This window comes from Mercenaria mercenaria, chromosome 12 (assembly GCF_021730395.1).
Source record: "Mercenaria mercenaria strain notata chromosome 12, MADL_Memer_1, whole genome shotgun sequence".
NCBI lineage: Eukaryota > Metazoa > Mollusca > Bivalvia > Venerida > Veneridae > Mercenaria > Mercenaria mercenaria.
In genome coordinates, this window is record NC_069372.1 from 12,817,448 (window position 1) to 12,889,536 (window position 72,089).

Genomic DNA, 72,089 nt, shown 5'->3' on the forward strand with positions numbered 1-72,089 from the left:
ATAAAAAAATATATACTACACTTTTTACAAAAGCAATAATTACAGACAGTCAATGAGTCGATTAAAAGCAGTGCCAGTTTTAAGCTTATAAATGTATTTCTGCAACTGCTTTATCATAAACACGCAATATTTATTTAGTATCATGTTCCTCACTCTAACCGATGATGTTACTAACTCTAAACGCGACACAAGTAAGCGTTACTGACACTCATCGAAGTCTTGCGGCTTAAAACATTGCTTTTCGAGTAAAATATACCAGAAACCAAGATATCTTTGTCCAAATGAAAGCAATTTGTACGAGGTGGCGCGGAGTTCACTTATACTATCGAATGCGCACACCTTAATTATTATAAAGTCTGTAAAACGATTCTTTTGAAGCACAGGAGGCAACTAAGCAACATGATGTATGTAATTGTAGGTTATTAAATTTGTATATTGAAATATGAACGTGTTCTGCAGCAGACATATAAGAATATTGCGCGACTTAATGAAGAATGAATGCATATTTCTCGATGCAAATCTAAAAACCTTTTACAATTACTACACGTGTATTATTCATTATATCAATGATATAAATTTTGTTCTTTAGCCCGAGTGGAACTGAAAATGTCCTAGTTAAAGAACTTAAAAACGTGACGAAATCCATGAAACTGACTTCACAATTGGCAACACACATCCGATATGAAACTGGAATATCAATATTTATAGGTTATTAACTTTGTATGTGAATATATGCCTTGTTCTGCAGCGGTACTTTAGGAAGGCAATATTATCCGTGAAAGAACAAGTGCATATACGTACATACAAAATTGATAACCTTTTTATTATATACCCACTTCCAAATGATTACTTTATGTCTTAATTATCGTTTTGTTACGAAAAAAGGAAAATACCAGAATTTCTTCGAAAATGTAACAAATAATTCAAACTGACGTGCATTAATATTTTCCGCGAAATTGACCTCAGCTTGTTGTCGCAACGTGCGCGTAGACACCATGGACGTCACACGATTCTTTCTATTACAACGTTTAGAAAACATCCACGTCCGATATGAAAGCGTTCCATGTCAATATGTATCGGTTAATCAGTGTAATTACCTGTTTATTACATGTGTACCTATAATATTGTAAGAAAAGTTTAAAGTGCAATGTTTATTGGTACTAGCATTTACTGCAGCTTTTCAGTTACTAAATTATTTGTATAAGAGGCTATACATTGTATAAAATCAAATGCCTTGATAGTTTTCCTTTCTTACATAAAGCATATTTTAGGGTTGGGAAAAAAACATTTCACGAAGAATTACTAAGAGGTTAATGTATGACTGGGTTGTGCTTTCTTGCCATAATGGCACGCCTATATGGCTTTAGCCCGAGGGCTATTATGAAACTATGTGTACCAGTATGGCTATAAGGCACAATCAGCCGTTTATTGACCTTTTTATTATAAACCTTCGCTTCATGTATATCTTGGTATTTTCATTTCACATATTTTCAAAAACTCAAAAGCATTATTTGTATTGCTTTTTATCATTAGTGCCATAAATATTTGACAATCGATCTGAAAATGATTCAGCGCCCTTTCAATCTCCATAATAATGTTGCCACATGACGTCAACATTAGAACACACTGGCAGCCGGTTACCCGGGGCCATTCTAATTATGGCGCGTGAGGCGCACTGCGCTATTATTGATGCATAAACAGAAGCCGCAATGACCGTTTTTAAACGGCTTTTTTGTTACTATTTATAGTAACGTATATAATAAGGAAAATACTGCACGATCCCGATCCATTGAAACTCAATGGAAAATAATTTTTGGTATGCAATAAGGAAAAAATTCTTGCACACCGGACTGGCGTTTCCGTTTATTTTACCCATGCATGTAAAACCATCTGGCACCCCATGCCAGATGGCTCTCGTGCTGGTAATGACAACTAGCGCTTCATGCATTGATTATATATGGTATTGTATATGCAAACTAAGACATTATCAGGTACCTTGAGACCTTCTCTCCGTCCGTTTTATATATATATAGTATATTTTTTGGTCCAAAATACGTTATTTTACGGAAAGAACATAACGTTACGCTACAAACAAACAAACTAAAGTTTCACTGAAACGTCATGACGTCACTTCAGCTTTCGGACGTTAATTTCATGTGCTGTGCGTTAATACTTTACAATAAGAGGGAGTGCTACAAAAATGTACTATTTGCTTTAAATTTCTATTATTATTTGTAAAATACGGTATGCAACAAAAATTATCTGTCAGAAATGAAACGCTTATTTGTATACGATATGCAAGAAAAACTTCAGTCATGTGTTTACGAACTGGATAGAAATATCTGTCCTGAGGGCACTTGCGCCGTGGGCGGTTACGAGTTATGGCGTCTCAGCTTCCTAATACATTCGCACGTAATAGTAAATAGTATTTGCGGGCAAAATTAGCAATACGCCTGCGCAAAGTGACGAAAACATTTGTTGCGAAATAGCTAATTTATGTGCAAAGTTCTGGAAGTAATGCTTCACGATCCTGATTATCTATACAGTTTTGATTACCGGTGTCCGAGACAATTAAATATATTAAGGTTCATGGTGATGGAAAGACCTAGGTGCCCTTCTGAACATTATTTCATATACGGACGGGCATCTTTGTAGAGCAAACGACCTACTGCAAGCGTACTGGATGGATATCTTACATGAAAATCCCACACTTAAAGCTTAAGTTCAAGCACATAGTTGCGATGGCAAGTGGTTCGAAGTCAGCGACCATTGACTGCGGAGGCTTTTCACGTTTTAACTTACTGTGGGTGCACAGAATATACAATGCCATTTTAAATGTTTGTTGCTTTTTTCAAATCTATCTGAGATTAAAATAAATGCTTATTTTTGCATGACTTTCAATTTAAGAAAGGAAGATTTATTTATTTATTTGGGTCTTACGGCGCACCAACACAGTATAGGTTATATGGCGCCAAACAGGACTACAAATTTTGGTTTTACATCTCATTTACATCGAAATAAAAACATGCGGTATGGAATCAAAATTTGCATACCTGCTGGAATCACAGAGTTACAGCAAAACCAAGTGTTAAAACCCTATTAGTCGCCTCTTACGATCATGCAAGGGTAAGGCAGAGGTTCCAATTAAGAAAGGAAAAGGGCGATTCACTAAAACGACAAAATGAAAGATATTCGAGTTACAGAACGACTTTTATGAATTGAGTTTGAAAAAGAAAAGTTAAAAGGTAATGCACTAAGCTGCATAAGTTTGGCATATCTTAGTAAATGCATAAGTTTTGTGAATCTAAAAAGGAAATTGGGTGATGAAAACAAATCGAATTAATAAAATTTTCAGGAAATGTGCTTGTTTAAAACGGACGAGGAAGAAAGACATGCAGTAAAGTATAAATAATTAAATTGTAATGTTTTTCCAAGTACTAAAACCTGACAGGTTCTCTATCCGCTTTTAACGTAGAATGTAAACATTGAAATGCATAACATGTATGCACTTTTTTCAAAACTGAATGTATGAGTAATGGTTCAGCAGAGCACAACTATTGTGAAGGAGCCACCGACAATGCTTACAACATTCCATGGACTTTGATATAAATGAAAGTATTTCTATAGCGAGCAGCTAAACATAATTGTTTCTATTGTACAGCAATAACTTTACGTTTTAACTTTCATGCTGAAACTTTATATGAATTTATGCATCCATTTCAAATTTACTCCAGCCTGCGTATGGCTATAATTAATGTGTAAAATGATAACGACAAATACATATGTCATACTGATTAAATTGTTGTACCTTGCTCAGACGTCATCCAGTCATTTATAAAAGTGTCAAGAAATGTTCTCGACGTAAAGATAAGATGTACATAAGAATTTTCTAAAAGTTAAAACGGCAAGTATATTGTTTAGACTTCGCAACACTGTATGTGAGACGTTGTCACATATTGTCTGTTATCGTTGCGGCCTTGCAACATTTATGTAGCTTACATAAGTTTATTTGTAACTAGCTCGTTGTATCTTCCAAAATGCTCCAAAAAGCTAATACAGCTTCCACACTTCAAATTCATCTTTTCAGTTATGAAAACGTAGAATCAATGCTTCATTGCACATAATATTAAATGAATCGACAAGGTCATACGGAGCGACACCGCAACGAAATCGTTGAGATATGTCACATGATATCGTTGAGACATGACTTACGTCGGAACGTAGTTCTCCCGGAGTGAAAGACCAACTTTACTCTAAAAACCACTAGTCTATTTCCGACAGTATTATAACCTCTATTAGACTAAATAGGACAATATTTATTTGGCTGTTAATCACGATTGATTCTGCCTTTGCGACCAGTGTATATCATAATCAGCCTGCACATCCGTGCAGTCTGATCAAGATCTGCACTTTCAGTGTCATTTTAGTAAGCATCCCTTTTAACAGCTAATGGTACTGTTCAAATTGAAAGATGGACAAGTTCATTATAGAAATTTAGCAGGGTAAGGGTTAAAACAACATAACGATGGTCGTTATATACCGGCTTGTTTGAAAAAGAAAGGTAAAGGATTCTTATCTAGCATGGATAATCACCTTAAGTCATCCTTAGGAATGGATGAAACAACTTATTTCCAGTCGAGCCCATAGCAGGGGTTATATTTACCACTAAAGCATGTTGTCTAGGCCGATACTGCTGGAAACAGTACCAATATTAGTAAATCATCCAGCTGAACACTAATAGGAATGGTGATCGAACCGTATCGAGCCAGGCCAGTTGGATGGCTTCATCACAAGAAATAATTCTGCACCCCAAGCGAGATTTCGAACCCACGGCGGTGCTGGAGAAGTGACTGGAAGTCAGTGAACTCAACCACTCGGCCACGGCGGTCCCAAACTATTCTGTAGAAACACTGTTTAATTTAATTTTGGTTTAACTGTGCACCAGTAAAGGTTATATGGCGCCAAACAAGATTAAGTTTTGGTTTCAGTTCTAATTTACATCGATGAATTTTACAATTACGCCCCGGACAAGCTCTAAAATGATCACTGACTCCTAGGTGTGACTTTCACCTTTCGGATTGGACCAGTGGCTCGGGCTAAAATAAGATTGCTACATGCAAGTCAAAGTTACGATCCAGACAATCTAAAATGACATTTGACCCTTACGTGTGACCTTGACCAATGAGACAGTGCCTTGGATTTGGGCGCGACACTTTGTCTCATTCAGGCAAACATTAGTCATAAATGCCAAATAAAAAAAATATTGCTTTCTGAATGTTACAGTTTACGACCCGGGCAAACTCTTAACTTAACACTGACTCTATCCCATACTCAAGTGTGAGCTAAGGTTTACCTTTGAAATAGGGCTTGTGGTTTGGGCAAAAATAACATTATTACAAGCATGTCAAAGTTACGACCCGGACAAGCTCAAAAATGACCTTTGACATGTATGTGTGACTTTGACAAATGAGATATGGCCTTGTAGTGCGCGCGACACTCTGTCCCATTGAGGCAGATATTTATGCCAAATGAAAAAAAAACATTGCTCATGCATGTCAAAGTTACGCACGGGCAAGCCCTAAATGAATTTTGACTCCTTAGTATGCTAAATGAAAATGCAAAAAATGCATCATGCAAGACAAAGTTATGGTCCGGGAAAGCACTAAAATGACTTTTGACCTTTGAGTGGGGGCCTGGGGTTTGTACGCGATATTCCGTTACAGTGAGGTAAACGTTGATGCCAAATATAACAAAAGTGTTCCATGCATGTTCAAGTTATTGCCCTGACAAAATCGAATGGGCGCACGCACTAACGCACATACACTGAGCAGCCATTTTGACGACTATGTTGAGTTCACTGCAAGCGGACTCGACAAAAATCAACAAAGGGCAATAACTCAACTCCATAAATATCAGATCAGATAATGGCTACAGTTGATAGCTACATGTATTCTGCTATACTACTTAATCGAATTCCAAACAGCGAATATGGGAAAATAAACGACAAGATTTCAAAGTTTTCTGACCAAAACTGGCCGAAACTTCACGCATACCTACTGTGGATGTGAAGTTTCATCGAAATTCGATCAGTGGTTAAGAAGATAAGGACAAGGATTTGAAAGGGTAATAAGTCAAAAACATGAAAAATCATCTGCCACAGTGTGTACATAATAGTTATCGTTTCTTTGAAGTCTCTTCAACTTGCGACCAGCGTTTAAGGAGAATTTAACGGAACTGTAATTTAAGAAATAAAGTGCAGATTTGCAATTTTTGAGAATCGATTGTATGGACGAGATATCCAAACGTAATTCTCTTCTTTAACCGATCCATGGTTGCATAGTTTTGACGTTGTGGTCCTATAAAAATGACAAAATCGTCCGCTATACATGTGCAGAGAACGTCAACGTCGCATCACAACGCACGCTTTCCCGCATACTGAGAAATTTTCCTCACTTATCGGAAAACTTCCGGTACAATGCATGCGTCTCAGGAGCGGCAATCCATGCGGGTTCATGCCCATTTTTAAACAGTATTTCAGTCATGTAACGGCTGGTAGTTAACCTAACCGGTGTTCCCGATTTCTGTAGTACAAACCTGTTTTCCTCAAGTAACTGCAAACTTCTCTACATGAATCAGAGGTGGAAAACAAATGATTTCAGACACAATTTCTTTCATCAAATCGCCATTGATTACATTGATCACTGGGCGAATGGAAATATTTTGATCCAGGGTAACTGTTTAAGCGGTAACGAGGCTCTGTCTAGTTCCCGCAGAACAGTTACCCGAGAGCCAAATATTTCCATCCACACCTTCAACTAGTGATAGATTCTTTTTCTTGCATACCGTATTCTTTAATTAAAGTGGCATTATGCGCATCTTACTGCACATACTGTGTTTTTGGAGAATGTTTTATAAAAGCAATTTTCGGTTGCTGTGAATTTAATGTGTTAAATTAACGATAATGGCGCATAAGTATTTGAAGTTGATGCTTTAGAAATAAGGTTATCGGACAAATGAAATTATAGTTCTTTTCTTCAATCTTCTACGCAGTGATTTCCCTTACCTAAAGGTAGAGATTTCTATAGTTGAAGGGAAGCAACTCCTGCGTGCAGTTTGACCTTTCAAAAAAAAGACTGCCCCAGTCAAAATAAGAAAAGTCATATTTGGAAAGTTATTATTTCGTACTGGTAACAGGACGAGTTTGGTTTATTTGGTTAAAAGCTATAATTGTCTCCACCCTTTTTACACACACATCTATTTCAGCTGATTTTTTACTTGAAAAATGCTCATATTTCCACTTTAATACAAGGAATGCTTTATTGAGCACTATTTCATTATAGTAGCGTATGAATTTACGCATTCTTTCATAAATTACACGCGAGTCATCTTACAACCCGTTGTGTAAGATGTGTTTTTCACGCACCGGCAAAAAAACCGGGAAATTCCTGTCTGGCATGCAAGAAAACATTTGCATTGCCCGGGAATCAAACTCAGGATCCAGTGATTCGCGCAACTGCGCTCTCCCCATTGAGCTAATCAGGTGGTGTCAGAATGTCTGATTGTACGTTTTACGTCACACCGACAGAGTTAAGATCATACCTTGCGACTTTTTAGTCAGCACTGAGTATCGGCAAAAAACCCTAGGTGCCTTACGGACATTATTTCAACTTCAGGTGGGTACCGGCACCCGAGATGAACCATCGACATTCTGAAAGCAAGCTGAACGGCTTCCTTGTATGACGACCCTCTGCAGGAAGCGAAAGCAAGTGATGCAAAGTCAGCTATCTTAACCATTCGATCACAGAGGACCTGCTCTATTGTTCCAATGTTCTTCTCAACTTCAGTGCCAAGAGGTAAATGGTGTGAAAAACAGAAAACGCATTGAAATTAAACGAGCATTTTTTCTTAATATTTATTTCACCAACTTCCCGTAATAGCATAAATTATTATAATAAAAAGTTGATACCTCAAACAAATTGAAACAATACAACAGATGAACACAATGGTGTATGCGTGACTGAAAAAAAGAAACAACCTAAGATAAAAATAAGTTGCAGACTGTGTAGCAAATTGCTGCAACGCGCGCATGAGTTTGCATAGAGGATATTTCATGAGTGTCTTTTCATATTGAATTTATTAAACGAGTTGAATAAAATAATAATCAAAGGCCTGAATGGCCTGAGTCGGCTAATGATTGATGTACTGACAGTATAGTCTACCAGTTTCAGTTTGTTTTTAGTTTTTTTCTTAAAATTTCATAACACAGCTCGATATTTACCCAAAATATTATATCCGGATACGATTACACTTTTCTCCAGTTTGAACAATATATTTTACAAATTGTGATGATACGAAGACATTTAGCAGCAATTGGCAGTATCTGACATTGAAGTTTACGGTTAAATTACCTCTTATTTAAATCTTTTCATAAAGAAGTTGTTTCGTTTCGCCAAACATGAGTTGAGTCATAGAAACATAGACGATCTACTTTCGATTTCAAAAACTACAAGAAAATACAATTTAATGTTTCGCCGATTTGTTTATTTCTCGAAAAATAAGAATTAAAATCATTTTTAATATCAGTAGTAACTAAACAAACCAGTAAGAGCTTCTTCTTCCGATAATTTATCCGTTTACTGACTGCAAAATTCAACCCACGCAAAGTTTATAGAAATCATACGATGCGTGTTTACGTTCAATGTGGGAAAATTAAGGCTGATTGGCTATGTTACCTAACGCATCCAGACGATTCAGATTTTGTTTTTAAAAAAGCATTGTGTGCGTTTCTGTAATTTTATATACGTTTTTATACGCTTAGAAATTATTAGACATGCGTATTTGCATTATTTCTATACGTAATTTACGCTAATTCGCATCTTATCTGGAGCCCTGCTGGAACTATTTTTTGTCTTTCGCTGGATGTTACCCAAGCTTTGTAAGCCTGCGCAATTCTTAAAATGCACATTTATGCTTGATGAGTTACATTCGAGAATTGCACAATTACAAGTCATAAATATGACAGATTACATCGTATATTGGTCATAGCAAAGGGGATTGACGCAACTTAACTTCATTCATGCAGTGAACTGTTTGAAGTTTGAGAAATCTAATGGAACTGCATCCCTTCACTGTGTTATTTGGTCCGTTTAGTGAATCGTTGGATAGCAAGGACTCGTCAAAAGGCTTTCAGCCTTTAGCCGACTCAAAAAGCGAGGCTCTGCCGAGCATTTTATCAATTTTATTCAACGAGTTTAATAAATTCAATGTGGAAAGTCACAAATGTAATATTCTTTTTATCACATGTTAGCTTTTCCTGTCGAAACATAAAAATTCTACTTTCTTTAACTATAATATAAACAGGTCAATTTGACCAACGTCTCATATACTATAAACGACGACGACGTCAAAGCTTTATTACACTATAGTGTATTACCATTTTTATGCAATGGCTTTATTACACTCCCGCGACGTCAAACATGTGATAAAAAACATTTACGTAATACATTGTATCTACTTGCACGCACAAAAATATGCCTTAACTCAAAGAATTTAGTGGTCATTTATTGTTCTTTGAAATATATAGTATACTTGTTAAAAGGAATTAAACAACAAAGGGTTTGAATAGCATGATAACAACCCTAAATGCAGTTGATAGGAGTCGCACACAAAAATTATCTTAAAGGCAAAAACCAGATATAAGAGTAAAGGGTTAGGTTTCAAGAACAATTTCAAACGAGCAAGCAGCCCAACCCTGAACAGCTGTATTACAACTACATGTAAGACTTAGATCTTCATTTGCGAGTGTTGTAAACACTTTAGGGAGCATGCGCGTCCACCGAAGATCTAGTTTTAACACATCGTGAAAAATATAAACGGCATCGTTTTCGTAAAGCTATAATCTAAATGATGTACAAAATTATAAAAATATAAATTTCATTTCTCTTTCGATGCGAACGCTTCCTCTTGCATTATCAACAAAACAACTAGTACAGAACATTCTGCTATCTCTGAACAAGCGACTATATAAAATTGATTCACTTTTCTATTTTCACCATCACAACATTTTCATTGAAATAGGCTAAAAGCTGTTCATTATAACACAATATTTTGGCAAACAAAATTACCATGTGTATTAACTAAAAAAACAGTGCATACATTATATGTAAGTAAACGGTATTCAATACTTGCATGTGTTTGTTGCTTATTTTGACTTTGTACCCTAACATCTCTCCAAACAATAAAATCGTCCATGTTATCAAATCTAAACTCATTCTCCATTTTTCCACCTGACTATTACTTCAGATTTTGAAACTTCTTACATAAAAAGTAAAACAAAACTTATCATTTCAAAACTAACTTTTTACAGCAAAATTTCCATTTACGTTCACTCTTTGAAAAAACACTCGAATGAGTTTTCATCACAGCCGTCATACGTTTTCATTAAAGGATTGTCCAGGTCCCCTTTGTTGTTATGATCAGCACTGGAATCAGATCCTGACGGCGGGCCCGTATTTTTTACGCATGCGCATCGTGGCTCAGTTTTGCCTGGTTGGAAATATCGTCTGGGTAAACCTGCCCAATCTCTCTTGACGCCTCCACTTGAATTATGCAAATAAAAAAAACAACATAAGGAAATATATTTAACAGCAGTAAACAAATGAGTGCTGAAATGGGAGTTCGCAAATTTTACTGTTATTTTGACAAGCGAGGACTAAAGGTAATGGTCCTGTAAAGACAATCTGATTTTTATGTTTGATTACATATTTTCCGTACCCGATTTCGGAATTTTCAAGCTGAATATGGCGATTACGTAATCGCACGGAACTTGCTGAGCGCCACTGAACAGGTTAAACTGTTAGGTCACTAAGGTCTTCGTTAAGTTGCGATACTCGCCACTGGTGGAGTATAAACATGAAAACCGTCAAATTTCATAAAGAATGCATTCTAAAAGTGAAAACTTTAGGTACGTGTGACTAAAGGACCCGTTCTTACACGAAACTGCACATAAATGGAAAAGCTAGCATCTATTTGATTTCTTTTGACTGGATCAAAGAAGCACATTTTACTCGAATTACTGACATTATTCCAATTCTTATAACTTCTGTCAGCTGAGGTCAACTTGACTAAACGACACGGCCTCAGTCCTTCGAAAAGTCAAAGTGCTACTTCCGTGTGGAAAAACCTCCGCTGCTCTTCTACCTCTTTACATGCTCAGACTTGGACAGCTATTTTTGACTTGGTGATATAGCTTTATGTTACATATCTAAATGGCTAATACTGAACATCTGCATACATATTCCACCTTTAGGGTACTTCATCTCTGTTGTCTTTTAAAACTGCATTTTGCTGTGTTCAAATTGGTACTGAATCAAGAATATAGTGTTGGTATCACTGAACGCATGAATTTCGTGTTATAACATATGCAGAACCCCAAGGGATCGACTGGTGCCCGAGCCCGTAGGGCGGAGTACCAACATATGCACGAGCGATTCTGACGATGTTATTACATGAAATGAACATCCGCTAGTGTTATTCTAGCATAAATCGCGCAAAGAAAACTTATACCCTCAATGTCATTATTAAATTCCATAAAATGCACGTTTTCACGTTAACGTCATTTCCTTTTGAACTATCCGTTTTGGGACCTAATATGTGTACGATTTGCCATGGAACGCGCATATATACAAAGGTGTTTAACAGCACGTGAGCGCGAGAATCCATCTTTCCTGTTAAAGCACCCCTCATATTTTCGTATTATAAATTTTCCCTCATATGTCCGCGCGTCAAACCTTGTTTATTATGAATACTAGTATACAACTCTTAAACGCCGTCTTTGATTAACTGACAGACGAACATGTTAAAATAGTAACAAAACAGTTTGTTACCTCATTGTTGAACACCATGTCCTACGACCCCATCCTTGTTTATATTCGAAGTTACAAGTTGGGAACCGTTTCTTGTCATCCTCATCAGATAACTTGGCTCTTTTTGCTTCTTGCAGTTTCAAATTGAACTGTTTTAACGCTTCTGTTGGTTGCCCTTTATCGTTGTAATAATGTCCAATCAACCTGCCTGAAAGATTATTAGTAAAATGGGTTAAAAATAGAACATACTAGCTGCTTCTCTCTGTTTAGTGATTCTGTACCTCCTGACCAAGCCTGCCACGTACCTACTTTGCCGATCGCAGTGACCTAGTTTTTACTTAAAATTCATTTTAAACATACCGACCCTATTAAATGAAGAAAATCTACGATTTTTACCAGTTTCAGAAGGACTTCAGGGTTAATCTATTTATGCATTAAACAACTTTCCTCCATACACATTTTTTTGTAGAGAAACACTTTTTTGTTAGAAAGAAAAAGTGAGTAGTGCGATTGGTTTAATTGGTCAACCATACGGAGGAAACAGGCTTTTTCTTCCCTAAAATATGCTCTACATTTCCTTAGCAACATAGACGTTTACAAACAAACAGGTATGTAGTAAAGTCTCGAAATTTGGTTTTGCCTTTTTCTATGTTCAGAGAATGTATTTTGAATTGCTAATTAAATTTAACTGATTGGTCACTTTATGGTAGTAATTAAGAACTAGGGAAAAAGTGATGAATTTTGTATGATTATATGACTTTCTGTTGTAGATGCTAGAAGTGTGAACTGTGTGTATGAAATCAAGACATCTTTTTAAGTAAGTTTTGAAAGAGGTAGTTTTCATCTATTGTCATGACTACCAGTATTGAAGTCTTTGGGTTCTTAAAATGGTATAAGATCATATGGTTTACATTTGCTCTGAATAATAATAAGGACATTAGAATGCCTTTATATTGATAGCAAGACTGTTTAAAACTTGTTAATTCATACATTTCCATTATGAACCCAAGTATTTAGCCTCCTTTTATCTACATTAAACTGAATACGTTTTTATTTGTTATGTCAGAATTGTAGGGGGGGGAAATAGAATTTTGATAAAAATTCCTTGTTTTCATTAATATCTTAACTCATTTCAAATTTCTTAGGAAGAATGATAGTTCTATACTTCATTACTGGAAATGAGGTATGTGAAATCTTAAATGAAATGAAACCACAAGTAGTTTTATATATACAAGTAAAAAATCTACTGAAATTTACCGCTATATATACCTTTTTCATTAAAAGATGTGGAAACAATTCCTTCTCTATACATACCTATATGTTTGTACTGTCTCTTGTAGAATTCATTCCATTCTTCTAATCCTAGGTAATCTGCATGAGATAATCCTTCTGTGTCTTCTATAAGACCTTTCTCAGTAAAGTCTCCTGAAACATATGCCCTAGTTCCATCCTTCCCTAAAACAATTCATAAATGCTTTTAAGAATTGATATTACAAGAGAAACAATAGAGTTTCAAATAACAGAGACTAAGTATTTAAGCAACTAATAAAAATTCAAATAAAATATGGAAAGGAAAATTAAACATTATGACAAATTCAATTTTCAGAAATGTGAAAGAGCACAAAACTGCAATTTTTCACAGCAGCAGTGCATGTAAGTTTTGAAATTATTTTGACTCAAAGCTGACTCAAAGTACATGAATACTAAGGTATTTCAGCTATACTTGGCTTTTTCCAAAACATTGCCAACTATATATCTGCTGGACCAATTTTACATTCTGATATTTCACCCTGTCTACCTAAAGGGGATATCGACCAGGCCAAATATATAACAATATTCAACTGAAATACTCTGAAGTACAATTATTTGAACTAGTAAATCAGCCAAAATACAATAAATCATTTAGCTATAAAATGCATGGAACAACTTGCAGTTATACCATCTAAGTAGATTCTACTCTTTATTGTATATTGTACATTAACGTCTATTACTCATGCAAACAGAATATATGGGATGTGTTTATATCCATACCTGTTCCATGACAAAAAGACTCATAGGACACAGTGAACTGAACCATCGCCTACTTGTAAGATCTATATTAACTGTAAAATTCAGCAGTTTTTAATATCGAAAGTATTACCTGTGAAGAAATGATATCCTCCACCTTCTCCATAATGTTTCTTGCCCTTAGTTACATCGAATACATCGCCCAGTATTGCCAAGTATACCCCTGACTCCTCTTTGCCGGTAAATTTGGACAGTTCGTCTTTTGTGAAAAGTCGGATATTAGACGATGTTGCAGAGGAAGTAAAAGATAACGAGGCGAGTATGAAGTCAATTAATGGTTCACATAAGTCAGTAGTCAATAAAAGTGCAATGACAACCACTAAAACTGCTGTAAACAACAAAATCTTTGTGATCATATTTTACTTCCGGGTTTTACAGTAAAGGTAGTAGTGAACAGTTTCTCAATCATTCATCTATTTCCTCGGTTACTTTTTAATTTGTTACCGTAATTTTGTTTGCTTGCAGAATGCCTTACTTTGTAAAGATGTATATTCATTGAAATTTTGTCTCAAATAGTTCCTGTTGATATAGAATATACAAGTATTGAATCTTTACGGGAAAGCGAAGCGTGTCGTTCCTTTCTCAAAGAGCGATTTAGAGGCCCGTCTAGGATTTTTAGCAGTGGATGTACACATAATTAATTGGCATGTTGATTTTAATTTAACCAAAAAATTCTCTGCCAGTAACAGTACTCATCTGAAAATGTATTAGAGAATAAATTTATTTTAATTTATCTTAGTAGAAATTTTAATATGTTTATTAAACAGACCCATTCGTGAAATTGACGACCATCTAGATCTACATGAACTTGAAAATGTGGGCAAATATTTGGGTCATGGAATTCAATGACAAGAAATGTTATATTTTATGTGTTCGTCAAAGTCAATTGAATTAGATAAAACCACTTTATAACAAGCTCTTTGTAAAAATGGGTCTTTTGAAGTGGGATATATACACATATACAGCTCTACGTACAGAAGATTGATGCGTGACTGGACTCATCAGAACAGAAGATATCAGGCAACTTGAAGTAGTATTTGTTTTCAAATCACCAGAGGTATGAGGTCGGCAGATAAGGGTTACATAACACCTGTGCTAAACAAAAGACAATACGTCCCATATTCATTAGTGGTATTATTGATTTCAATATTATTCCAAAGTTCTGCTACAACCGTACAAACTGTAATAAGTAAATATGATTGAGGCAGTGCACGCATTAAATGAGCTAGAAGACTACGTAGCATGTGTCGTACTGAGGGCAAATCATCTCACGTTAATTCTTATATGAACCAGTGATTTTATAATAAAGTTTACGATAAAATATAATAAATTAATCAAGCATGTCGTTTTTCATTCCATTACTATAAGTTTTTTGTTGTTTTTTTTATTAAAACTTATAGTAATGGAATGAAAAACGACATGCCTAATACATAACTGGCCTAAGGGAAATAATCAAAGACAGTCATCCTCACGACCGCCGGCATCCCTCCTTTCGTATCGGTATCCAGTATGATATATATGCCCTGTTCTAGTACCTAAGGCATATGATGAATACAATGCTTCTTTGCATTCGCCTTCGATGTATTGACCACACTAAGTATATTACATTTGAAATGATGTAATATTCATATACAATGTATCTTGGAAATTGTTTTAGGTTCTTTGGTTATTTCACTCATTCATTATGCGCTAAATGTGAACAGTCAAATACATTTTCAAAGCTTGAATAGTAAATTAAAAGGAGTCTATTTTTCATTATCATATGCACGTACTTGCTTGATTATGCATTGCATTTGACTTCACTATACTGTAGTAACCGCAATATATATTGTTGAAATATATCACATTTGAAATAATTGAATATCTATGTATCATGGATATAGTTATTTCAGTTCGTAGTGTTCTTTTCCATACAAAAGTGACCCACATCCAACCATTATAAAATTGTTGCCGTGTAATAAGGCTCGGGCCAGAACTAACGAAGAGGGTACAAAGACTGTAACATGCGCAGAGACAGTGGATAGCTTTAAGCAGTTCTCAAGCATCGTGATTAAACGACCGGCAACTCGGCCCGACGCCCGTTATTCAAGAATTAATTGGTCCTGTGACTTACATATACAGATAAAGATAAATACAGATACAAAGGCCTATATAAGGTGTCATGGGATTAGCACAATAGAAGGTCAAACACTTTATAAAGTATGGTTCAAATACAACAGGGTCAACAATTCATTACGGAACAAAACAGCTTGAAACATATAAGTTAGATTTAAACATAGTGAGAGAGAGCGACGCAGCACACCGACACATGCATGAGACAATATGTAAGTTCAAGTACGAAAACAATTTTACAAGATGAAAACAAACGCTAAATAAACATGAACGTTATCATTTATTCAATTTATGGTATTTTACACCTACAATAGAATAGAAACTGATATCCAATAATAAACAGTGTAATATTAAACAATACCTTGGAAGATCATTCCTCCGGAAAATTTGTTAACGTGACGTCATTCATGCGTAAGCTGTTTTAACATGCATATTAGAATATTTGATAAAAAAATACACATGTATGAATTTTATAATGAATTAATATAACCGGTTAAAGGGACGATTTGTTTTTCGCAAATATTAACTGATTTCTTTCGAATTTACCACTTACATCTATTTTTACAAGATTATTTTATACCGTAAGTTTCAAATAGTTTGTATATATATTTTTGAATTGCTATTTTTAGCTCGTTTGATATTTGAAAAAAAAGTCTTGACTGGTCATAATTTTTGTTGAAGTCCACCTTTTCTCAAAAACTATGACAATTATAGCTTTGCAACTTTGCACACTTGTTTATAATTATCAGATGAGTAAATACACAAAGAACAATAACTCTAGCATGCATCAGTAACGTATTAACCGCTACTTGATAGCTTAACTTTATTTATCTTGTGCATTGTTCTTGTTGTGAAGATGGATGGGAACGCTATGTGGTAACTCATGACGGGCCTCTATATTACCTCCCTTGATGCGAGTGCCACTACGATCAAATACAAAACAAATCCACGTCAAAATGTATCGAAAAGTAATTGTCGCCTTTGTAAAGCAATGACATATTGTATGACGATTAATTCCGTTAGCGGGATCTGTTTGGTTATAATTGTAAGTTGGTCGTTTCTCAGTAAATCATTTGAACACGGAACACGGAAGTGTGCTACATTTTGAATAGTCACATTTTCGGATAACTGTTTCGTATCTTAAGCTAGTCCAGATAATAGGTAAGGGTAGATGTCTCGGAAGCACAGATCAGAAGCGTCGCGACTGGGGTGGCAGTCGCCCCCCCCCCCCCCCCAATAATTCGGCCAGTAACGGCAAGACGGTGTTGCAAATATATTGCAAATGTTCAGATTTTCTCATCAACTTTCTACGCTCATGCAAAACTGGAGAGAGGCCATAGGGCGTTACCTGGGACATGTGTAGTGTCAGTTAACACAATCGCCAAGTGTCAAAAATCAATAAAAGAGGTTGTACAATGTGAAACAAGTGTATGAGAAAGTACTTAAACACAAATTTTCCCACAACCTGCGAGGGGACACCCCTCCCATACCCACCCCGTCTCACCCACAGTATCTCATGTCGCCCCAATTCCAGATGCCTCGCTACGCGCCTGCAGATATATACACAAGAAATCACTGACTTTCTTCAGGTACTGTGAAGCGCTCATGACATGACATATATCACGTATTTATTACACAATACAAGCACAAGAATGAATTTGCTATTCAGAAATATTTTTCTTTTCACCATTAAATCATAATTTTGCTTGTAGTCATGTCTGAAAGATTAAAGTACCTTGATTACACTGATTGTGACTGTGGACAGAAAGTCAGGGGAGGTAACTAGTCATGCAATGGGACTAATCTTAAGGTAGCGGGAGCCTAATGGAATCGGCAGTAATCGGGCGATGTCGTTATTTTTCGTGGCGTGATCGGAACCTTTCGTCTATGGACGGCATGACTCGGAATATAAATATAATTTCGAAATTAAACGTTGTTTTTGCAAAAGGCGTATAAAATTCATTATTTATATCGGTAAAAAGCTGTCAAATAATGCTTAAACATAAAAAAATTCCATTTTTGGAAAATATTTCATGGATCGATAGCGGGATTTCCCATCGAATGACTTCATACATGGAATTCCTTATGAAAGTGAAAACATGAAATATCGAGACGAGCGAGGAAGATACCGCAAATTTGGTGAGAAAAAGAGGAGAAATGAAGTATCCAAGCGAATAATTAATGAGCATAATTACACAAATACTGGGTTATGTAACGGTAGTGACTGCACAGCTACAAATTGCAGCAACTTTCACTTTGAACTTGGCGCTAGTGTTAGCCGTGATGGCTGGAGGGAAGGCAGACGTTTGATTGAACTTGACATTTTGTTGAACAATTTAAAGTACTGTCGCTCTTGTAAGTTAGGACCTGTGCCGTTGACAGCTTATAACGTGGTTGGTGAGTTGCAAAAGGGGCTTGGTGGATATTTATATGTGGTTTGCCAGAATCCTGACTGCAACTTCGTCAACAGAGTGGCATATGGCAAAGTACACCGGATGAAAACAAATGGAATGCCATGTTTTGATGTCAATACTAAACTTGGTACAGGTATGTTTTAGATAATAAATAATCAATAGCATTAACATGTTTAAAGCACTTGCCCATAATACTCGTGAGAGGTGTAAGGCAGTATAAAGAGATAGATAAATGTTTTGGTTCTACCACTCACACCCAGGACCCCATTTCATCCCGACACTTGCTATGCCCTACGATAGAAGCTAATATATTTTGTATGCACACTGTAAATTCCTTGCGACAGATGAAGTGCACGCAGCCTGGCTGTTTTAAATAATAAACTTAAAGAGGTCATTCGTTCTTTTGAAACATTTCGAATAGCTGGGAGCAGTATGTCTTGTTTCATTGGTGAAAAATGTTTAGCCATCCTGGACTGTAGCATAAAACCCTTGCTAACAAGACCAGTGCTGAACCAGTACGCTTTGCACGTGCATACATTATCACCGAATGAGACTGTTGTTACCGCAACATAATGTGGCTTGTGTTTTTCGATTCCAGTATGTCTTTTATAAATGTCATTAAACCTATACTATAGGCCAACCACCAAAATCAGCTACACCTTTTGGGCCGCTGTTATGCAACAGAAGCATGATGAATGATGATACATGCTGTTTTGATGTTTAGTATAAGCTTCAACTGATATGTAACTAAAACAAGAGGTCAGACATGTCAGGAGTATTTGAGCCGTGCCATGAGAAAAGCAACATAGTGGGTTTGCGACCAGCATGAATCCAGACCAGCCAGCGTATCCGCCAATCTGGTCAGGATCCATGCTGGTCGCTAATGGTTTCTCTAATTATGACAATAGTCTTTGAAAGCGAACAGCATGGATCCTGACCAGACTGCACGGATGCGCAGGCTGTTCTGGATCCATGCTAGTCGCAAACCCACTATGTTGGTTTTCTCATGGCACGGCTCATTTCTTGATTGCTACATGTAGGGCAATGTAACCTCAACATTGCATTTATAAATATAAAAATCATACATAATTGGTAGTGACTAGGAGTCCTGTCAAAAAAGGTACTAGTATATAGTCCAGTTTAAAGCTAATAAAAGTCTTGTTATTGAGATATGATATTACTTAATGTTACCTGTGTGTATGATAATTGCTAGTGTGACCTTAATTCAAGCTTATCTTCACTGTGTTGATAAAATTTACTACTTCAATAAGTCAAGTATTGTTTGTAATTAAAGTACAATAACTAGACACATAGGCAATAACAGTGCATGTCCTTATTCATTTTGATTGCTGTTTTATGCCTGCAGTCATGTTCTAGTTTTGTGGAATAAATTTGCAATATTTTTTATTGTTTATTTTCAGCTATGATTGACAGTTTGGGCGGCCCAGTCCGTGTCAACAATTTATTATCCACTCTAAATGTCAAGCCTATATGTAACAGGAATCTGAAGAAAATGGAGGAACGTGCAGGCGAGGCCATAGAGGCACATTCTGTGCATTCTACAAACCAAGCTGCTCTCCAAGCATTTGAGAAAGAAATTGAGTAAGTGCAGATTATCATATAAATATGAAATGCCAATGAATGTGATACAGTGAATGAAATGTCAACCTGAGATTTAACTTGCAAAATCGGCTTTTTAAAGAAGAAATAAAATTGTTCTCAAATTAAGAATATTCATTTCACCATCACTGACATGTGATATTAACTTTACATGCTAATTTAATCGGAGCGCAGTCTGTAGGGGCAAATTTTCCCAGTTTGTAGTATTATTAGTGACTAAAATGTTATAAAGATTTTCTGCCTCATTGATTACATACTTGGAATATTTTTTCAATTAATTACAGAGACATTGCACATCAAGAATCATATGAGGCCCGGAAATCAATGGAAGGGATGTTATTGGATGATCTTGGGGTTTGTCCACTACCAGATGAATCACCAAACCTTCGGTGAGTGTGACTTTACACAAAGTACTAAAGTAAAGAAAAAAATCTAGATATCACAGTTTTACACTATAACTTGTTGCATCTAAATTTTATGCCACATGCCCAAGTTTAAACTTGAGGACATTACTAGAATCACTTTTGCCCTTTTTGGTTAAGCCCGCTTGTGGAAATGAGTACATAGTTGTCTAAATGGCTGTTCGGTGTATGTGTGTCCGTCCATCCGATTTCTTTGTCCGGACCATAACTTTGGCATGCATGATGCAATCTTGTTTATATTTGATGTGAATGTTAACCTCAGTGAGACAGTGTCATGCACACAGCCCAGGTTCTAGTATCTCAAAGGTAAATCTTTGTTGAGGTCAGATGGATAATTTTGACATTCAATGAGGAAGGCATGAATGTTTAACTCAATGAGACAGTGTCATGTGCAAACCCTAGGTTTATATTTCAGAGGTCAAGGTTACAGTTATGGGTCAAAAGGTAGGCTCGACATGTTGCCCATAGGCATCTAGACTTCAGTTGTAATATTATTGTCTGAAGTTGTACAAACTGTGCAAAACATATAAAATTTGAATTTGAGGAAACATTTGTGTTTTTTTTTTTTCAAGTCGACTGTTACAAGATACATCAGTTGTTGAGGGGGATTCAGATTGGACTGATGTTGAGTCTGATACTGAAGAAGGAAATGATGGTCCAGCTGACAACATTCAGAGCTATAGACCTGTTACAGACGATCCCTTCAGGTGAACAGATTTAAATATCATATAGTATTTGTGTGAATTTTAAAACAATTTATTGTCATTGACTATATCTATTTTGTGTAAAAAATTAAAGATGATTATTTGCCTTTCTAGCTTGGTAATTAATGTCTGGTCATTCTCCACCAGTAGAAGCTGTGAAGATTCCAAATGACCCAGGACTATAGGAAGCATTTTCAGATTGGGGGCACACACATTTTTAAAATCAGTCGATTTATAACAGACCCAGATTAAATGAATACACTCACTGTCAAAAAATTCCTTTGATAATTACCATAATTGGTTAGATTGTTAGGGGTCAGCTCCCTGGTGCCCCCCCCCCCCCCCCCCCCACACACACAGACACACTTACGGCCCTGTGACTGGAAATTTGCAAGTTGCTACAAAGAGAAATTGTAACATCCATAGACACGATGCAGTAATTTTTATGTTATTTTATACTGAACCTTTTCCTTTAGAACTCCAGAAACAAATGGCATACCACAGTCTGTCAGAAAAAAGACAAAGAAACACCATATCCAAGATACAGGCTCTTCAAGCAGAAGATGTTTGGTTAAGAAATTCCCTTGCAAGACCAGAAAGGGGATGAGTTGTGCTGTCGATACTGCTTGGCAAAAAAAAGGCTTTGATAGTTTAACCTGTAAGTATTGCAACATTGTAATATTAAGAAATTGTTTCTGATACGTAAATAAGTATTATTTAGATCTTGTGGTAAGGTGTTGTTTATTAATTTTAAATAACACCAGAAATTGTTGTTGTTGTTTTTTTTGGTGTAACTGAAAGTCTTAAATTTTACTGAATTGTCTTAATTAACTAAATTATGAAATGCTTCTCTTTCCCCACAGCACACACGTTCTTTATGAGCAAGGCAAAGTATGGAAAGAAAGTTGTGAAGTCTGTTATAAGTCATAGGACATGTGGTACATGTAACTGGTGGAGACGAAATAAGCCCGGTCAGCCTGTTAGACCTCACAAGTGTGTACGAAATCATACTGGAAGTGCCCGTTTGATGGAGAGTGTCAGTGGAGAGAGGGGGGTAGCAGAACTTGCAGCAGAAGGAACGCCAGTCGAGTACATTGAAGGCGATGGTGATAACACCCTGATAGCTAGATTAAAAAACAACATGAACATAGACATGAAAAAAAGGTACGATAGAAATCATGTGGTAAAAAATGTAGGCAAACGTTTATATGCCTTACACAATCAAAAGGATGTTAAGTTAAGTAAGACTGTTATTATTCATATAGAGAAATGCTTGAAATATGCATTTGCCAGAAATCAGGGTGATAGTGAGGCTTTACGTGAGAATTTGAAGGCTCTAATTCCCCACCAGTTTGGAGATCATTCATTGTGCAATGAGAGGTTTTGTGTATTCAAACGAAAGCCTGGTGAAGTGTATATACACAAAAGTCTACCGTACAAAAGATCACTGAAGGATGACACTCTTCGTGAAAAACTTCAGCAAATATTTGACCCATTGGTAGCAAATGCACGGCAATATGCTGATTTAGGATCCAGTCAGCAGTGTGAGCATGCCAACAAAGAAGTCAGCCTCCGAGCACCCAAATCACACCACTATGGACATTCTAAATCCCTTGACTACAGAGTGCATGCCACAGCCTCTTATATTAATGACGGTAGACACTATATACCAGAGGTAATTCCAAAATATAAACTGTTAAGACTTTATTATTGTTTTGATTTAGTTCTGTTGTTATTGTTCATAATTTTTCAGTTTTTGTTAAAGTTTTATTTCACTCTTCCACTTAAATGACCAGAATGTTACATGAACTGATTAGTTTATAAATAGAGGATATTACACAAGTGTCTTTTCATATTGAATTTATTATACCAGTTGAATAAAGTTATAAAATGCGGGGCTCTGCCGAGCATTTTATCAATTTTATTCAACTCGTTTAATAAATTCAATATGGAAAGTCACAAATGTAATATTCTTTTTATCACATGTTAACCTTTCTTATCGAAACATAAAAAAATCGACTTTCTTTTACTATATAAACAAAACAGTTTGACCGACGTCACTTTTACTATAAATGACGTCAACGTCAAAGCTTTATTACACTAGTGTATTATCATTTTTATTTAATCGCTTCATTACACTCCCGCGACGTCAAACATGTGATAAAACCAGTTTATTATATTTCACGACAACTGAAGAATTGTTTTTTTTAGCTTGTTCAAAGTTTACATTGTTTCTGTTCAACAGTTGACTGCTGTTCGTTTACTGTTACACAGTTGATCTTCGGTACTAGGCCACTTTGGTTGCAGTTCTACAGATGTTATGGTATGTTGATATTTTTCTTGTTTATTACTTGCTCATGATATTAATACTTTTAATATAAGTGATAACAAGATTACATTGTTTGCTCTGCTTTTCGAAGAAAAACTAGAGCTGTTGAACTCGCGTCGGTTATTGGCAAAGATCAAAGTCGAGCACTGAGAAAAGTTGAGCCTGTTGTCTTACAGCCAGCCCTTGTTTATAAAGGCTTTTATAGGTTTAAATTAAGCAATCACCTAGCTTTCCAATTACATTATACATTACTGTATTATTATAATGCACTAGTAAAGATATAAACCATGGAAAAGAAAACACATATATGTATTTAAATTTTCAGACCAATATGAACCTTGGATTGTCACCTGGAAGTCATACCATAAAGTACGCAGATAAATGTCTCAAGCGACGTCTACAGAAGCAGCAACGCCAACAACAACTTCCATTTATCAAATTCTCAGTTAAAAGGCGCAGACTTGTTCTGAAACAGGAGCGTTCGATTAACCAGGGAGCTCTTGAAGCCTTAGAAGGTGTTTCATATCAATCTGGTAAGTTTTTTATCTTGGTAAAATAACTGAAATATGTTTGCTTGTATCATACTGTGTAATTACTTCTCAAAGAGGCGACCTGGGTTTGAATCCCTGTCTATGTGCATGTAAGAGTATTATGTGATAACCAAGTTCGACAAGTTATTCATTGTCTGTTGCAATACCAGATAGCATGTGCTCCAAAAAAGTAAAATTCGTACATGAGTCTTAGACTTTTTTAAAATGCTGCATTGTAGATCTAAATATTGTGGTTAAGGTTTTTGTTGAAATTATATTGTGCATTGCAGAAGTTGGCCATTCCTCCAGTGTTGATATTGAGAAACTTCCAGATGCTGTCCCGCGTGGCAATTTCAAACCCGTGAAAGTTGAAATTGGACAACCTACAATCATAGCCATAGACCTGGAAACTACAGACCTGAGTAAGAACAAAAATTTTAAACAGATACAGCACTTTCTCTTTCTTGTCAATATTATTCTAAATTCAGTCTGCTGGTCAGTATTGCAATACTCTAACAAATACATATACCTTCTTTTTGTTTATCACAATATTTTCTATCACTGGAAAGACAATTTTAAACAGAAAAAAGAAAACTTTTTGTTTTACATGCAAGATAAGAAATATTTCACTGGTGTACATTAAATCTTGCGGTTACACTACTGTGCAAATATTGCGTCTGGTGTTCACTCACTGAAAAATTCGGATCTTACACTGTACCAAACAAATCTCCTCGATAAATTAATTCTTCAAGTTTTCTGTACTGATCATTCACATTGTTTGCTTCAGTACGTGGTTCTGTTATGCCGCACATCACACAGCTGGCAGCAGTGGAGGTAAAGTCTGGTGTCCAGTTTGCAGTTTACACAAAACCAAAGATGGCAGTTACATCTGAAGCCCAAAGGGTAACTGGAATATGTGTTGATGACAACGGCGATATAGTTGTGAATGGAAATCTGGTAGAGTCTATTCATATTCAGTCTGCCATTGAGAAGCTGTGCAGGTGGCTTGACCAGTTTTCCAATGTGTTTCTCATTGCTCATAACGGAAGGAGATTTGACTTTCCAATTCTCATGACAGCTGTACAGAAAACCAAAACCACAGATGTCTTTTTCAAATCAGTATTTGGCTTTGTCGATAGTTTGTCTGTGTTTAGAAAGAAGTACCCTGGAGAGTCATTAAAACAGGAAGACCTTGCACGACAACATCTTGGTATGACATACAATGCCCACAATGCAGAGGCTGATGTTGAGGCTCTTGGACATCTTCTAAAACTATGAGAAGTGTCTGATCTCCTAAACTTCAGTTTTTCTCCTGTGGCTGTGAAAAATTCTTTACTGTTCAATTGTGAAAAATCGAAAAATCTGCGCTCCTTTGATCCATTAATAAGCAAGGGGATATGCAAACGTCCTACAGCAGAAAACATTGCTGGCTCTGGTTTGAGTGTTGAACATCTGAAAGTTATATTTAGGCACTCAGGTGAAGATGGACTTAGAAATACATTTACAGCTGTAAACTGTGATGGCTTACCGAGAGTAACAAACTCAAAAAAAGTTCTGGAGGAAACTGTTCCCAAGTTTTGTCAGTATTTTTCATCAAATGTACCTTCATAGACATAGGTACTTGTATGAATAATCTGTGATTCAGAAAGTACATTAATTGAATCATCATTGATGACATGCTGATTAGTATATTTGTGAAGTATTTGCATTTTGATTATGATTTTTACTTGGTGTATAAAAACCAAGATTTAGTCTTTTATGGAAAACAAACATATGCTGCCAAATATGTAATTTTCTTGCATACAAGACCAAGATTTCCGGTATTTTTGCTGGTGATGGAAATTCTATCCTGCACCTCGGGGTGTCAGACGACTGTTGTGCTATGATTGATGTATATTTCTCAATTCAAGAAACACTGTTTTATCAAAAAATACAGAAAGTTAGGCAGAAACTGATAAAATAAAACTGGAACTAGATCTTGTTACTTGTCTTCGAAATGTTGTGATGTCTTTCCTGTTTATGGATGTTGGTTTCACTTACTTTGTATGAATACACTACTATACAGAACTAGCTACTATACAGAACTAGTTCTAAAAAGAAAGTCATTTGATTCATTTTTTTTTATTATTATTATTTGAATATGGTATGCAAGAAAAAATTCTATCACTGGTTGTCGATGTTGATAGGAATATCCGGCTCTCGGGTAACTGTATATGTGTTAACTCGGCAGAGCCTCGTTACCCCTAAACAGGTAACCATTTCATTTAGACAGGAAATTCTAATCTGCACTGATTATCAGTGAAATAATTATATATAATTATGCATGTACTAAACTCAGGAATTTTTCTGTCTTTAGAAGAGGTCAAAATTCATTGTACTTGCCTGAAGTTGGCTCAGTATTTTTCCAGCTGTGGAAAAAATATTTCGTTTTTTGTTTTCAGTCAGGACTTTCTCTATTTTATCAGAAACATGTAATTTACAAGACATAATGTTCAATTCAGTCCAAAGAATGTAACTTGTTGCAGTATCATTGAAACACAACTTCTTTATGAAGTTCTAATAGGCAAAATTCACACTAATTTTTCAAAGACACTGATGACCAGGATCTCTTACAATGTCAACAGGAAATGAAGATTTTTAAATATTTTGATATCTTAACTGTCTTTTTATAACTTAAACAGTTAGTATATATAGTTGCATGTAGAAAATGTTGCTTTCCTTAAACATAGTTTGACCATATTTGAGACATTGTGTATTTCGTCATTTTTTTGTGAAAATCTTGTTTGTGGGGTAGCCATATGCAAAATTATATTTCTTAAATTACAGATGGTAAAACATTTTTTTCTTTGTATATTTTGTTTGAAATAATATTTAACTAAAAAATAGAAGAGGTTACCTTAATTGACTAGTATTAAATAGCTGATTTTTTTTAATTAAAAAAACATGTATTTTTGATTATTTGTGAAAATTTGTGTGATTTTTCTTGGGTAACCATGCCGTTTAGCTTCAAAATATCTGTTTACTATAGTTTGAGCTTTTAATATGCACTTGTTTCATTAGATATATGTATTGTGAATGAAATGAAATCATATAATAAATAAAAAGGGTGAAAATTCATTAAAAAATAGTCATTTTTGCAAATGCACCCCTGGTACAATTTAACCGACTTTCAGTAATAGGGGGTGGGCAAATGAAATCGCTATATTTCCGTAACTGTTGGTGAAATTCTTTTAATATTTCACATACAATCCTGTATTTGCATATAGATTTTAAAAATGTTATGATATAGAGAATCTGGAGAACAGTCCATTAGGATCCCACTACCTTAAGCCTGCAGTCTATCCTGAACATGTTTTTGTCACGAAAGCATGATCATGACAGTAGAAATTTTAAGAAGAGGAGTGCATTAACTTAACCTTTACCCTGCTGAATTTCTGAAATGGACTGGTCCATCATTCAATTTGAGCAGTACCACTTATTATTCAGAGGGATGTTCACTGAAAATTTACTGACTGAATAGCGAACAGTGCAGACCATGATCAGACTGCATGGATGTGCAGGCTGATCTTGGTCTGCACTGGTCGCAAAGGCAGAATCACTTGCCGCCAGCAGGCTAAAGGTTAAAGAGCAGTTCTCTACTGTGGCACACAGTATTTCAGTCTGTGGTTGAGTATAAAAGTTAAATATTAGCGGTGTATAGCTTTTAATTCTCCTTTCACATATTTTATTATGAGAAAATGTATGTTAAAATAAACTAAGGGATCAGTCCTGCCCATTTCATTGCAGAATTAAGATAGACTTCATTTTTTATATCAGGACAAAGTGTCAGGAACAAAAGATCAATGCAAATAGCAGTTGGAAGTGACATTATCAGTCAGGGGTGTAACTGTTTCAAGTTATCACATTTTATTACCCATTTGAGTTATTGCGTTTACTTTCATAACTTGTTTCAGTTATCATAAAATATTACAAAGCCCTCCTGTGCCAAATCCTTATTTTGAATGTGACTAATGCAATAATTTCCTGAATCCTTGGTCTTTTATCTTTCCAGCTATGCAGTAAAAAATTTTACGCAAGGCTGATAAAGTCTTACGCAAATGGTTTTAAAGCTATAAAACTCTTAACATCCCATTATGCTCATCAGGCCATGATCAGACTAAAAGAGAATTTGATTAACCACAGTTTGCTACTAATTACACTTTGATGGTCAATTTGTGAGAGCAGCAAAAAGGCTTTTTATGAATAACTTACCTGGGTTATCTATATTTTATAACTCATACAGGTTATAAAATGCTGGAAAAAGTAACTGAAATAGGTTACATAACTTGAAACAGTTACACCCCTGACTGATTATTTAAAAGAATTAGATATTATTGCCTCACACATGAAAGGAAACATCATTATGAACGATTTTGAAAAATTCTAGTCTGTCCGTGCCTTTTCACAGACGTTATGCCCCTCCAAAGTAACCCTAGTAAGCATTAACAAATTTCCGGTAATAAAATATGTGACAAGGAAATTAAAATTGAAACGCACTGTTGAGAAAACTAACATCACTATTCACTGCTATCTGTTAACATTTTGTCCTCTGCCATGGAGTACTGTGAGTAAAAGGGTGTATCTAAAGTAGGCTTTACAATATTATGTACTACAGTTAAGCTACATTTCTCTCAAAAACATATTGAAATATGGATTTAGTGGTTTCTGTCAGTCTGTCTGCACATACAGCAAGATAGTTTTGTGGTTAGGTGAACAGCAGATAACAGTTATTACATTCGTCTATGTGGATAAAACTTGCTTATTTGGTAAAAAAGAACAATAAAGAGAACAAAAACTGTAGCCACATAGCTTTAGTAACTGTACTATAATAACATCTGTACCTCTTCATGTCTCAAAGTTTGTTCTTGTAGCTCCTCCAAAAGCAACATGCCTATTTACACCAAACTAACCAAGAGCGATCATGGCCAAGCCTAGTTGTGCATGTCATCGGCATTTTCAGGTTAAGTGATTTTCAGTGGAGTGATGGCTCTTTATTCATCAATATTTATGATATTTTGGTCACCTCTTTATATCATTCGACGGATTTCTACGAAACCTTGCAGGAGTGATCAGTGCCAAACTTCAATATGCATAATCTATAGACATGTTCTAGTTCAATGATTTTCATTGGAGTTATGGCCCTTGATTTGTCATATTCTACCTTGACCCGCAACTTAGTAACCTTGACACCACCTGGAGGAATTACAATAAAATTCATAAAAAAAGATCATTGCCAAGCCTAGTTGTGAATACCATCAGCAAGGTTTGGTTTGGTGATTTTCAGCAGAGTTATGGCCCTTTATTGATAGAATTGTATGACGTTTTGGCACTTTTCTTACATAATAGGGCTAATTTCCATCCGATCCTACAGGAGTGATCAGTGCCAAGTCTAGTTTTGCATATTATTGACATGTTCTGGTTTAGTGATTTTCAGGTGAGTTAGGCCAATTATTAGTTAACTTTTATGATATTTGGGAACTTCTCTTACACCATTGTGCAGATTTACACCAAACCTTACAAGAGTTATCATTGCAGTAAAGCTTATGTATGCATAGCATTATAATGTTCTGGTTGAATAATTTTTAGCAGAGTAATGGCTCTTGATTTTATCATCTTTTACAGTCTTTACATTACATGTATTTGTGGTATACCATTGGACTGAATATCAACAAAACTCACAAGTTATTATTGTGAATGGTAGCTGGTAGGTGTGTATATCATTGACATGTTCTGGTTTGAAGATTTTCAGTAGAGTTGTGACCCTTGATTCCTCAACTTGTTCGATTTCTGTGTTATTTGTCCTATACTGCTGGTTGGAATTCCACCAAACTTCACAGGAGTGATCAATGCTAAGCTAAGTTGTGTACATCATTGAAATGTTATGGCTCAATGATTGTCTCTGGGGTTACAACTTACAACCCTCAATTTGTAGCATTTTACAATTTCTGCATAGCAGGTGTTGGGAGACATTGACCTATGATTTTTGTTAAAAACAGTCTCTAGCTATAATTTTGCTTATATCATTTTCAGATCAGTCATGCATTGGTTGTTTCACAGGAAAGTGATGAGACGGAAACTATTGGATCAAGAGTAAATATGGACCTATATCACAGGACATCAGTTCATAACATGCAAGATAATTTAGCGTATTTTCCCAAGTCAGCATTTCAGGGGAAATCTACACCATTCCATTCAAAACACTTAAAACATTCATTCCATTCAGGACATTTATTATTTCAACATTTGAAGAAAGAGAGAATTTCACGAAATGGTGATAATTTAAATCATATAAACAAACTATCATCTATAGGTAAAGAAATTAAAGATACGCACAATATAGCAAATGAAGACAATGTTGTACAAAAGTGTCTGCAATTAAAGAACTTCATATCTAAAGATAATCCAGAAAGAAAATGGTGCTATGTTTTTCTTCATCAGTATTATTCTTTAAGAAGAAAAGGTATAAATATATTTAAAAATAAACATTCAGACTTATATGAAAACATTAGATTTAACCAGAGAAAACTTTTATCCAGTTCTCTTAAAAATAAACAAAATTTTAAACATGTGCCAAAGTTCGGTGTTAGAAGAAAACGCAGAAATCGTAATGGAATAGCACTGAAGCGGAAGAAAATGGAAGATCGTATTAAAGGTGGTACTAGGGTCACACCAATAAACGGCTCTGCCAACGGTTCCAATTCATCGGAAGTAAATATTGAAAAACTGGCGCTTCAAGAATTAGAAGAGTATGAAAAATTTGTTGCATTGATGAAACAGACATTGTAAGTACAATTGTACCCGGTAGTAACTTTAAAGGGAGAAATACTTAAAAAATGCAATTTTTAACAAACAACATAGTGTAAGGGGTCTCTGCTACAGAGTGGATAAGGTCAATGACGAAATCACTCACCTCTGTGTTTTCTAGTCTGGTTTGTGGCATTTACCTGGCTTGTGGAAGGTCGGTGATTCTACTCTGGTTCTTTCCTGTAGCAAAAATATAATGCTTTAAGGATGTCAGCAGTTTCCCTCCACCATTAAAAGCTTTCACGTTACCATTACTCATATGACCTCATTACATTCATGGAAAGTCGCCATATGACCTAAATTGTGTCAGTGTGATGTTAAACCCAACAAAACAAACAAATCATTATCTTCATATGACTAGCATTTTGTGTGAGACTGATGGCCCAAGAAAATAAACTCACTGTTCTATGACATTCTAGGAAATAAATCTGGAAAATAGAAAATTGTTGTAGCCAATAATAATAATTATTTTATTTTCAGGTTTAATTGGATTACAGCAGGGTTTTTAGCTCGACTATTCATAGAATAGTAGAGCTATTGGAGTCGCCCATGCGTCGGCGTCCGCGTCGGCATCTGCGTCGGCGTCCGCGTCCCGATTTGGTTAAGTTTTTGTATGTAAGCTGGTATCTCAGCAACCACTTGTGGGAATGGATTGAAACTTCACACACTTATTCACTGTGATAAACTGACTTACATTGCACAGGTTCCATAACTCTGTTTTGCTTTTTTACAAAATTATGCCCCTTTTTTGACTTAGAAATTTTTGGTTAAGGTTTTGTATGTAAGCTGGTATCTCAGTAACCACTTGTGGGAATGGATTGAAACTTCACACACTTATTTACTGTGATAAACTGACTTACATTGCACAGGTTCCATAACTCTATTTTGCTTTTTCACAAAATTATGCCCCTTTTTTCGACTTAGAATTTTTTGGTTAAGGTTTTGTATGTAAGCTGGTATCTCAGTACTCACTAATGGGAATGGATTGAAACTTCACACACTTGTTCACTGTCATGATCTGACATGCACAAAGCAGGTCCCATAACTTTATTTTGCTTTTGTACAAAATTATGCCCCTTTTTCAACATAGAAATTTTTGGTTAAGTTTTTGTATGTAAGCTGTTATCTCAGTATCCACTAATGGGAAAGGATTGAAACTTCACACACTTGTTCACTGTCATGATATGACATGCAGTGCAAAATGTCAATAACTCAACTTTGCATTTTACAAAATTATGCCCCTTTTTCAACTTAGGAGTTTTTGGGTTAAATTCTTATATGTTAGCTGGTATCTCAGTACCCACTAATGGGAATGGATTGAAACTTCATACACTTGTCCACTGTCATGAGCTGATAAGCACTATGCAGGTCCCATAACCCTATTTTACTTTTTTACTAAATTATGCCCCTTTTTCGACTTTCTTATTCATTCAAGCGACAAGGCTGTTAAATAGTCGAGCGTTGCTGTCCTCCGACAGCTCTTGTTTTAATTACTTATTCGTTTAGTAATTTTTAGCTCATCTGATTTTCTTTTTTTTTAAATGATGTGTTATTGTCATCATTTGATCAGCGTCGGCATTGGCGTTGCCTGGTTAAGTTTTATGTTTAGGTCAAAAAGCTGACCTAAACTATCAAAGCTATTGCTTTAAAACTTGCAACACTTGTTCACCATCATAAGCTGACTCTGTACAGCAAGAAACATAACTCCATTTTGCTTTTTGCAAGATTTATGGTCCCTTTTGGACTTAGAAAATATCATAACAACACGCGGGTAGGACAATATTTCTATTATACAGAGACAAAAAATCAGATGAGCATCTGCACTAACAAGGTGGTGCTCTTGTTTAATATTTTCATAACATATATTGCCAACAGGCCTTCAAAAGGCAAAATGTTTTTAGAAAGGACAATATTTAGACATCTCTGCTCATTGTCCTAGTTTTCAGGCTTATAGTGTAAATATACTTTTTTTTATGTTGCCACAAAATCTTGGGGTGCAAAAAGAGTTGCCCTTGTCACACATGGGTTCACAGTATCTGCTGTCATATTCTTGTTCATGTAATATTTATGAAAATAATCTACTATCACCCCCGAGTGTACCCTAGCATGTCATTTCACATTGTTACCATTTCACTATTTTTACTTGATTTGATTGAAAAGGATCTGCTTTAAGGTAGGTCTTCATGTTTGTTATGTTGGAAGTCATTAATTAACATTATTTATCCTAGTATTAAACTAGGTTTAGAACTACCTTAAATCACCTTACACAAGACATACAACTTGTATACTTCAAGCAAACTCTGAGCATTTAACAACATTTCTTTCCTCTTTTTCTAGTTCAAAAGATCCACTGCGGGCAATGTTGAGTGTTTCATTCCTCCTGATTGTAATGATGCTGGCCATCAAATTGTGTGGTATGAAACCTACCATGCAACATCAAGAAAAGTTCATTGACATACATGAAGATATTCACTACGTTAATATACATGGTAAATATTGTTAGCTTGAATAGTCTTGTCAATCTGTTATTGAAGAAATAATATATACAAACAGTGCTTTTATAGTTGATCTAACACAAGCTGATTTGTTTTCCTATTAAACAAAGAAGGCTGAAAACTGTATGTTATTATCCAAGAATTCATTTTTCTGACGTCACAATTATTACTTATAGCGTTAGACGGCATAATGGTGCACTGGAATGGAAATTAACAGAAAGCAGACACATATTCATAGATAACGTCAAGGACATACATAACAATCCTTGATAACATGTTAGAATCGAAATAATAGTGATTTGCTCATGTATAAAATCATTGTCATTAGATGCATATTATTATATCACTCGGGCTGCACCCTCGTGATATATTTCCTTCGCATATAAACTCCAAACAATGATTTTATTCAACGACAAATCACTCGATGAGACATAGTATTTCTTAAATAAAGTCGTTGTTCAGATGTAAAAGAAATGTATATCCTGAAGGTGGAGCTAGAGTGATACAGTAATATGCATCTGAATGACAATGATTTTATTCAACAGGAGATCACTGTATGAGATATTTAATCCTTACCCTCCTAAATTTCTATAATGAACTTGTCCATCTTTCAATTTGGACAGATGTTCACTGAATGATGAACAGTGCAGATCATGATCGGACTGCATGGATGTGCAGGCTGATCATGATCTACACTGGTCGCAAAGGCAGAATCAGTCGTGTCCAGCAGGATAAGGGCTAATTTCAATTCAAACACAGTATATCAAGGCACCAAATATTTGCCAGTTTGATGTTGTACACATTTTCAAGGCATAGCTATGGTATTTGATGGTATGACATACTAACTATGACATCTGAAAAGTGATTTTGTTGCATTATAACATCACACTTTAATTTTTCTTTATTATAAAGTATTATAAAGTAGGAAAGCAACTTGGGTGGTGTTAGATTAGACTGCTAAGAACTTAGACTTTAACTTATGATACAAGAAAATGTTCTTGAGGCATTCAACATGATTTATATAATTCTGAAGGTAGATTGATGTGTACATGGCTGAAAGGTCAGGACAAATTCAAAACTTAAGATATTCTGTCACATTTTCATATTTGTAATTTGTAGGTCTGTTAACCAGTGTTTATGCCTAAGTTTAAATAATAAAGGGCTGTTGAGACTTCAACATACCTTACTATATTATTCTAATATGCTTGTTTCTTTTAAAACACACTTTCGCTAAAGCGACATCACATTAACAGGGGATGACTTCAGTGTTTTTGTTGCAGCCAAGAAAGAGCACTTCTGTATATTGTCTTCTGTATTAGATAAAGGGTATATTGGAATTGAAATAAATGTTTAGCAAAATCATGTTTTTCATAAATTCATAATAATTAACTGGGGCTATGCCCTCGTGAAATTATTCCGCAAGTGTATTAACCTCTTTTTCATGTATTAATAACGTTAAAACACGATTATTTCTTCAGTAAGATTGAATCTTGCTTTTACTGGATTTCAAAGCTGCAACTCAGAGAACAAGAGAGATTCACTCTTCCCTTGCACCATTACTTAATTATGGCCCTCTTCAAAGATTAAGTTAATGATAAACCTGCATCAGATTTTATATTACTATGAAATCATTTACTTCCGAGGGTATTAAATTCCATGGCTTGGAAAAAAATAACTATTTCTTGGAGATAATGAATCCATGGATTTGATCTTTTTAACATAAATGAATAATTATTGTTCTTTGGAATTTAATTTCATGGTTTGACTCTACCACCAAAATTATTCCTAGGAATACGAATGATTTCAGAGGTTGAATGATTTGGTTCTTAATTGATTTCAGACATTCTTAAACGAAAACGTCGCTATTTACCAAAATATCTACTGACATGGGAAAGAAGATTGCGACGGAAATTCAAGAGGCGTCAGAGGATGAGGAAAGAACGTGAACGTGAACTAGCCGTTGATCCGGTATCAGACAATAGTGAAGAGGAGAGTCTTATATACAGTGGAAATTTTGACTTTTAGTGATGTAAAGATTGCTCATACAGTATTGGATTAGAATTTTTCTTAAATTTTTTTGCATACATTTTTAGCTCACCTGAGTGCAGAGTTGTGGGGGTGAGCTTCTGTGATCACTCACCTTTTGTTGTATGTGTGTTGTCCACACTTTTCTTCAAACCATATATTCCTTTTTCTTCAAAAAACATGGCAGGCAGTGCGAGTGGTCTCTTCCATATAATTTATGTATAGAGTCTACACTTAAAAAATCTTCTTGTCAGATACTGCATGCAAAAGTCAAAATAATTTCTTACAAGTGTTTCTTGGATAATGTTTTAGTTTTACCAAGAGTGTTCAAATTGTTGTGTTTCAAAGGAAAAAACAGTATTTCCAGAGCAAAAAAATGGAAAGATAAGCTTTAAAAACCTTCTCCTAAACCATTGCACTAAATTTTAAAATACTTTTGCAGAAATGTTTTCTGGAAGACTTGCAAAGAATTTTTAGCTCGACTATACAAATAGAGAGCTGTCCTACTTGACCCAGCATCGGTGTCGGCGTGTTTCCGTGTCCCCCACTTTGGTTAAAGTTTTGATGCACTTTCTCTTCATCTCTGTAATACTTGATGGATTTGTTTCAAACTTAAAATAGTTATTCCTCATTATCACCCACATAATATGGCACAAGGTCCATAACTTTCACACCAATATTTTATGAATTATTCCCCTTTTTTACTTAGAATTTCAGGTTAAAGTTTTGATGAACTTTCACTCTATCTCAGTTATTATTAAATGGATTTGATTTAAACTTAAAATAGTTGTTCCACATCACCACTCGCATCATATGACACAAGGGCCATAAATCTTGCACCGATGTTTCAGTTATTATGCCTTCTTTTTGGTTAGAATTTCAGTTGGATTTTTATGCTTTTTCACCATATCTCTGTTATTACTAAATGGATTGTTTTTTTATACTTAAAAATAGTTGTTCCACATCATCACCTACACCATATGATTTGATACACTTAATGTTTATCTCTGTTATTACCTAATACGGTTGACAAAGACATAAGCCAATATCAACAATATTAAGTCCAACATTTTCATCTACATGGAGTCATTAAACACTCCAGTGACAGCTCCATCTTCCTCTGAAGTGCCCACTTTCACTTTCCAGCATCAAAATGGTTGAGCAGGCTGTCTTCTGTGACAGCTCTTGTTATGCTACCGGTATTTACTAAATGAAAAAGGCTTAGATGGAAGACATGACCAACACCAAGTCAAGGTTTTTTCTTTTATTGTTCAACTTATCAGGAATATAACTGTTTATTTGTTTCAAAACATTGCCACCAGAGCTAAAAATAAAAACCTAATTTCACAGAAATGGTCCATAGGTGACTCTCCTACAAACATCTTGATTTGTCAAGAAATATGGCTGCCTGAACAGATCTTACTTTCCCTACATGTCTCTGTCGAAAGCATTGAAAGTCTTCTCCTTTGTATCCACAAGCTAGTTTTCAAAATAATTTAGCAGAAATATTGTTTGGATGACTCTGTCAAAATTTTACTGTTTGAACTGTGAAAACTCAGGTGAGAAATTAAGGGTCATCGTGACCCTCATGTTCAAAACTGATACTTTAAAGCAGTCTGTATTTACTTGCCATATAATTTTGTTGATGGATTATCTTCCTGACAAAAGCTGAGATTTTCTTTCTTTATACACCAGTTTCTCTGAAATCTCTGGCCTACAAACTATTACTCTCTATAAAATTCGAGAGTAAATTAATTATTCTCTAAACTTTCATAACAGTAAGAAAGAAAACAAACACAGAAAGTAGGAATAAGGCTAATATTTTGGCAGTAAGTATCGATTTACAAGATATATCAACACAATGCACATTTAATTAAGTGTTCATCTGTTCCGAATGTCGTAGTGGTGTTCCGGTTGTGGTGTTCCGGTTGTCGTAGTGTCGTTGGAATGGAATGGAAAACTGAAACGAAACTAACTTAGAATTGAACAAAATTTCAAATTAAACTAAAAGAAAAGTAACATGAAGCCTTGCTCTGCTTTAACTGAAAAAGAACTATTTTTAGAGACAATTAAATGTAAAACCATCAGCGTCATATCCTCCTGAGTAACTCCGCCTGTGAAATAACTGTATGTGAAAATAAAAAGAAAATTCAATAATACTTGAATAAGAATATTTTCTTTCTCGCTTAGTGTCCATAAATATGCAGACAACAATAAAATCTTTTATAAAAATCTGAACTATTATAGATCGATTGATAAGAATGCTTCAGACCGCTTAAGCATATGGGGAGGGTGGGTAGGGCATTCACTATTTTAAACCTCACTGCCAAATATTTAACCTCGAGATGAATCAAAGTTACGTTGTAAAGGTATATATATATACCCAATACACAAATGCACGATAAGCACGAGACTATTCCCGCCAACCTGAATTACTGTAGAGACTGTTATTATCGTACCGAGAATAATTTCATTCAAAAACTAGTTCATTCCAAAATCAGACTGTTTTTCATGTAGAAATAATAGATGAATTGTGATTTGTTACATATAATGGGAGGTACATGTATGCTAAAATCCTGTACAAAATACGCATCTGATGAAATAAAATCCCTGTACAAAATACGCATCTGATGAAATAAAACCTTATACAAAAGACACAAAAAGTCAAATGAAGAAATAATCCCAGTACAAAATATGCATCTGATGAAAGGAATCCCTGTACAAAATACACACCTGATGAAATAAATACCTTGTACAAAATACACATCTGATGAAATAAAACCTTGTACAAAATACACATCTGATGAAATGAATCCCAGAACAAGATACGCATCTGATGAAATAAATCCTTGTACAAAATACACATCTGATGAAATGAATCTCAGTACAAAATATGCATCTGGAAAGTAAATCCCTGTACCAAATATGCATCTGATGAAATAAATCCCAGATGCTGGTCTCGGAAGAATGTTTTAGTGGAAAGTACCCAATACAGAATGCTTTCTGACTTTTTTCAAAGCCCCTGGGTGTTGTTTCTATATGTAAGGCTGTTTCATGTGATTTAAGTTAAGCAGGGTTTGTTCTGATATGAGGAAGAAGGGGCTGGAACCTCTTATCTGGGGAAAAATAGCTCAGTATTTTGGGAAAAGTGGAATAGAAATCCTGATTTAAGGTCAATTTTTGGGGAAAATTGCATGATTTGAAAGACATTCTAAGGAGAAGGGGCCTATAAATGGTCCCTATAATAGAAAAAGGTCCCTTTGATGGAGCAAAGGATTGAAGTTGGGACTTCAGTTATTACTGTTGAATGCAAATCCACCCTCGGAGTCTTTTTTTTTAAAAAGGGGGGGGGGGGGGGGGGGAAGATTTCCAGTGTTACTGTGTCTCACCTGTTAACAATATATCATCATAGAAAACATGATCTCTAGACATGATTTTGTTTCCATTTAGTATAGGTACATTATGTATGTAAATGTTTATAATATTCTTAGTACATATGAAAATGCAGTGTGTAAGAAAAAGAATATGCTTTACTAGTGACATGGTAGCTACAGAAACTCTAGTTCGTATTAAATCATATTTCATGATCCTTTTTTATTGTGCCAAATGTATTTTGTTGTATTGTTAGACTTCATGGTTTTAGTATCATAATGACTGTGTTATTGCTGTCACTTTTGACTAGTTGTAGAATTACTGATGGATGTACTAAATCAGTAACAGGGTTTTTGTTAATTATGCCCCTCTTCGAAGAAGGAGGGGTATATTGTTTTGCAGATGTCGGTGGGTCGGTATGTAGACCAATCCGTTTCCGGATGATAACTCAAGAATGCTTAGGATCATGAAAGTTGATAGGAAGGTTGGTAATCACCTGCAGATGACCACTATTGATTTTGAGATCTGTATGTCAAAGGTCAAGGTCACAGTGACCCTGATCAGTTAAACGGTTTCCAGATGATAACTCAAGAACGCTTGGGCCTAGGATCATGAAAGTTGATAGGGAGGTTGGTCATGACCAGCAGTTGACCACTATTGATTTTGAGGTCAATATGTCAAAGTTCAAGGTCACAGTGACCCGGAACAATTAAACGGTTTCCGGACGATAACTCAAGATTGCTTGGGCCTAGGATCATGAAAGTTGATAGTGAGGTTGATCGTGACCAGCAGATGACCCCTATTGATTTTGAGGTCAGTAGGTCAAAGTTCAAGGTCACAGTGACCAGGAACAGTAAAACGGTTTCTGGGCGATAACTCAAGAACGCTTGGGCCTAGGATCAGGAAAATTGATAGGGAGATTGATCATGACCAGCAGATGTCCCGTATTGATTTTGAGGTCATTTGGTCAAAGTTCAAGGTCAGATTGGCCAGGAACAGTTAAAACAATTTCTGGACGATCACTTTAGAACGCTTGGGCCAAGGGTCATGAAAGATGATAGTGAGGTTCATCATGACCAGCAGATGACCCCTATTGATTTAAAGGTCAGTAGGTCAAAGGTCAAGGTTACAGTGACCCAGAACATTTAAACCATTTCCAGACAAAAACTTGAGAATGCTTGGGCCTAGGATCATGAAACTTGATAGGGAGTTTGGTCATGACCTGTAGATGACCCCTATAGATTTTGAGATCTGTAGGCTAAAGGTCAAGGTCACATTGACCCGAAACAGTTAAACTCTTTCCAGATGATACCTTGAGAACGCTTGGGCCTAGGATCACTAAACTTGATAGGGAGGTTGATCATGACCAGGAGATGACCCCTGTTGATTTTGAGGTCAATAGGTCAAAGGTCAATGTCACATTGAACCAGAACAGTAGAACTTTTGTTTACAGTGAGCAAATAGTTTCTGTTCCTTGTTCAATTACTGAATGCATCAAGGGGGGCATTTCGTGGTTCTTGCTAAACTTTGTTTGATCCCGATAGAGCCGTACATGAAAATTTTTGTTACATATAAAGTGAATCAGACAGTAACATGTTAAAGCATCTAATAATAATGATCATAGAATACACTTTAAAAACTGTATATTCCCTTATTAACGCCTGTAAAAATGCTTCATATTACATTTCTCAAAAGGGGGCATTTATTAACACCCACAAAATTTTATATTTATTCTATTTTTTTGTTACATTTTTTTTAGGGAAATATAGACTTCAAATGAATGAATTTTAACAATTATAGCACTTGCAAAGTTCTGATGTTTACTTGTTATCTAAATTTTAAAAAAATTTAACTTTTAGCTTGCTGAATTTCTAAAATGGACTGGTCCATCATTCAATTTGGGCAATACCATTTATTATTCGAAGGGTGTTCACTGAAAATTTACTGACTAAATAGCGAACAGTGCAGACCATGATCAGACTGCATGGATGTGCAGGCTGATCTTGGTCTGCACTGGTCGCAAGGGCAAAACCAATTGCCGCCAGCAGGCTAAAGGTTAAACTCTGGGGGAGCATTAATTAGGGAATATATGGTATTTTGTTAAATTGTTGTTTATCATGATACACAGACAAGCGCCAGTGTTAATGATGATTTTGTTATATTGTAACATATTTTACTGTTCTTTAGTTTAGACTGTATTTATTCAAATATCATGTATATAGATTACATACACATATACGCAGTAGTAACTGTATGTTGTAGTTGATGTATTTATTATTATTTTGTCTTTTGAAAATGGAATTTACTGTGAAATCAATTACAATTTATTTTATGCTCTTCAGTGAAATACTGAAGTTTATCTGTGAAATAAAATTGATATTTTTACTGTTCCGAAAAAGTTATGAAATGTATAACAGCTCCGGTGCATTTTGACATATACAACCCATTGTGAAATCATCAATTGAAAACCTTGCTTGCAAAAAAAGAAAAAAAGATGTGTAGGTAGGCCCAGGCCTTTGGGGCTTAATAGGTAGCTATATAACTGTTTATGACACTAGCAGAATAGGTAATAGACTCTTTAAATTGTTATATAAGAGTTACAATGACAAAAAAATGAATATTTTGGCTGTTGTTTACCCAGATCTTTTTTGACTGATTAGCATGTATGGTGTTGTTGGTTTTTTTATGCCCCCGAAGGGAGGCATATAGTTTTTGAACCGTCTGTCTGTCTGTCTGTCCGTCGGTCTGTCAGTCTGTCCGCAATTTTCGTGTCCAGTCCATATCTTTGTCATCGATGGATGGATTTTCAAATAACTTGGCATGAATGTGTACCACAGTAAGACGACGTGTCCCGCGCAAGACCCAGGTCCGTAGCTCAAAGGTCAAGGTCACACTTAGACATTAAAGGATAGTGCATTGATGGGCGTGTCCGGTCCATATCTTTGTCATCGATGGATGGATTTTCAAATAACTTGGCATGAATGTGTACCACAGTAAGACGACGTGTCGCGCGCAAGACCCAGGTCCGTAGCTCAAAGGTCAAGGTCACACTTAGACATTAAAGGATAGTGCATTGATGGGCGTGTCCAGACCATATCTTTGTCATCGATGGATGGATTTTCAAATAACTTGGCATGAATGTGTACCACAGTAAGACGACGTGTCACGCCCAAGACCCAGGTCCGTAGCTCAAAGATCAAGGTCACACTTAGACGTTAAAGGTCATTTTTCATGATAGTGCATTGATGGGCGTGTCGGGTCCATATCTTTGCCATTCATGCATGGATTTTAAAATAACTACGCATGAATGTGTGACACAGTAAGACGACATGTCGCGCGCAAGACCCAGCTCCGTAGGTCAAAGGTCCTAAACTCTAACATCGGCCATAACTATTCATTCAAAGTGCCATCGGGGGCATGTGTCATCCTATGGAGACAGCTCTTGTTTCACCTTGAACACAGATTAAACTGTAGTATTGTTTGTAAAAACCCCACCCCCTTCCCGAAAAAAAAAAAGAATTTAAAAGGTAACGTTGTCAATATAGGAAATCTCTTGACAGTAGAGTTCTTTTGATGGTGTTTCTCAACAACATGTTGGCTTGTATCATCCACAGTTCTGATAATTATGTGGATGAACATTGATATTTGTTATATATTTTTCTCTTTATAGACTATATATGAGCCACGCCATGAGAAAACCAAAGTAGTGGCTTTGCAACCAGCATGGATCCAGACCAGCCTGCGCAGTCTGGTCAGGATCCATGCTGTTCGCTAACAGTTTCTCTAACTGCAGTAGGCTTTAGAAGCGAACAGCATGGATCCTGACCAGACTGCGCACACGTGCAGGCTGGTCTGGATCCATGCTGGTTGCAAAGCCACTATGTTGGTTTTCCCATGGCACGGCTCATATATGTATTTTAATTTGATGTTGTGATATACAAGTTGGGTATGTTCAGTATTAGTGCAATAATGTTAGCATTTTTTTTAATTATTACATGAAAATTCACTTTTTTTTTTTATTTCATTTTAGAATTACATTTTTGAAAAGATTACATATCTGCATGTCCCCTACCCCACCACTATCAGATTTTTTAACCCCCTGCGGATGTTTCAGCAGAGGAAACTTGAGATTTGCCCCCCTGTCTGTCAGCCCACCACACAATGTGGGATTCTTTGATAATTTAAAGAATTTTTAATATGAAACTTGGTACATGGATAGATGGCAATATGAGCAATATGCATGTCCTTTTATTTTGTTGCTATGGTAACAAATAGTCCAACATAATGACAAAAAAGTGGATTCTGTGGTAAAGCTTGATGAATTTTTTATGAAATTTGGTAAAAAGGTAGACAACAAATGTTGGGAACATGTACATTATTTTGTCCATCTGTTTATCCATCTGTCTGTCTGTCTGTCTTTCTTTCAGTCAGTTGATTCTGTCATATCTTTTAAAAATACTAGAGAGATTATCATGAAATGTTTGACAAAGATAGAAAGCAGTGTTTAGAATTATACAGATCATTTTATTTTTCCATCTGTCTCTCCATCTGTCAATCATAAGATAGAACCTTATAGTTAAACAATATGCAACTTCTTCAATACAAAAAGTGTGGTTCCTATGGCAGCAAATATGACAAATGTCTAGAAGGGGATTTGTATTGCTGGACAATAGACTATGTCTTATTCAGTTGTTACTACATTTTTTAAGCTTACTGAGTGATTACAGTACATGTAAGTTTGTTAAAATATATTTTGACAACGTTTAACTGTGAAATCATTTTTATTCGCGTAGGACGAATTTTTTGCGTATTTCGCGCTAGGACCAATGCGCGAATTTAAGAACTATTATTATTTTTTTATTTTATTTCTTCATTTCTAAAATTGAAAATGCGCAAATTTAAGCCCGCGCGAAACAGCCCTTTTTCACGTTTGCGCGAAATTTCGTGCCAGCGAATTTAAATGATTTCACAGTATTATATTTAAAGAACAGATAATATTTGAATCAATTTGTAGATACTGCCTCATTCACAAAAATTAATGGTACATGTACCAGTATTTAGAGATCAAAATGTGTATAAAGCATATGCCTATATTTATGTCAGTTATTTTGAAAGGTATTCCAGTTTGCTTAGATATGTAAATAAAAAGTACTAACAAAGTGATATATTGTGAGATCTAGATACTAAATGTTTAGTTAAACACTCACACATAGTCTGTAAAATATATAGAACAGCTGTCTACATGTACACATTGTAAATCACACAGTAAATATTTGATGTAGAATAGAAGGAATTTAGTGGCATTTTACGGTTGTGGACAATAATCACACTCTATAATTACATATTTTTTCTTGGATAATTAGACACTTTTTGGACACACATGACTTTCCACAAACACCAGAGAATGCCAAAATCACATACAGATAATATGTAACTGACCGATAATCACTATATTTTCTCTACCTTAACGTCGCCTTATGACCTTAATTTTACTTGTGTCTCCAACCCCATCCCAACCACACACACGCACACCCATTGAAGCTACCCTAGTCTATAACAAAAATTATACTTAAAATGTACTTTACAATGTACTTCAGTTCAAAGTAGTTTGTAAAAAATATCAACTTAACCCTTAGCCTGCTGGCGGCAAGTGATTTTGCCTTTGCGACCAGTGCAGACCAAGATCAGCCTGCACATCCGTTCAGTATAATCATGGTCTGCACTGTTTGCTATTCAGTCAGTAAATTTTCAGTGAGCACCCCTTTAAATAATAAGTGAAGCTGCCCAAATTGAATGATGGACCAGTCCATTTTAGAAATTTAGCACGGTAAAGGTTAAACAATACTGATATATGAATTTTGATATTGTGGTATTGCTTGCCGTTTTTAAGAAAAATTATACCACGGGCTTAGTGCAAAACGGTTATTACTTATATGAAATAAAGAAGGAGTTACAACCATTTTGCGCTAAGCCCGCGATACTGTGGTGTACATCTAGAGGTGTGCCTCTTTAATTAACGTTTTTGTTTCAAGACCTCATTTTCAGATTCAGTTCAGTTCTGATTTAACTTTGAAAAATGTTCTTTCTTTCATTCTATGTTTTCAGTAATGTAACATTGCAATTTTTGTTTTGTTAAGGTTTTCATAGGTTGCAATATAAGTTTTATTTTTGTATTTGCAATAATTTTATAATTGTTATTACAAATGTTAGTTTTTAACTGAAGATAGCTATTGTGATGGACCTATGCCCATCTTTTGATATCATTAATATTTGAAATGAAAACACTCTAAGAGGCATTTTTATTTGGCCAAATCTTACTTGAACTTGTTTAGAATTTTTCGCTTAGATTTTGATGAGTTTAATCCATGGTCATCTGGTATAAAAACTAGGTCACTAGGTCAAATTACAGATTAAGCTTTTTAACAGGTTTAAGTACAAATTTTCAACTTGATTTACTTGAAACTTAGTCGGAATATTTACCTTTATAATTTCAATATCAAGTTTGTCTCCTAGGGTAAAAAACCAAGTATTAAGTCAAATCCTAGAAAATATGTTAACACTATAGAGGCTACATTTTGTACTAGATTTACATAAAACTTGGTTAGAATGTTTGGCTTCAGGAAATATAGACCAAATTACATATTGTCATATAGTGTCAAAAACTAGGTCAGTGAGTCAAATCATGCAAAAAATCCTTATCACATTTTCCACCTTGTTTACACGAAATATGGTAAGAAGTTTTGGTTTAAACAGAAATTAGCTTAGTACATACAGTTGTCCTTTCCCAAGAAAGAAGTTGGAAATAGGAAGTAGGGCTTTAGGTCAAATATTAGGAAAATCTTGTTAACACTTTAAAAGCCACATTTTTCTGTCTGATCTAGAAACATAGTCAGAATATTGTCCAAATTGTTTCTCAAGTTGAAACTAGGCCATCTTAATTATCCAGGTGGTTGATATAGAGCCTTCATGACCCACTTGTTAAATTCATTTATTTATCAAAACATGACTGATAAAATAACGAAAATTTGTATATTATACAACGATTTGCATCCTTGATTATGCATTTTTTGTTGGTCAACTAGTACATGTAGAATCATGCAGTGATGTCTAGTTTAAAGCTTTTTTAAATTATTTGTGGAGATGTTTTGAAATTCTAGAATTATTGGTTTGCACAGAAAAGTCCTTGAATTTATTTTTGATCTTGAAAACTCCTTGAAAATAGCTTAAGCCCTCAAAACACAAAGAAAGTGCTTGGATTTTGAAAATTAAATGCTTGACTTTCACTTAAAATTCATTGAAAAATGTATTGATGTATTGTCAGAATTTTGTTTATTATTTAAGTGGATAAATTAATTTTAAAAAAAAGATATATAGTAAACATAAAGATTATTTGAAGGAAAATATGGTATCTTGGTCACTTACTGACCCTGGTATGTGACAGTTGTGGTCATAACTGGTGGTCTGTAACTGCATTTTATCACAGTTTACATAGAGTGCAATTCTACTAAAACACCGTATTCTTGGAAATAGTTGATAAAGGTTGTTAGCACATTGTTTTGAGAAAAACAGAAAACAAGATACTTTGAAAATCCTTGACTTTTGTTACAGATGTTTTATATGAACCTTGTTGATAATACCATTGATGTAATACATGTATATAGAAACTGAAGAAAATTAAAAGAAAGTACTTGTGGATATCACCATAGTTCAGAAAATTTCTGCAGACCTTTTGGGAAAGCTTTAATATGCTCTGTAATTGCATTTGATTCAAGCATTTTACGAAAAACATGAATTCATTGATAAAAATTTTATTCAAACAGTCATTTGATGAAATGTCTTTAGCTTTTTTATACGCCCGAAGGAACGTATTACGCCGGTGTCCGTCCATCCGTTAGCAATTTCGTGTCCACTTTATATCTCTTGAACCCCTTGAAGGATTTCAAAGAAACTTGACACAAATATTCACCTTACGGAGACGACGTGCAGAGCGCATGTTTCGGATGACTAGCTTTAAGGTCAAGGTCACACTTAGGGTTCAAAGGTCATATGAGTGTGTTTCGTGTACGTTCTGTAACTTTTGAACTGCTTGAAGGATTTCAAAGAAACTTGGCACAAATGTTCATCACACTGAGACGATGCGCAGAGCGAGCGCTTGTTTCGAATGACTAGCTTCAAGGTCAAGGTCACACTTGGGAGTGAAAGGTCATATATGACTTTGCTGTGTCCGCTCTGTAACTCTTGAACTGCTTGAAGGATTTCAAAGAAACTTGGCACAAATGTTCATCACACTGAGGCGACGTGCAGAGCGCATGTTTTGGATAACTTGCTTCAAGGTCAAGGTCACACTTCCCTTTTTTTTTTACTATAAATAGCTTATTTTGAAACTTTTTTATTATTGGCCGTAGGGAAAAACCAAGGCCACTTTTCTGTGGTACAACATGGATGGTACATCCAATTTTTAGATGTATTTTGACATAACTTTACCTGGTTAGAATTTTTTTGTGGACTTAGATTTTTTTTTTGAATATCTTCTTTTTGTTGTTCCTGTCCTTTGGGCTTCAAGAGTCAAGTTCTTTAAATTTTGCTCCCATCCGCTGATGTAACCCTTTGGGCGTATATTGCCCTGCTTGGCTGTGCTCTTGTTACATTGTGTATAGGTGAGTTTAGGATATTGTGTTAGAGTAAGTTATATTTTCTTGAAGTAATAATGTCATAAGGCTTAAAATTTGTTTGTTTATGGTAATCTAGTCTATAAAGTATAACATAAGCAATGTTACTTTCTGGTATCATGGCAGTCTTGTTTCTCTTCTCACATTCCGCATGATCGCTCTTAGAATTTTTATTTACCGCCCTCTGCAAAAAGGTTTTTTTTTGAAATCTAAACTTTTATAACTGCTGTAATTCTGCATAATAGTTGAGATAGTAATGTATTGTCCATATTGGATTTATCACTGGTTGACGTCATAGGAGTGGAATGAAGCCATAACATAAGTTTTCACATTGATGTTTTATTTTTGTGCCCCCCCCCCCCTCCCCACAATTTGTGGCGGAGAGGGTCACTTAGGTATGCCCATGTCCTTGACCTGGAGTCATCAAACCTCAGAGGAGTGTTATGCAGCCTGTAAAGTTGTACAGCCAGGCCAGAGTTATGGCCCTTGACTTAGTCAAAAATTTGCATGAAAAAAGCCTAAGTTTGTGTCATATGAATCTCAAACAGTATTTGGCCTAGGATTATGAAACACAGGAATATTGATCAGCATGTGAAGTTGTGCATCTTGGGTTTTGTTTGAGTTTTCACTCAGCCAGACCAGAGTTATGGTCCTTACTTTGTCAAAAATATTCATACAAGGTCATAAAAGTTTGTGTCCGAGTATCTCAAAAAATATTTGACCTGGTGTCTTTAAACATTAGAGAATTGCTATACAGCATATGATGTTGTGCACCTGTTGTTCCTTTTTGGGATGGATTTCACTTAGACAGCTCAGAGTCCTTGACTTAGTAAAAAAAATACACCTAAAGTGCTTAAAAGTTTTATGTTGAAAATATCTTAAAATGTAATTACTGGTAACCACGTAGAGTCATGTGCAATGACGGGAAATGGAGATACCATTGTCCTATTGGCACACATCTAGTTTCAAGTATAGCCAGCTTTGGTCGAGTAGACATGGCTGATAATATATATAAGGCAAACCTGGCTTTTATTTTTTTATTCAACTTGTTTAATAAATTCAGTATGAAAAGACACTCGTGTAATATCCTGTATTAAAAGTTTTCAGTCTGGCAGCATTTATTTTGGGCATTTTAAGACATAGATTATTTAATATTAATTTATATTATTAAATTTCCCATTATATATAACTGCTTGAATAATATATCATATTCCCCAGTGATTTTAAATCTCATGCGCAAAATCGTTATTTTCAATTTCTGTGCGTGTGATCTTATCAATTAATTTCATTCCACGTGTGCAACAGCACTATTTTGTTTTTCTGCACATGTGATATTATTTTTTCATATCTCCCGTTGAGAGATTGATACTTTCGCATTGATTAAAAGACTGAGACGATAAATTTTGAGATGAGGTGCTTATACTTACTTTAGGCTTGAATTACCTTTTCTGGTGTTCATGCATGTGTGAACCCGGCCTATTTTTCATTTTTTAATGAAATTTTTTTCAAAAACAACTTTTTATCAGTTCTTGAATCAAAACTATCACCATCAGATTGGAAATGATCTAACTAAGAAAATGAGTGCATTTAGAAATAAGAAACTTGTAGCCATTTTTTCGAATGCTCAGCATTGACACAATGTTGAATGTTTGTTTGTTTTGGGTTTAACGCGGTTTTTCAACATCATTTCAGTCATGTAACGGCGGGCAGTTAACCTAACCAGTGTTCCTGGATTCTGTACCAGTACAAACCTGTTCTCCGCAAGTAACTGCCAACTTCCCCCCATGAATCAGAGGTGGAGGACTAATGATTTCAGACACAATGTCGTTTATCAAATAGTCACGGAGAACATACGCCCTGAAGATCTAACTCACGACCCCATGATCTGTAGACAGACGCTCTGAGCTAAGCGGGTGTTGAAATATGCGCATAAATATAGGGGTCAACGATATGATTTTACAAATGGCGTTGAGGGGGACATGGAAAGTAATTTCGTTTGGAAAAAAATTAAGTCTGTAAGGGTGACCCCACTTGATTTTGCAAATGGCGTCAAGGGGGGGCAGGAGAAGTAACCTTGTTTGGAAAAGAATTGTCTGTAAGAGTGACCTCCCTTGATTTTGCAAATGGCGTCAATTGTGGTAGGGGAAGTAACCTCGTTTGGAAAAAAAATTAAGTCTGTAAGAGTGACCTCCCCTTGATTTTGCAAATGGCATCAAGGAGAGCAGGAGAAGTAACTTCGTTTTGAAAAAAATAAGTCTAAGAGTGACCTCCCCATGATTTTGCAAATGGCGTCGAGGGGCGCAGGGGAAGTAACCTCGTTTGGAAAAGAATTGTCTGTAAGAGTGACCTCCCTTGATTTTGCAAATGGCGTCAAGAAGTGCAGGTGAAGTGACCTCCCTTGGTTTTGCAAATGACCTCCCTCGTTTGGAAATAAATAGTCTGTAAGGGTGACCTCCCTTGATTTTGCAAATGTCGTCAAGGAGGGCAGGGAAAGTAACCTCGTTTCGAAATTAATAGTCTGTAAGAGTGACCTCCCCTTGATTTTGCAAATGGCGTCAAGGAGGGCAGGAGAAGTAACCTCGTTTGGAAAAAAAATAGTCTGTAAGAGTGACCTCCCCTTGATTTTGCAAATGGCGTCAAGGAGGGCAGGGGAAGTAACCTCGTTTGGAAAAGAATAGTCTGTAAGAGTGACCTCACCTTGATTTTGCAAATGGCGTCGAGGGGTGCAGGGGAAGTAACCTTGTTTGGAAAAGAATTGCCTGTAAGAGTGACCTCCCCTTGATTTTGCAAATGGCGTCGAGGGGGGCAGTGGAAGTAACATTGTTTTGAAATGAATAGTCTGTAAGAGTGACCTCCCCTTGATTTTGCAAATGTCGTCAAGGAGGGCAGGGGAAGTAACCTCGTTTGGAAATTATAGTCTGTAAGAGTGACCTCCCCTTGATTTTGCAAATGGCGTCAAGGAGGGCAGGGGAAGTAACCTCGTTTGGAAAAAAATTAAATCTGTAAGAGTGACCTCCCCTTGATTTTGCAAATGGCGTCAAGGAGGGCAGGGGAAGTAACCTCGTTTGGAAAAGAATAGTCTGTAAGAGTGACCTCCCCTTGATTTTGCAAATGGCGTCGAGGGGGGCAGGGGAAGTAACCTTGTTTGGAAAAGAATTGCCTGTAAGAGTGACCTCCCCTTGATTTTGCAAATGGCGTCGAAGGGTGCAGTGGAAGTTACATTGTTTTGAAACAAATAGTCTGTAAGAGTGGCCTCCCCTTGATTTTACAAATGTCGTCAAGGAGGGCAGGGGGAAATAACCTCGTTGGAAATTTGTCTGTTTCGAGTGACCTCCCCTTCATTTTGCAAATAGCGCCAAGGAGGGCAGGGGAAGTAACCTCGTTTGGAAAAAAATTAAGTCTGTAAGAGTTACCTCCCCTTGATTTTGCAAATGGCGTGATTTTGCAAATGGCGTCGAGGGGTGCAGGGGAAGTAACCTTGTTTGGAAAAGAATTGCCTGTAAGAGTGACCTCCCTTTGATTTTGCAAATGGCGTCGAGGGGGGCAGTGGAAGTAACATTGTTTTGAAACGAATAGTCTGTAAGAGTGACCTCCCTTGATTTTGCAAATGATGTCAAGGAGGGCAGGGAAAGTAACCTCGTTTGGAAATTGTAGTCTGTAAGAGTGACCTCCCCTTGATTTTGCAAATGGCGTCATGGCGGCAGGGGAAGTAACCTTGTTTGGAAAAAAATTAAGTCTGTAAGAGTGACCTCCCCTTGATTTTGCAAATGGCGTCGAGGGTTGCAGGGGTAGTAACCTCGTTTGGAAATGAATTGCCTATAAGAGTGACCTCCCCTTGATTTTGCAAATGGCGTCGAGGGGTGCAGGGGAAGTTACCTCATTTGGAAAAAAATTAAATCTGTAAGAGTGACCTCCCCTTGATTTTGCAAATGGCGTCAAGGAGGGCAGGGGAAGTAACCTCATTTGGAAAAAATTAAGTCTGTAAGAGTGACCTCCCCTTGATTTTGCAAATGGCGTCAAGGAGGGCAGGGGAAGTAACCTCATTTGGAAAAAAATTAAATCTGTAAGAGTGACCTCCCCTTGATTTTGCAAATGGCGTCAAGGAGGGCAGGGGAAGTAACCTCGTTTGAAAAAGAATAAGTCTGTAAGAGTGACCTCCCTTGATTTTGCAAATGGCGTCAAGGGGGGCAGGGGAGTAACCCCATTTGGAAAAAAAAATCTATAAGAGTGACCTCCCCTTGATTTTGCAAATGGCGTCAAGGAGGGCAGGGGAAGTAACCTCGTTTGGAAAAGAATAGTCTGTAAGAGTGACCTCCCCTTGATTTTGCAAATGGCGTCTAGGAGGGCAGGGAAGTAACCTCATTTGGAAAAATTAAGTCTGTTAGGTGACCTCCCCTTGATTTGCAAATGGCGTCAAGGGGGCAGGGAGGTAACCTTTTGGAAAAAAAATTTAAAACTGTAAGAGTGACCTCCCCCTTTTTTTGCCAAATGGCGTTCAAGGGGGGAGGGGAAGTAACCTCATTTGGAAAAAATTAAATCTGTAAGAGTGACCTCCCCTTGATTTTGCAAATGGCGTCAAGGAGGGCAGGGCAAGTAACCTCATTTGGAAAAAAATTAAATCTGTAAGGGTGACCTCCCCTTGAGTTTGCAAATGGCGTCAAGGAGGGCAGGGGAAGTAACCTCGTTTGGAAAAAAAATTAAGTATGTAAGAGTGACCTCCCCTTGAGTTTGCAAATGGCGTCAAGGAGGGCAGGGGAAGTAACCTCATTTGAAAAAAATAAATCTGTAAAGGTGCTTCCCCTTGATTTTGCAAATGCGTCAAGGAGGGCAGGGAGTAACCCTCCCCTTTTAAAGAAAGTCGTAAGAGTGCTTTCCCCTTGATTTTGCAAATGGGCGTCCCGGGGCAGGGGAAGTAATTGTTTGGAAAAGAAAAGTCGTAAGAGGGGACCTCCCTTGTTTTGCAAATGGCGTCTGCGGCAGGGAAATAACCCTGTTTGGAAAAGAATTAAGTCTGTAAGAGTGACCTCCCCTTGATTTTGCAAATGGCGTCAAGGGGGCAGGGGAAGTAACCTTGTTTGGAAAAGAATTGTCTGTAAGAGTGACCTCCCCTTGATTTTGCAAATGGCGTCGAGGGATGCAGGGGAAGTAACCTTGTTTGGAAAAAAAATTAAATCTGTAAGAGTGACCTCGCCTTGATTTTGCAAATGGCGTCAAGGAGGGCAGGGGAAGTAACCTCGTTTGGAAAAGAATAGTCTGTAAGAGTGACCTCCCCTTGATTTTGCAAATGGCGTCAAGGAGGGCAGGGGAAGTAACCTCATTTGGAAAAAATTTAGTCTGTAAGAGTGACCTCCCCTTGATTTTGCAAATGGCGTCAAGGGGAGCAGGGGAGGTAACCTCATTTGGAAAAAAATTAAATCTGTAAGAGTGACCACCCCTTGATTTTGCAAATGGCGTCAAGGAGGGCAGGGGAAGTAACCTCGTTTGGAAAAGAATAGTCAGTAAGAGTGTCCTCCCCTTGATTTCGCAAATGGCGTCAAGGAGGGCTGGGGAAGTAACCTCGTTTTAAAAAAATTAAGTCTGTAAGAGTGACCTCCCCTTGATTTTGCAAATGGCGTAATGGGGGCAGGGGAAATAACCTTGTTTGGAAAAGAATTAAGTCTGTAACAGTGACCTCCCTTGATTTTGCAAATGGCGTCAATTGTGGTAGGGGAAGTAACCTCGTTTGAAAAAAAAAGTCTGTAAGAGTGACCTCCCCTTGATTTTGCAAACGGCGTCATGGGGGCAGGGGAAGTAACCTTGTTTGGAAAAGAATTAAATCTGTAAGAGAAACCTCCCCTTGATTTTGCAATTGGCGTCGAGGGGTGCAGGGGAAGTAACCTTGTTTGGAAAAGAATTGTCTGTTAGAGTGACCTCCCCTTGATTTTGCAAATGGCGTCGAGGGATGTAAGGGAAGTAACCTTGTTTGGAAAAGAATTTTCTGTAAGTGACCTCCCCTTGATTTTGCAAATGGCGTCGAGGGATGCAGGGGAAGTAACCTTGTTTGGAAAAAAAATTAAATCTGTAAGAGTGACCTCGCCTTGATTTTGCAAATGGCGTCGAGGGATGCAGGGGAAGTAACCTTGTTTGGAAAAGAATTGTCTGTAAGTGACCTCCTCTTGATTTTGCAAATGGCGTCGAGGGGTGCAGGGGAAGTAACCTCGTTTGGAAAAGAATTGTCTGTTAGAGTGACCTCCCTTTGATTTTGCAAATGGTGTCAATGAGGGTAGGGGAAGTAACCTTGTTTGGAAAAAATTCTGTAAAAGTCACCTTCCCTTGATTTTGCAAATGGCGTCAAGGAGGGCAGGGGAAGTAACCTTATTTGGAAAAAAGTGAAGTCTGTAAGTGACTTCCCCTTGGTTTTGCAAATGGCGTCAAGGAGGGCAGTGGAAGTAACCTTGTTTGGAAAAAAAGCTGTGAGAGTGACCTCCCATTGATTTTGCTAATGGCGTCGAGGGGTGCAGGGGAAGTAACCTTGTTTGGAAAAGAATTGTAAGAGCGACCTCCTCTTGATTTTGCAAGTGGCGTCGAGAGGTGCAGGGGAAGTAACCTTGTTTGGAAAAGAATTGTCTGTAAGAGTGACCTCCTCTTGATTTTGCAAATGGCGTCGAGGGGTGCAGGGGAAGTAACCTTGTTTGGAAAGGAATTGTCTGTTAGAGTGACCTCCCCTTGATTTTGCAAATGGCGTCGAGGGGTGCAGGGGAAGTAACCTTGTTTGGAAAAGAATTGTCTAAGTGACCTCCGCTTGATTTTGCAATGGCGTCATGGGGGCAGGGGAAGTAACCTTGTTTGGAAAAGAATTAAGTCTGTAAGAGTGACCTCCCCTTGATTTTGCAAATGGCGTGAAGGAGGGCAGTGGAAGTAACTTCGTTTGGGAAAAAATGTAAGTGACCTCCCCTTGACTTTGCAAATGGCGTCATGGGGGCAGGGGAAGTAAACCCTTGTTTGGAAAAAAAATTGTTGTAAAAGGGGACCTCCCCCTTTCTTTGCAAATGGCGTCGGGGGTGCAGGGGGAAGTTAACCCTTTTTTGGAAAAGAATTGTCTGTAAGAGTGACCTCCTCCTGATTTTGCAAATGGCGTCGAGGGGTGCAGAGGAAGTAACCTCGTTTGGAAAGGAATTCTGTTAGAGTGACTTCCCTTTGATTTTGCAAATGGCGTCATGGAGGGTAGGGGAAGTAACCTTGTTTGGAAAAAATTCTGTAAAAGTCACCTTCCATTGATTTTGCAAATGGCGTCGAGGGCAGGGGAAGTAACCTTGTTAGGAAAAAAAATGAAGTCTGGAAGTGACTTCCCCTTTCTTTTGCAAATGGCGTCAAGGAGGGCAGTGGAAGTAACCTTGTTTGGAATAAAAAAAGCTGTAAGAGTGACCTCCCCTTGATTTTGCAAATGGCGTCACGGGGTGCAGGGGAAGTAACCTTGTTTGGAAAAAAATAAGTCTGTTGACCTCCCTTTGCTTTTGTAAATGGCGTCAATGCTGGTAGGGGAAGTAACCTTGTTTTGAAAAAGAATGGTCTGTAAGTGGCTTCCCCTTTATTTTGCAAATGGCGTCAACGGTGTTTGGGGAAATAACCTTGTTTGGGAAAAAATTCTGTGACCCCCCCCTTTGATTTTGCAAAAGGTGTCAAGGGGGGAGGGAAGGGAACCGTGTTTGTAAAAAGTGTTGGGTGACCCCACTTTCCTTTTTCAAAAGGCGTCAAGGGAAGTAAACCTGTTTGGAAAAAAAAATTGTATACTCCCCTTTTTTTTCAAAAAGGGTCGTTTGGGGAGGGGGAAAAAACCGTTTGGAAAAAAATAAGGGTTACCTCCCCCTTTATTTTTCAAATGTCGTCAGGGGGGCAGCGGAAATAACCTTTTTGGAAAAATATTAAAATTTTTAGGGTGACCTCCCTTCGGTTTTCAGATGGGGTCGAGGCAGGAAAGTAACTGTTTGGAAAAAAGTCTGTTGGTGGCCTCCTTTGTTTTTCAAAGGCGTCAGTGGGCAGGGGAAATAAAAGTGCTTTTAAAAAATGAAGCAAGTAAGGGTGACCCCCTTTGATTTTGCAATGGCGTCAAAGGGGTGCAAGGGAAAACCTTGTTTGGTACAATGTTAGGGTGACATCCCCTTGATTTTGAAAATGGCGTCAGGGGGGCAGGGAAAGTAACCTTGTTTGGAAAAGAAATGTCTGGAAAGCTCACCTCCCTTTTGATTTTGCAAATGGAGTCAACTGGGGCAGGGAAGTAACCTTGTTTGGAAAAAAAAATCAAATGTGGTAGATGATCCCCCTTGATTGGTAAATGGCGTCAAGAGGGGAGGAGAAGTAACCGTATTTGGAAAAAAATTAAATTGGTAAGGGTGAGCTGCCCTTGATTTTGCAGAGGGGCAGGGGAAGTAACCTCGTTTGTAAAAAAAAATGTTGTATGGGTGACTTCCCTTGATTTTTCAAATGGTGTCGAGGGAGGCGGGGGAAGTAACCTTGTTTGGAAAAAAATTAATCTTTTAGGGTGACTTCCCCTTGGTTTTGCAAATGGGAGGCAGAGGAAGTAATCGTGTTTGGAAGTCTGTAAGGATAACCTCCCCCAAAACTTGCAACTGTCGTCAAAGGTGGTAGATGTGACCGTGTTTGGATAAAACTTAAGTCTGTTAGGGTAACCTCCCATTTATTTTGCAAATGTCGTCAAAGGGGATATAGGATGTAACTGTGTTTGGGTAAAGATTGTCAGGGTAACCTCCTCTTCATTCATTTTCCAAATGGCGTCAAATATGGTAGGGGAAGTAAACTTGTTTGGAAAGAAAATAAGTCTGTTAGGTTAACCTCCCTTGATTTTGCAAATGGTGTAGGGAAAGTAACTGGATAGAAAAATATTGGTCGGTTAGGGTAACCTCCTCTTTCTTTGACAAATGGCATCAAAGGTTGTAGGAGAATGTTTGGATGGAAAAAAAAGAGATCGGTTAGGGAAGCCCTTGCTTGATTTTGCAAATGGCGCCAAGTGTGTAAGGGAAGTAATTTTGGATGAGAAAAATTGTCTGTTAGGGTAACCTCCCCATTATTTTTCAAATGGCATCCCAAGGGTAGGGGACGTTTTTTTGGACAGGGAGGAGAGACTAGCTACGGTAATCTCCCCCATTTTTGCAAATGGCGTCAATGAGGTTAGAGGTAGTAACTTTGGGTAGGGAAAAATGTGGTCTATAAAGGTAACCATCTCTTTATTTTACAAATGGCGTCATCAGTGGTCAGTGCAATTGTATGACATTTTATTTAAAAGAAATAAAAACACAACTGTATGGCGTTTTATTCATTTTTCAAGCAGCAATTAACAGCACACAAGTCACAAATGACATTGTAATGTATGATTATGGTGGTCAAGTTCTAAAAAATATTTTTAGAATTTAATACATATGCAAACATTATTGAATTCCTCAAACAGTAATACTCTTGGAGAAATAAAAAAAAAAGCTTACGAATATATTAAAAGTTTTGACTGTCATTAAGAAACAACCAGCGAGCAGGACAAATATATATTATATAAAATACTGTTAATTTTCCAGACATTATACATGCAAACCCAAACATATCTAACAGGTCAAATAAGACTAAACAGGTAATCAATCAGCACTTCCGGGCTAGTCGGATAATGGCGGGAAGAAAAAATCCTCATTTTTTCCCAGTTAAAAATGTCATTTTCATGTTTTATGTAAGCCTGCTCTGTTTTTATTTTATTGTGGACCTGTAACCTTGACATCTTGGTAGCATTTTCAAGGAGATTTTTTTTTGCATTTGTGGAAATGTTAACAAACTTTATTACTCATGTGTTCATACCCACATTTTAGCTGTCAGTTTGGAAGATATTCCATAGTGTTTACCTGTCAGACAAAAAAAATCTCCCTTAGAAGATGCATGGCCCCTACTTTTCTTGTTGGTTGTTTATAAGTCATTTATGAACATAAGACTAGTAATTCCTTTTTTAAAGCCTGGCTTTTTGTTATAGCTCTCAGAAGATTGTTGATTTTATATAGAACATAGAGCAAATTTATTTACTACTGTACAGCCAACACCCGGTTATGCAGATAATGAAATTTTGACCGTCATTTCAAAAATTTGAGAAGGCACTCTATCTTATTGATTTCTGACTTAGGTTGAATCGCCTTATATTTTTAGCCGTTTTTCCTGAAAATATTGATGTTTGTTACCTAGATCTACTTCTATTGTAAAATGATACAGCAGGGGGTATTTATTTGTTTAAATATAAGATTGAAATATCTTTCACCTAGTAAACTTTTGGTGCTCCCGAGAAAGATTATTCAGGATTACACATTTCTTATTTTTATTTCTTGCATTAGTCAGCTTAAAAGCTAATTCAGAACTTATGGTGTTTGTCTTGTCCAGTTAAAATAAATTCATCTCATTTTTTTTTTCAACAGCGCAGAGAAATGTGTAATGTCACGTTATATTTCATGACGTCACAATGCTGATGTTGGAAAAAAAAACAAATATGTCTACGAGATGCATATGTTTCTTTTACATTTTAATGGTTTTACGTGTATTATAATGTTTTTTATTGTTGTTGTTGTTGTTGTTGTTGGGTTGTTTTTTTTTTTTTGGGGGGGGGGGGGGTTATCGTTACTATATATATATTTGTATTTTTTGAAGTAGATTTCCAGTCCTTACAATTCATATCATCCTTTCGCGTTCAAGTGTAGTTCCGTACTACTGAAAATTGTATTTGGATTTCTCTCCGTTTGAAACAATGAGTTTATGTTATAATCGTATTACATTCGTACCGGTATAATACTTTAAAAGCGCGGACTAAACACGTAAAAGTTTGCCCACAATTCTACTAAACATTTGATTAGCGCATCATTCCAAAAGATATACCAGTCTAAAGTTTAACACATTGTTCCTTTAAAAGACAAAGTTGCTTTAAAAGTCATTTAAGCCCCAAAGGTTAATGTTAGTGCTCAGAGTTAGGTGTCAGTAAGTCTCAAGAGTTATGACAAACAGTGTAAAATTCAGTGAACAATAAATGGGGGCCAAAATGACTTTAAAAAGCTACATTTAAACGATGCAGACAAATGACGATAGAATGTGTATTCGAATAAAAAAAGCTGTGATTTTATCTGTATTTTTTGCAGCTACTACAGTATGGAAGTTCATATCAAGCTTTCAGAAGCTATAACTGAAATATAACATACATTATACCCTGATAAACCCATTGTTTCAGAAGTGGGAAACCCAAATACAATTTTCACTTGCACGCAACATCAATTTAACGTGAAAGAATATGAATTACATATAATCTGATAGTTTTTAACTAAATGAACATTAGAAAATAATTATATTGAAATATAAAAGAAATCAATCATGTAGAACATTTACCATAGAAACGAGCGTAACAATGCATATTGCGTGTGACGTTACGCTGGTAGAATGTGTATAATTAGGTACACAAACAGTTAAATGTATATACTAGTAATAAATTTTCTTTGATGTTTTATGTAAAATCGAATTATTTTTCACGCGTGCACACTAGAGTTTACATTTTCGCTACCTGTATCTAGAATGATTCGATATTTCAATCTTACACTGGAACAAAAAAATATCAGAGTTAATATCCCATCCTGATTTCATGATTTGTGAAAGTGGCTTTTTGCACCTACACTGATCCACGTAGATCTATATTTATTTTTGAAAACTACCCATTGTCCAGTTTAAAAAAAAAATATCCTAAATTAAGACGCTTTTAAAATAATTGACCAAATCAGTATTCTATGTGGCTTTATAGTTTATACAAATATTGGCTGTCCCTGATTATTACTGATCAAAGTCAAATGTGCATTTTGTGTTCATGAAAAAATATTTATAAAAAGAAAACGATAAAAATAAAGATGCATAATTTCGTTAGCAGTAACAAACCAAGCTAGAAATATTCGTTGCGTCTAAGAATAGCTCGACTGTATCAGTATTCCGTTTTTTTTACAAGACCTTGTCAAATAATTGATAATATTCAGCAAATATTACACATTTATGCCGCTCACACATTATCAAAGAGAGCTATCACTGAAGGCGATTAATACCCCGGATGCCGCTTTGATAAAGGGAAAGTAAAATGTTGCCATCATGACTTTTGACCTTCAAGTGTGAACTTGACCTTGGACCTAGTAGTGATCTGAGTTGTACCCGCTCGACTATTCGAAAATCTTAACCAAGATATTACTGTTATCATATGTAAGTAAGCGCGAGAGATCGTGGAGATGAAAAAAGATTTTAGGTGGGATGGGAAGGGACGGGGAAGGGCGTGTAAGTGCGGAGGAATGAGGGAAACTAGAAACAATATGAGATATAAGTTAGTGCGTGAAATGTAAAAAAACGATTTTCTGGAAGTGGCTAGGGGTAGCAGCGTAGCGTTAGATTCCATTTGATTTATAAGAAAGCGTGAAAGATGTAAATTATAAAAGAAAGCGTGGGAGGGGGAAGCTGTAGAAGAGGGGATGGGGGATGAAAAACGATGTGTAAGAGATGTAAAAAATATTTTTGGAAAAGAAAGCGAAGTGGATTGGGGTGGGGCAGTAGTGAGGGAATAAGGGATACTTAAACATCATATAAACATATGATATAAAAGATATACAATCGAAAGTGTAAAGAAAATGTAAAATAAGTAAAAAAAAAAAATATTTTTTGTCGGGGGGGCGGGGAGGGCGGTGGGACGAGAGTCAGTAAAATGGTGGGGGGGAGGGTGTAGGGGAAGGTGGAGTAGGGGAGATGAGGGAGATATAAGATGTAAGGAATGCATTTTCGGGTAGGTGGAGAGATGTGGGTAGAAGAAGCGTGGGTACAGCTTAAAAGTGTGGGGTGTGAGGGATACCAATGCTTAGAAACCTTCCGAGTTATATGTCAAATTGGGAAGTGTGCCTTATACTTTAACCAGTACTGTTACAAAATCTTACCGCAATGTTCTTAACCTTTTAACTACCTGACCCTAAACCAAAACATTTATGTATCTTTCTAACATCAATCCTTATATGAAGTTTATATGGCAGCAGTTAAGAAGGTATAGTGAAATTGGGAACTTTGCCATAAAACTTTATCCAACACTATTACAATAGTTGGCCCCGGTGACATTGACCTTTAGGATGCATACCATACACTAATATATGTATGTCCCTTATCAAAACCAACATTTATGTGACGTTTGGTGTAGTTAAGATAGTACTGCACGTTTGATAAATTGGAGTAATTGCTTAACGTCATTTGACCGGAAAACATAGAATAAAACCTGGATTCGGCGTACGGAAATGAAAATTATTTTATGAATTAATGGCAACTGACGAGTGATTTTATTATAACGGCAACGTTATACTATCTTTCTAAACTTAAAATATGATATTAAAACATCTGACTCGTTAAATGATTAAAATACTTTAAAATCATCTCTAAATGCAAGAATCTCTTTAGGCATAGGCAATTATCACGAGAAGTGAGAAGTTTCATTAAAATCTACATTGTAGAAAATGTTATCAAAATTTTTATTTCCCCTTAAACTCCTATTATCAAAATTTGTGTGAGGTCCAACTTTTTTTAATCAGTCAAACAAAGCATCAAGCACACGACCCTACATTTTTATTTGCCGTATTTTATAAGTATATTCTGAAGTTTTGAAAAATCAGAGTTTAATTAAATTCTACATTGTAGAAAAAATCCTCATTCTTCAAACGTTGAGCTAAATATTTCACAAGCCGTTGAGACAACATTGTGCAGACATGAAGTTAAGCTATTTGACCTTTGACCTTCAAAATTAACATTGACTTTGGGCCTAGTGACCTTGGTTGTGCGCTTCGCACGTCTTTTTAACGAGGTTAATATTTGATGCCAGGTTTATGAAAATCTTCCCTGCGGACACGATGGATTGGCGGAAGGACGGGCGAACGAACCGGCGGACATGCGTGACTCCAATATAAACCCAACATACTTTGTACGTTGTGGTATAATTTTATACATGTCATCTAATGTCTAGTTTGTTTAACTATGCTTGTGTCAGGGCAGGTGTGGTGGTGTCATGCTTATATGCTTGTGCCAGGTATGTCGTGGATTCAGCTGACTTTGTTCTTCCATCCACAGATATTTCTCACTCGTGTTTGAAATCAACCTAAAAATGATGATGAGTAATTAAAGACACGAAATACTTCAACATGTAAGGTCAAATAAGATTGAACTAAATCTTCCTGGAAGTTATCTTTCCAGAATAGTCAGTAAAAGATATATATATATCCCCTTAGATGGAAATATTTGACGAAAGGAAGCGTATTAACAACAAGAAATAAGTTGACAAAGAGTAAAACAAAATAACTAGACTACAGGTTTGTTTCAAAAGTCATGTGAGTACGTTTCAATAGCCCTGTACATACTTTTTCAATAGCCATAAAATTTACGCACGTTTCAATAGCCCTGTACATACTTTTTCAATAGCCATAAAATTTACGCACGTTTCAATAGCCCTGTACGCATGTAATTATACTGCAGATGTCTTTGCCGTCATTCTTACAAAATGTCACTAGATGAAATTTCATTTAAAAAGTCTGCTACAATGCAGTGCAAAGACTGGAAACAATAGATAAATATATGTAAAAAGACGTTAAGAGTGCATTATGAAAACGGTCCTGTATAAATCTGTCAGAATTTAATGTAATACCTAATACAGTTGTATCTGTCACGGCATTATCAGTGGAGTATTTTTCTAATTCAACACTGAATAACAGGAGTTCCGCCCAAACCGCCCCTCCCCCTCCCCTTCCCCTCCCCCAAAACTACCCAAAGATCTGTATTGCATATCTTTAAAGTTTACAAGAAAAAGTGAACCTAAACAAAACCCTTGATCAACGCCGACGATCAAATGATTACAATACCTGGTAGATTTATTTTCAAACCAGGCGAGCTAAAAATGTGACAAGAACACAGCCTGCTGATTCCAACGACCATCGTTAAATGCTTGACTTAAGGCAACGTGCAAGAACTTAATAAGGTTCTTGGCGTTACTACTTGCCTATTGATGATGAAACAATGTAAGAAGTTTCAAAGCTAAAGTATCCAAGAAAAATGGACATTAACAAAAATAACCAAGAGATACCAAGTTTTTCTAAGTTAAAAGGGCCATGATTCTGACCAAATGCAAGAAAAAATTATTACTCTTGACCTACTTACTAATCGAATAACAAGAAACAAGTGTATAAAGTTTCAATGATATAGCAGTTGACCTAAACAAAAAATTTAACCAAGAAATTCCTTTTTTTTCTAAGTATATAAAGCGGAATTTTTCTGATTAAAATGCAAGCAAGAGTAACAGTTCTTGGTCTACTTACCTAATGATTATAAACAATTGTGCACAGTTTTAATACAATCGCTCTTGAAGTTTTCGAGAAAAAAAGGGACCTAAACAAAAATATTAACCAACACCGATGCCGACTATCAAGTGACGACAATACCTCGTAATTGTCTCTCAAACCTCAGACAAGCTAAAAATAGTTATAACAATTTACATAAAACAAGAGCTGTCCGTAAGACAACGCGCTCCACTATTCGGGGATTTGACAGTAAAATGAATATATGTGAGACCTTTACTTTAAAAGGAAGATACACCAAGGGGCATAATTCTGTCAAGAACACAAATTATGGTTTTTGGGATTGTTACAACACATGCAGATGATGACGGTAAAGACATATTTTGAGTTTCAAGTCATTATCTTATGTAGTACCAAAGTTATGTCCAGAAAACGAAGTTTGTTAAAACATTTAAGTATTAAAGGGGTATAATTTGGTCAAAAATACAAATCAGAGTTATGGGGATTGTTACCATACATGTAGATGATGATGATAAAGATACATTTTAAGTTTCAAGTCTTTATCTTATATTGCATTAAAGTAATATCCAGAAAGAGAAGACTGCAAAAAAGTTTAAGTACAAAAGGGGCATAATTATGTCAAAAATACAATTAGAGTTACGGGGTTTGTAACCACACATGCAGACGATGATTATAAAGAAATATTTTTAATTTCAAGTCATTATCTTTTAAAGTACCAAAGATATGTCTATAAACGAAGCTTTCGAAAAATTTAACATGGAAATAATTCCAAGTATAACAATTTTGTGACCTTGATCTTGGGTATAACGGGCCCAGCCCCTGTAGTTGGTTTGTTTGTATGCTGAACAATGTTTATGTGAACATGCAGTAAGACATAAGCAATAGTAACAAAGATATGACAGAAAAACAAAGGTTGCCAAAAAACTTTAACCTTAAAAATAACCTAAGTATAACACCTTGGTGACCTTGACCTTGGATAAAATGGGCCCAGCCCCTGTACATACTTTGTTTGTATGCTGGACAATGTTTATGTAAAGTTACAGTAAGACATAAGCAATAGTAACAAAGATATGACAAAAAAACAAAGGTTGCCGAAAAACTTTAACCTTAAAAATAACCTAAGTATAACACCTTGGTGACCTTGACCTTGGATAAAATGGGCCCAGCCCCTGTACATACTTTGTTTGTATGCTGGACAATGTTTATGTAAAGTTACAGTAAGACATAAGCAATAGTAACAAAGACATGACAGAAAAACAAAGGTTGCCGAAAAACTTTAACCAAGAAGGGTAACGCCGACGCCGGGGCGAGTAGAACAGCCCCCCTATTCTCCGAATAGCGGAGCTAATAAGATGAAAGTTTTTTTTTATATTACATAAATTAACTCTTACAGCGTTTATAGAAGGCATACATAATCATCATAGTATTTGAATTCTTAGACCTTCTTAAAATTCTAGGCGTTTAAGACAGACACCCCCCCCCCCCCCCCCCCACCCTTTCCTGCCACTGTACATGGTTTCATGACACTAGGCGAAATATGTTTTTAAGATATTGCAATACAAACTTTTAAGAATTTCATGTGTATTTTTCACTAAGTCAAGGACCGTAACTCTGGCCTAGCTAGTGAATATCAGGTGCACAACTTTACATGTTATAAAACAATCCTCTAATGTTTTATGACTCTTTGTCAAGTACATTTTGAGAGGCTGAATAATATTCCTATGATATTTCATGACCCTAGATCAAATGCTTTTTGAGATATGTGCGACACAACTTTTATGCCTTTTTATGCATAGTTTTTACTAAGTCAAGGATCATAACTCTGGACTGGCTGAATGATATCTCTAACAAAACCCCAGGTGCACAGCTTCATATGCTGAATAATATTCCTGTAATGTTTCATAATACTGGGTCAAATACTTTTTGAGATACATGCGTCATAAACATACATGCCATTTTCAGCATAATTTTGACTAAGTGAAGGGCCATAACTCAGGCCCCGTGTTCACAAAACATTTTCAGTCTCAGCTGAGTTTGATAATGAAACTTTATTTGTCATTTATATCTAAATAGCATGTTTAAAACTAAATTTTAAGTTAATAACGATTTTCAAGTGACTATTCAGTATTGATGGTAAGTCTAAATTGGAATTTAACCTTGAAGTTTTAGCAAAATTGATATCAAAATTTCAAACTCAAACTCAGCTGAGACCGAAAAATGTTTTGTGAACACGGGGCCTGGTCTTGCTGTGTGAGATCGAAATAAAAAAATTCCTGGTGTACAACTTCCCGAGCTGAATAACAATCCTGTGAGGTTTGATGACTCTTGGTCAAACACATTTACTTAGATATGAAGGACACAAATTCGGAAGGACGGACAAGAGCAACTCTAAGTGCCACCCCTACCCTCTCCAAAAATCGTGTGCTTTTAAAGTTATTGCACAATTTACAGTTTTGCTGACGGACGGTCTGAGAACAAGGATGTAAATTGTAAGCCTCCAGTGTCACACCGGTATGGACAATAAACATTTTAAGTATCATAATCCTGACCAAAACATCCAAAGATTGAGCAAAACTAGACCAGACTTCAATTATTCAATAAAATCTGTAAAAAGATCCTTTTGAAGCAATGAATGCAGCCAAGAAGAATAATAGCAGACTCGGTTTGATTGAGTCTGTTCATGAGAGGTAATGAAATGTGCAACACCTCTCACGCCCACTAGCACCGGCTAAAGCGGAACTCTATTACACATATGTTGAATGGACTCCATGATCCTAAAGGACCAGAAAATATAACAACACTGAATCCATATTTCATAAATATCGAACGGATTAGAACTGTAGGAGCTATAAACGAAACGCTGAAGATGTGGATGGACGGACAACTCGATAAGTATTAATAAGACTTCTTCTTTGGAGGGAAGACGTAACATAATCTCAACAACTTACTAATAAACGAAACCTCAATATGGAACTGCATTTGTATGCTACGTTTCCTATAGAACGTTTGAAAAACAAGAAAACCAAGACAAGGGCTTTTGTTGTTTGCGATAAAATTCAAAGACATCCTGTTTCTGTTTCAGTCGTCTGCATTAGGACTGTTTACTGTTAACTTTTTCTGAGCACAAAAGGTGCATATTTTTATCAAAATTACAGAAAGAATTACAGACCTGTGTCATTCAGGGAAAAGAATGTATGAAGTTTCATTTAGTTATTGTATGCGGTTACTGAGAAACTAAGTCATTGACAATCACGAACACTATTTTAAGTTTGAATCAAATCCATTTAGTAACTAGAGCTGTTTTTGAGAAAAGCGCATGTCTCTCACACCTGCCTAATCATCTTAATAGTAATTCAGTCTTTATATACTGTTTACTCACTACAAATATACATTTGCAGAGCAAAATGGCTGATTGAAGTGCCTCGGCCGATTTAGTTAGTTATCGAACTTGGCTGAGGACTTATAGACAAACACATTTTGTTCAAGTTTGGGGAAGATTGGATGAGAAATGTTTGACTAAGAGCGCGGACAAGAGTAAAAGGGCAGATTTTCGGTAATTCAAGGACCATAATTCCGAAGTGCCTGGGCCGATTTAACTAGTTATCGAACCTGGCTGAGGACTTATGGTCAAACATATTTTGTTCAAGTTTGGTGAAGATCAGATGAGAAATGTTTGACTTAGAGTGCGGACAAGATTTGTGACAGACAGGCACACAGACAGACACACACACACACACAGAGACACACACACAGACACACACACAGACACACCACTGTGTGGTGGGAGACATAATAACTTAAATAGAGTGCAAGTGCATCAAAACTTTAACCTGAAATTCTAAGTAAAAGTGGGGGATAATTTATTAAATATTGGTACCAGAGTTATGTACCTTGTATCATATGATGTGGGAGACGATGTGGAACAACTATTTTCAGTCTGAATCAAATCCAATTAGGAATAATTGAGATAGAGTGAAAGTGCATCAAAACTTTGACCTAAAGATCTAAGTAAAAAGGGCGGATAATTCATGAACTATTGGTGTGAGAGTTACGGCCCTTGTGCCGGATGGTTTGGGTGATGATGAGGGATAACTATTTTAAGTTTAAAGCAAATCCATCAAGTAATTACAGAGATAAAGAGAAAAAAGAGAAAATGTAAAAAAAAAACTTTAACCAAGGTGGGGACGCGGAAAGACGCTGACGCCGACGACGGGGTGAGTAGGATAGCTCTTCGTATAAAGTCGAGCTAAAAAACGGCAATGTGTGCGTGTCTGCTTCATATTTATGATGTATACCAGGCGGACGCCGACGCAGTGGTGAGTAGGATAGTTCTCTACATAATTCGTATAGTTGTGCTTAAAACAAACTATTGCAGAATAAACGGGACAAAATCATAAACTGCTTATATGTGGAGTTAATTTCAAACAAGAACTTTGAAATGTACTACCTGGCATGTATCGTACTGTCAGCTGTCGTAAACAACAAACACAGGATGGTATGATATTTGTTTTCAGCAATCGGTTCTTTTTCTATGCCTTTCAATAATGTCAAACACTGTCTTCTTGCATTTTTAAACCTGAAATAAATCATACTTTACAGACCCGATGTTTCAAAAACCATGAAGAGAAATCCATGAAATTCAATGGAAATATGCTTAATAGTATTGCTTAATTACTGGCAGTCAATTGTCAGATATTTCTTTTTACAATAATTATCCAGACATCTATTTGAGGTCGTTGACTTCGAATCTTCTACACATCCCTGCTGTGAGTTGCCATGCAATTAAAAGCTCCCTACTGGAAGGCACCTAATTTCTCTATTGTTATTTATAGTAACAACAAAGGGAAGTTAATCTTTAAAAAAATCTATATAATATAAATTCACACAAAACTCTTTACCATGTAGAGATAAGTCATAATACACCTAAAATTGGATGTAACATGCACGTTGTACCACAGAAAAGTGGTCTCGATTTTTCCCTACAGTCAGTAATAAAAAAGTTACAATAAAAGCTATTTATAGTAAAAACAAGGGAAGTAATTCTAAAAACAAGGGTGCCTCATGGTGGTGAACATTTGTGCCAAGTTACATCAAAATCCCTCCATGCATGAAAAATAAATGCTGTAGACAAAGTCATTCTCAACCTCTAAGTGTGACCTTGACCTTAGACCTAGGGACCTGGTTCTTGCGCTTGACAATCCGTCTCATGGTGGTGAACATTTGTGCCAAGTTACATCAAAATCCCTCCATGCATGAAGAAGAAATGCTCTTGACAGTCATTCTTGTATCTGACCTTTGGCCTCTGTGACCTTTACCTTAGACCTAGGGTTCTTGCGCATAACACTCCGTCTCATTGTGGTAAACATCTGTGCCAAGTAATATTAAAATCCCTTGAAGGATTGTTGAGTTACAGACTGGACAGGAAAAAAACCCTTTTGGCCTTTGACTTCCAAGTGTGACCTTGATCTTTCAGCTAAGGGCCCGTGTTTTGCGCATGACACGTTGTCTTATCCAGAGGAATATTTGTGTCAACTGATATATAAATCTTGTTCTGCATAATTCTTGCAAAAAGCAGGATGGAGTTATGTTTCTTGCTGTACAGGATCAGCTTACGATGGTGAACAAGTGTTAGAAGTTTCAAAGCAATAGCTTAGATAGTTTAGGAGAAAAGGTGACCTAAACATAAAACTTAACCAATAAATCTGATATTTTCTAAGTCCAAAAGGGGCCATACTTTTTGCAAAAAGCAGGATGGAGTTATGTTTCTTGCTGTACAGGATCAGCTTACGATGGTGAACAACTGTTGCAAGTTGTAAAGCAAAAGCTTTGATAGTTTAGGAAAAAAGGTCACCTAAACACAAAACTTAAGCAAGAAATCTGATTTTCTAAGTCCAAAAGGGGCCATAATTCTTGCAAAAAGGAGGATGGAGTTGTTTCTTGCTGTACAGAGTCAGCTTATGATGGTAAACAACTGTTGCAAGTTTTAAAGCAATAGCTTGGTAGTTTAGGAGAAAAGCTGACCTAAACACAAAACTTAACCAAGAAATCTGATTTTCTAAGTCCAAAAGGGGCCATAATTCTTGCAAAAAGCAGGATGGGAGTTATGATTCTTGCTTTACAGGGTAAGCTTATGATGGTGAACAAGTGCTGCAAGTTTCAAAGCAATAGCTTTGAAAGTTTACAAGAAAACTATACCTAAACATAAAACTTAACCAAGAAATTTGATATATCAAAATAGAGTTATGGATCATGTACAATGTAAGTTAGTCTATCACAGTGAATAATTGTGTGAAGTTTAAAGCCATTCCAACAAGTGGTTACTGAGATACCAGCTTACATACAAAAGCTTAACCAAATCGGGACGCCGACGCGGACGCCAACGCCGACGCATGGGTGAGTCCAGTAGCTCTACCTATTCTTTGAATAGTCCAGCTAAAAAGTGGCAGAACTCCAAAAACATCGGACATCGAACTCCAGAAAAGATGCACATATCTACTTCAAGCTGATAATGTTTACAAAGTTTCATTTGAATTAAAGTGGTACTTGAATACACAATATTCTGATGTAGTTGTAATATTTCGATGCCCGAGAAAGGGTCCAGTTCATGTTTCATAGAAATTGTGTGGAAACTTTATGAGAAGTTCTTATGTAGACATTATATTTCAAAGTCCGGAAGAGGGCCATTACTCCAAAACAGTATGACATGAAATTCCCGACAATACGCGCATGTCAGTTTAATGTTAATGGTGTATACCAAGTTTCATTCAAATTAGATACAAAATGTGAGACCAGTCGGGTACAGAAGAAATGTGACTGACGAATAGTTCAAACACTATATGCCTCACAGGTCTTTGACATCGTGGGCATAAATATATATAATTTACGTTGGATCATTATTCACAAACAAGATTATTGTTCATGTCTATCTGAAAGTTCTTAGAGATAAACAATTTGCAAATAACAATGTGTATGATATTTCGTCATCTGTTGGTGACAAAATTACAAATATGCTCTGAATTTCAGAGTGACCTGTTCGCTAACTTTTAAGTATATTAATTAACAAGAGCTGTCAGTTGACAGCGCGCTCGACTATTCTCAGTGCTTGATAATATAAGCTATGAGTAAAACTTTAACATTACAATAAGCATATTCTAAGTCGAAAAGGGGCCATAATTCAGTCAAAATGCTTGACAGAGTTGCCTCCTCCATTTTACAGACTGGGGTCATGATGGTAAACAAGTATGCAAAATATGAAAGCAATATCTCAAAGGACTTTGAAAATATTTGGGGTGGTACGCAAACTTCATATTTGTGTGACGCTCACGCTATCGCCCACGCCGGGGCGAGTAGGATAGCTCCCCTATTCTTCGAATAGTCGAGCTAAAATGAATTCATTTACACATATTCTTATAAAGTGGTTTTTGAGATCCTGTTTATTTGCATAATTTTGAGAGCTGTTTTCTAACTTGTACCCGCGACCTTATCAGATACCGCGGTCAATGTCCTCTTTCATCGGGAATGCCGTTAACGACAATATTTTCAATTTTACTCAATGTCTAGGGATAATTTATCTCATTTATATAATAATTTTTAATGTAGATGCGTATATAATAAAAAGATTATTAGATTTGCATCGGGAAATATGCATTCGTTCTTTCGCAGAGTATTGCGCAATAATTCCGCTGCAGAACTCGTGCCTATTTCCCGATAATAGAAACGTCAGTATATGACACTATATATATATCGATTTTTAAGTCAGTTAAACTTGTGAAGCAGACAATCAAATAGTTTCTAAGTGATGCACTCTAAGTCAGTTTACGGTTGATATTTTTTCTTTCCAAAGCAAAACCCATATAAATTTGCATCGCCTTCGGATCTGTATGTTATACAAGCCAGTATCAGTGTATATAACTGCATAACGACAATTAAATTTACATAATCTATCAAATTTTTATATTGGAAGGAAACTCAATGCATTACTTCCGCCACTGGTGTCGTCTGGTAGAAGCAACTGATGTCGTCTGCAACTAACTGTCATGTTATAAATCCTCTTATATCATATGGATATTGTACTTCAGTTTAGTTACCGAAATAATCATTTTGTAAAATTTAGATAACTACCAGTCAATGTTACATAACTTGACAAATCTCTCAATATGTTCTGGAAAACACAGAACCAGATGTCAGTCTATATCATTGTTTCAGATAAGTCAATAAACTTAAATAAAAATAAGATAACCGAATTCAGTTCCTTAACCAATAGAATTTATCTCTCCAACAAGCACACGGCTAACTTAGAAACCATAAGTGTAATGTAAATTCTGACTCGAACCGGCGTTTGTAAAGTAATTTATTAGCCTACCTTGTTGAAAACAGATGATTATTATGTTGACTTAAGGGGTCCAGCACATCTCTGATGACCGGCATTGCTTGGGTACCAGCGCGTCTCTGGTGACCGGCAGTGCACCTCTGGATACCGGCCCCTTTATGGTACCAGCTTTAAGGCAATCCTACGGCAACTGTAGTTTATCAACTAAAATTTGATTCTTGTTTATACAATAAAATAAATAGCCACATTGTTTATTCCTGGGTTTCTCACCATTACTTACAACAAAGTCACGTATGGAAAGCTCAGTGTTTCAACTTTCTTTAAAAATGAAAAGACACTTTTATCCCTGTTTAGTTTTCACTGACAGAAAATGAAACTTAATATTAGAATAGTACGGTTTAAATAGTGGGTCTCAAACTCGCACATCGATGATCGCGGATTCGAACCACGTCTCAGGCTGATATGGTAACAGACGCTTGCCTTATTTAGAACACAGCACCGCCGTGAGCTCAATAATGGTTTTTCTCGACATAAAATTACACCAATGACACTTCATAGCGTAAAAAACTGACTTACCGAGTCATTTTTAACGTACGTTATAAATTATAAGCAAGTCCGTCCGGGGATGGTCCAGGAAACGGAACTGCTTCTCGTCGGACAGTTCGAGTTTGTCATCGAATAGTTTTGAGTTTCACATCCAATATTTTACTTCCACCAAATCTAGAAAGAAATTATATGTGCATTCCTAAGCTCTTGAATTACTCCGAACTTTGCTTTCTAAAGGTTTAAAGTTATGCACTGCTGACTGAATACTGGTAGTCATTATTGAACAGTGAACAGTAGTGGGATAAAAAAAATTAAAACAATGCAAACCTTTATGATAACCAAAATATATTTAGTTTGTAGACAATTTATCAAAATGAAAA

General features: G+C 36.3%; 4 protein-coding genes across 6 annotated transcripts; 3 read left to right on the plus strand and 1 right to left on the minus strand.

Annotated features, from left to right (window-relative positions):
- Window positions 1–9,222: 9,222 nt before the first annotated feature.
- LOC123534218 (neuferricin-like) lies at window positions 9,223–14,530 on the minus strand. 2 transcript variants are annotated; one of them, XM_045316357.2, is made up of 4 exons: window positions 14,005–14,530; window positions 13,179–13,319; window positions 11,886–12,072; window positions 9,223–10,598 (listed from the first exon to the last, which is right to left on the minus strand). In XM_045316357.2, the coding sequence occupies exons 1-4, from the start codon at window positions 14,285–14,287 to the stop codon at window positions 10,385–10,387; spliced, it is 825 nt and encodes a 274-aa protein (XP_045172292.2). In that variant the 5' UTR covers window positions 14,288–14,530; the 3' UTR covers window positions 9,223–10,384. The 2 variants fall into 2 exon arrangements, with proteins under 2 accessions (XP_045172292.2, XP_053375216.1); XM_053519241.1 differs by having other exon boundaries at window positions 11,886–12,068; window positions 13,175–13,319.
- A 2,432-nt stretch (window positions 14,531–16,962) lies between these two features.
- Window positions 16,963–46,620, plus strand: LOC123534494 (uncharacterized). The gene is made up of 4 exons (XM_045316774.2): window positions 16,963–17,088; window positions 30,132–30,883; window positions 33,243–33,394; window positions 35,241–46,620. Exons 1-4 carry the CDS (start codon window positions 17,035–17,037, stop codon window positions 35,423–35,425), a joined length of 1,143 nt encoding a protein of 380 aa, XP_045172709.2. The 5' UTR covers window positions 16,963–17,034; the 3' UTR covers window positions 35,426–46,620.
- LOC123538273 (uncharacterized) lies at window positions 18,087–23,966 on the plus strand. 2 transcript variants are annotated; one of them, XM_045322241.2, is made up of 8 exons: window positions 18,087–18,590; window positions 19,879–20,059; window positions 20,362–20,466; window positions 21,072–21,206; window positions 21,680–21,861; window positions 22,067–22,878; window positions 23,449–23,526; window positions 23,858–23,966. In XM_045322241.2, exons 1-7 carry the CDS (start codon window positions 18,143–18,145, stop codon window positions 23,479–23,481), a joined length of 1,896 nt encoding a protein of 631 aa, XP_045178176.1. In that variant the 5' UTR covers window positions 18,087–18,142; the 3' UTR covers window positions 23,482–23,526; window positions 23,858–23,966. The 2 variants fall into 2 exon arrangements, 1 of the variants encoding a protein (XP_045178176.1); XR_008366378.1 differs by having other exon boundaries at window positions 18,102–18,590; window positions 22,067–22,367; window positions 23,858–23,915.
- On the plus strand, window positions 23,863–26,038 carry LOC123538288 (uncharacterized). The gene is made up of 3 exons (XM_053519242.1): window positions 23,863–24,065; window positions 24,353–24,484; window positions 24,850–26,038. Exons 1-3 carry the CDS (start codon window positions 23,864–23,866, stop codon window positions 25,338–25,340), a joined length of 825 nt encoding a protein of 274 aa, XP_053375217.1. The 5' UTR covers window position 23,863; the 3' UTR covers window positions 25,341–26,038.
- Window positions 46,621–72,089: the final 25,469 nt, after the last annotated feature.

Bases quoted from the DNA above. Each gene is read 5' to 3' on its own strand.
- LOC123534494 (XM_045316774.2), top strand. From the start codon at position 17,035: ATGACATATTGTATGACGATTAATTCCGTTAGCGGGATCTGTTTGGTT. The intron at 17,089-30,131 runs GTAAGTTGGTCG...TATCATTTTCAG, and splicing joins GGATCTGTTTGGTTATAATT to ATCAGTCATGCATTGGTTGT. The intron at 33,395-35,240 runs GTAAATATTGTT...AATTGATTTCAG, and splicing joins TCACTACGTTAATATACATG to ACATTCTTAAACGAAAACGT.
- LOC123538273 (XM_045322241.2), top strand. From the start codon at position 18,143: ATGAAATATCGAGACGAGCGAGGAAGATACCGCAAATTTGGTGAGAAA. The intron at 18,591-19,878 runs GTATGTTTTAGA...GTTTATTTTCAG, and splicing joins CAATACTAAACTTGGTACAG to CTATGATTGACAGTTTGGGC. The intron at 22,879-23,448 runs GTAATTCCAAAA...TCTGTTCAACAG, and splicing joins GTAGACACTATATACCAGAG to TTGACTGCTGTTCGTTTACT.
- LOC123538288 (XM_053519242.1), top strand. From the start codon at position 23,864: ATGAACCTTGGATTGTCACCTGGAAGTCATACCATAAAGTACGCAGAT. The intron at 24,066-24,352 runs GTAAGTTTTTTA...TGTGCATTGCAG, and splicing joins AGGTGTTTCATATCAATCTG to AAGTTGGCCATTCCTCCAGT. The intron at 24,485-24,849 runs GTAAGAACAAAA...TGTTTGCTTCAG, and splicing joins CCTGGAAACTACAGACCTGA to TACGTGGTTCTGTTATGCCG.
- LOC123534218 (XM_045316357.2), bottom strand. From the start codon at position 14,287: ATGATCACAAAGATTTTGTTGTTTACAGCAGTTTTAGTGGTTGTCATT. The intron at 13,320-14,004 runs GTAATACTTTCG...GAATTGTTTTAG, and splicing joins AGGATATCATTTCTTCACAG to GGAAGGATGGAACTAGGGCA. The intron at 12,073-13,178 runs GTATGTATAGAG...ATAATCTTTCAG, and splicing joins GAGACAGTACAAACATATAG to GCAGGTTGATTGGACATTAT.